Source organism: Cajanus cajan, chromosome 2, assembly GCF_000230855.2.
Source record: "Cajanus cajan strain Asha chromosome 2, NIPB_CcT2T_4, whole genome shotgun sequence".
NCBI lineage: Eukaryota > Viridiplantae > Streptophyta > Magnoliopsida > Fabales > Fabaceae > Cajanus > Cajanus cajan.
The window spans coordinates 64,454,600-64,526,688 of NC_138518.1; the positions used below are offsets into that span (position 1 = coordinate 64,454,600).

A 72,089-nucleotide genomic window follows, 5' to 3' on the forward strand; every position below is an offset into this window, starting at 1 on the left:
GGACTCGTGATGTTGTAATATTTTGTCGAAGTAATGTGATTAAGTATATGTTGTGTAAACCTGTTTTATATTCTCGGGTTGGTAAATGGGCACTTGCATTAACTGAATATTCACTTACTTTTGAACCACTAAAAGCAGTTAAAGGTCAAGTACTCGCAGATTTTCTCGCTGATCACTCGAATGAGTCAAAAGAGATTTTATACTTAACCACGAAACCATGGCAATTATATTTCGACGGATCGAAACATGAGTCAGGCGCTGGAATAGGTCTTTTAATCCTAAACCCTCAGGGATTGCTGACAAAAGTGTCACTTAAAATGAACAAAAAGTATTCGAACAACGAAACTGAGTATCAAGCGTTGATAGCTGGACTCGAAATATTAATGGAGTTGGGTGCTCGAAATGTATTGATTCGAGGGGATTCACAATTAGTTGTCAAATAATTAACACAAGAATATAAGTGCTTAAATGAGAGGTTAATTGAATTAAAGGCTCGAGTCGTGCAATTACTTAACACTTTTGATGAAGTCGAATTACAACATATTCCTCGAGGCTCAAATATCATTGCAAATAGGTTGGCTCAAACAGCCTCAGGGTATAAAGTAAGTGAAGAATGTCTTGAGTATTTAATCCACACAGAAAATGAATTGGTGGAGCACCAAGAAATTATGAATGTTAGTTCAGTGAGTCAGCAAGATTGGAGAAGCGAATTGATCGAATACTTGCGAAATCCCAACCTAAAGGTAGAAAGGAAGATTAAACTCCAAGCCCTTAGTTATCTTTTACTGAACAATGAATTGTATAAAAAGGGTTTCGACGGAGTTTTATTCAAATGTTTGGGGAAAGATGAGAGCTACATAGCAATGGCAGAGATACATGAAGGTATTTGTGGAGCACATCAATCTGGAAAGAAAATGAAGTGGGTATTATCAAGAAAAGGTTTGTATTGGCCAACTATGATCAAGGACTGTATCGAATTCGCAAGAAGTTGTGAAGAGTGTCAGAAACATGGACCGATACAGAGAGTGCCAGCCAGTGAGTTGCACTCGATTATCAAGCCTTGGCCATTTCGAGGATGGGCAATGGATTTGATTGGCCAAATACACCCACCTTCCTCGAAGAACCACAAGTATATACTAGTCGCCATAGACTACTTCACAAAATGGGTAGAGGCCATTCCTTTAAAAGAAGTCGAGCAAAAAGACATAATTGATTTTGTCGAAGATCACATCATTACAAGATTTGGGATTCCCCAAACAATTACTACAGATCAAGGCACAGTCTTTACAGGTCGAAAATTTGCTCAATACGCAGAATCGAGGGGAATCAAGCTAATAGCCACTACACCATATTATGCACAAGCAAATGGTCAAGTAGAGGCTGCGAACAAAGTAGTGATTGGTTTAATCAAAAAGCATATTTCCAATAAACCTCGAAGCTGGCACGAAACGCTGGTTCAAATACTATGGGCTTACAGGAATTCACCTCGAGATGCCACGAAAACTACTCCGTATAAGTTGGTATATGGACATGAGGCTATTCTTCCTGTTGATATTAATTTACAATCAATTCACATACAAAAACAAAACGAATTACCAGTTGAAGATTATTGGAATTTAATGTATGATGAGTTGATTTCTTTAGAGGAAGAAAGGTTAATGGCCTTACAGAATCTCGTTCAACAGAAAGAAAGAGTTGAGAAAACCTATAATAAGAAAGTAAAAATGCAACGTTTTCGAGTTGGGGAATTGGTATTAAAAGTTATACTTCCCATGGATCAAAAATCTCGATATTTGGGGAAGTGGTCATATAATTGGGAAGGTCCTTTTTTAGTCGAGCAAGTATATTCAAAGAACGCATACGTAATTAAGGAGATAAATAATTCAAGTGCAAGCAAAGTCATAAATGGAAAATACCTAAAAAATTTCCATAAGAGAGTAGAGGAATAATTGTTCAACACGAGGCAAAGATAAATTAAAAGGCTGAAAGACAGAAAAGAAGAACAAATTATTACAAAAATTGCTTCTTGAAGTCCTCGAAAGCTTTATAAGCTTCGTCCAAATTTTTCTTGCGAGATGCACATTGAGATTCTAAGTGCTTCTTCTGCTCCAAAGTCTTGGCTAGTCGAGAAGAAATAGCTTTGCCCTCTTCCTTAAGCCCTGTCTGATGTTGCTTGATTTCTTGACTCTTAACCTTCACACCGTCCTTCTTCGAGCGAGTTCTATCAAGCTCGTGCTTTAAAGCTTCGATCGCGTGCTCGATATCAGCCTCCTCCTTTTGCAAAGCCTGCAAAGAAGAGATCATGTCTTCTGTTGATTTCTTGATGAAAATCAATTCATCTCGGAGTTGTTCGAGCTTAGCACGATCTCCTTCAGTCTCGACCTCAATTTGGGCTACTTCTTGATATGCAGTAGACCATTGAGTTCGAAGTTCCCATGCACGACTAAAAGGCTTGATAAAAGATTGAAGCTCCAAAGAAATGTCAGAAGGAAGGTCCGAATAGCTCAGCAGGTCATCAAGCATTTGTTGAACTTCTGTTTTAAATTCAGGGATAAGGAAGGCTTGATCGAGATCTTCGACATATGCCTTCAATCGAAACGATTCGAGCAAGGGTTGGTAAGAAGGTACTTCAGAAGCTGGTTCAACAGTGGGCAATTTTTCTTTTTCTGACCCAGAAGGGCCACTGGTCCAGTTGTCCAAGACCTCGAAGATACTATTGATATCTTCATCCTCGTCGTTGAAGAAACTCATCAAATCCAAATCTGGAGAAGGAATGGAAGAGAAGCCCTGGACAGAAGAAGTAGCACCTCCTTGGGTCGAAGGAGAAGTGGTAAAAGGTCTTGGAGACTCAGTAGAACCTACACAAGGAGAAATACATAAGAGATCTTCATTAACAAGTTATCATATCAAAAAGTAAAGTCGAAAGAAATATACCCTTGTGTGGACTCAAGGGAGGTCGTAACTCAAAAGAGGGTTCACCTTGAGCAGAGTCTGGTTGCGTCTCCACATGGGTCAAAGGCTCTGGTTGGAGAACCCTATCCTCTTCAGCCTGAAGAGGAACCTCTATCGAAGCCATAACTGAGGCCAATGTTGCAACATCCACTGGGGAGGTAGGCAACTGATGAAATGAAAGGGTAAGTTAAAAGATTAAGTTAAAACACCAGAAAATTTGAAGTCGAAAGGTATGAGAACATGAACCTGTTGAGTTACTTCAGTGACAAGAGGTATGTTTTTCTGTATCTCTCGAGACATATCTTGAGAGGAGTCCAAGGGGATAATCTCGATATCCTATTGAGGAAATGTTAGACAAATCAAAAATACAAAGTAAATGAAAGTAAAAATCGAAATACCTTTGGAACAGATTTCATGGCGTCGCTGAGTAGCTTCCCGCCAGAAGGTTGATGGGATTTCTTGGGAAGAGGTAAGACCATCTTCGCTTTTCCCTTGTCCTGCTTTTTTGTGGTCGAGACCTGAATTGAAAAGAATTGAAAGATAAGTAATTAATTATGAAATATGAGCATGAGAATAACCTTGATGTTCGAATTAAATTACTTACAGTTTTGGTACTGTCCGAATCCACTCTTGGCTTTTTCGAGGTTTCTTGTTTCTGTGAGGTTTCGATACTCTGTGAAGTTGAAGCTCAAAAAGAGTGAGATAGAATAGAATATTAATGGAGAAAGGGTGCAATCGAGACAAGCCGTACCTTCGAACGCAAAGAAACCTTGTCAGCAGCGGTTTTTCTTTTTCGACCTTTCTTCGAAACACCTTCATCTTCGTCACTCTCCCAATCGGGAGTTGGATCAGGATGTCGAGGAACACGCTGAGGGATAGCAGCTGCAAGGTTGGACCAAAGAAGTGAGACAGGTTCGAGGTATACTCGAAAAACAAGTAAATGAGAAATATTTACCAGGAGGAGGGTTAATGTTATTGACCCAACATAATGGCCACCACTTGTTTCGAGGAAAATCGTACACGGAACATCGCGCGTAGGTAACTTTACGCTTTACAGGAATTTCTTTGCGTTCAAGGTAAAACGGGTCGAGTGTTTTCACCCAAGGAGGATGAGATACATGTTTAACCAGGCCAAAAAGGGCATTTGGAAGAGGAGGTATATACTTTGGACAAAATTTTTCGAAATTAGTTTTACCGAGAGAGTTTATTACCTTTTTCGAACGTATGTTCCGTTGTACCATTTTCGATAAGGACACAGAAGCGTCAAAGATGGTGCGGTGTACATTGTCAAGTCGATAACAAACCTTAAAAAATTGTTCAAATTGATAAATGATAAGTTGATTCTTGAAAGTACCTGGTTGTTTAGGCCCCTGCGAACAAGAGAGAGGAGAGTTGATCAGCTTCTTCAAAAAGATATTGAAAGAGATAAACTTATCAGTATAGTACTGACACCACCAACGAAGGTAACATCTAGAAACTAAGAAAGAAGGTGAGAAGTTGCAAGGGGTAAGTGTAAGTTTCTTGTCAGGACGCAAAATGAATTGTAGAACCTCTTCATAGTTCCTAGATTCGACGCAGATGTCAGCGTCTATGCCTTCTTTTCGACGAAGGGGAAGAGGTTTCATCTGGCACAATCCAAATTGTCGGGCAAAGAGTTGAGGGTGGTAAGGGTAAACTCGAACATCTCTTTGCCTCATACCAGAAAAAAGTAGATCCCAAGATAAAAAGCCAAACCAAGTCTCGATCATATCTGAAGCAATATCCCCCACTTGGTTGTTCTGTCGAAGCCAAGGAGGACCTATCAAGGAAGGTCGAATAAACGGAGCCAAGTCTTCACTGAATTCCGTGAAGTTAAGGATAGTCTCTATGTAGATTCCAAAATTATTTACAGAGCGATTTCGAGGGGTTAAAGTTGTCAATCGAGCCCCTTCGAGTTCACAAGAAGAGTTAAAGATCGAAGAAAGGGAAAGTTTTTTTTCGAAGATGGCATTGAGCCATAGTTGAAGTAACCAAAGTGGACCAGAAAGATTTCGAGGGCCGGATTCGCGAAATAAACTCTCAGAAGCTTCATCAAGGCAAGTGTAAAGAGAAGCCAACAACAGTTTACTTAAACAAATCTTCTTCTTTAAGTGTAAGGCTTGCGCAAGAGTATAATAGTACTTTGGTACTTGAAGAGAAGGCGTGCAGAAAACACAAGCAGATAACCAGTATAATAAAAAAGCAATATGTTCAGAAGGTGAAACGGAAGTCCCAGGTTGTCCCATATGTGCGTTTATGAAACCTAAATAGGTTTTCTTATCCCAAGAAATCGAAAGGTCCTTGATCGAAATTTCATCGTCGAAAATATCAGGGTAAAACCTATCTCCTAATGGGGACAAGCCAGTGATAGCAGCAATATCTAACAAAGTGGGGCAAACAAATCCACAAGGAAACTCGAAAGCTCTTGTCTCCCTGTTCCAGAAGAAAAGTGTGGAAAGCAACATTTGGGGCTCGAAGAGATGTAGGTCAAACTTTGCAAGCTGAATGAATTCTGAAATCCCCGTCTCGACCCAAGACGAACTCATGGCATCTTCCACGCGTAATAACCATTGAAGATGTCTATCCTTGGTAGGGGGAAATGCTCGAAAAATCTTAGTGGTATCTTTAAATAAAGAAAGGTCTATAGAGGGCGAGTAGATGAAGGGCAAAGCAGAAGAATCTTCTGGAAGCATAGTGTTACCAAATTTTTTCTTGTTTTGACCCATGAATGGTCCTAAAAAAGCATGAATATTACCATTCTCAAGAGAGAAGGGAAGAAGTACCTGAGAATTGCAAATCTTGAGACTGGCTTCTTCCATACCAGGGATAGGTACGAAGGTCTCTTTGCCTTCAGGGATGGTATGCACTGGGGCGTTAGTCATTAGCAACGCCCCTCCCTGAGTAGAAGTGGCTGCAGCAGTGGTGGTGGTTGTAGCAGCAGAAGCCATTGTTGTGGACAAAACTGGGGATGACCCAGTAGTAGGGGACACCGTTGAAGCTACGGCAGCAGAAGTGGAAGCAGCAGAAGAAGCCATGGACGTTAATTTAGCCAAAGAAAGGTAGAAGAAAGCAAAGGAGCATCGGAGAAAGGAAGAAGTAGAAGACTTGAGCGTGAAGGAAGCAAATAGTGAAAACGGCGGTTAACCCTAGAGTGAAAAAGGATATAAAGGGGGTAAAAAATCTGATGGGCTTAAAGTGTAATGGGCTTAACAAATGAATTTTTAAAATTTAATGATTATAACAACTGTCAAATATTTTGATAACAGCAAAAGAGACAAACACGCGCCGTATATGCAGCTAATGTCACCTCAACGGTCATGTACATTAAATGTTGATTTTAGTGCGAGCCAGAGTAGGGTTTCATCGAAAGAAAATACTCCTATTAGAGATATTAGTTAAAGAGAACTTAGATAGGAATTCGAATCTTTCTAGAACGAACAATCAAGATCGAATTCCTAGGGGGGCATTTGTTGAGACCACTCGAAGTGATGAGACTCGAAAACGGTTTGACTAAAGGCATTGCCTCAAGACTACCATACATGGAAGAATTATAACTAGTCCTAGAGGGGGGTACTCGAGATAAGGTCGAATTGAGATTCGAGAGCATTCAAGCTGGAAACAAGACTTCACATGGAAACATTCAAGATAGGGTCGAACATAACGCACTTCGGAAAAGTCGAACAAGGAAATGGCTAAGCCAGAAGCGGTTATCAAAATCAAAGGAGAGAATAAGAACACGTGGGAAAAGCGGTTTAAAGAAGTTATTATTCTGAACCACGTAGCAAATGTAGTGGGTAGCAGTTATGGGTTAAGAGCATACGTGTACGGAATTAACCACTCATTATGTCTCTATAAATAGAAAGATCACGGACCTCTTCAGGGTCGGAAAAGCTCATACTTGAATTAACCTCTGAAGCACTCTCTGCCTACACACACAGATGACTTTCGTGCACAAGATCGTTTTTGGGTATGACTGACTCTCGGCCACTTTTCTTTTGCTTTTTAGGAGTAGGATTAGCACCGTTCTCTTAGTTCTTTCTTTTAATCACGTAGTTATATTACTTTGATATTGTAACTCTGGAACATGATGCAAGTTGAACCATGATTTGTATTGCAAGTATCTTAACTATTCATTCTGTTCATCTTAGTATTTATATGTATGAAAATTATTGCTTGTTAATTATGGAAGAATCTTTGGAAACAAGTAATTACTAAAGTTGTTCACTCCTTTTCCTGTTCTTAAATCAAAAATCCTAAATTGAAACCATTTACGTGCTAGTTCGAGTAAAAAGAACCCTTAAACGTGTTTTCACCGTAAACAGGAATATTATTTTTGGGATGACTATACATATATGGAGTTCTATTTTATAATCAGAAACTTAGTTATTTTCATTTTTATTTGTACATGTATGTATGAGTTATCCAACTTAATATTTTTCTTAATTTCACTAGCAGTAATGCGATTTCACTAAGTGTAGAGACCATGATGGGTCATTACACTTTTATCTCTTAAAATTGATATGCAACATCCTTAATAAAATAAAACGTAACCATTTAATAAATATACTAACAAAAACATCTTCACATAAAAAAGTATTGTTATTTAGACAGAACTAATCATCAATTCGACCAAAATACTGAGTTAATGAGTAATTAATTGAATCAATAAATTAAAAATAAGTTATATAAACTGATATAAGTTAAATTTATAAATTTTACAATAAACAATGTATATAATTATTATTGTGATTTATAATCGAAGGTATAACATTGGTGAAGTGGCAAAAAGTTTTTTAATATCCCATGAAAAGGCACAGGCTATATCAGTGTTTTAAAACCCGGACCGACCCTGCCGGTCAGACCGGTTGGACCGGGAATCGGTGGTCCAGCCAGTTCGAATCTGAAGTTAGATCGGTTATGCAGTCGACCCGTTTCAAACCGGATTGAACCGGTCAATTTTCCGGTTCAACCGGTGAACCGGTAGGTCAAACCGGTTCAACCACTTTTTTTTTTTTAAGGGACCATAAATCACAAAAATAATAATGAAAATTGAATCTCTTAATGAAAAAGCAAGGAGTCTTATCAAATATAACAATGACTACTTGTTCTAATATATTTGTTTGCAATATATACAACTTAAATAACTTTTATAGTATATTATTAATTTTAAATTATATATTTAATAATGCAATATCTATGTAAATATTACATATATTATTTTGTGATATTAATTGCAAGCATATTATATATGTACATATTATTTATATTTTTAATTTGTATTAATATACCGTTTAACATGTAATTTTTTTATGTATTTTTTTACAAAATAAAAATAAAAATAATTTTAAATAAGATAGAAAAATTGAAATTTAAAATAAGATATGAATTTATTAAATTTTATAAGTATAAAATATATTTAATATGAATATTTTTTAATAAAAATAAATAAAATTCGAGTCATGCGGTTCAACTAGTGACCTACCGGTTCAACCTTTGACCCACTGACCCAGTACCTTAACCGATTCGATGATCGGTCCGGTTTTTAAAACTATGGGCTATATGCTCGGTGGAGTTGGCTCGTGCACAAGCACGAAATTCAAAATTGAAAATGTGTAGAGGCAGCTGTGTCAGTGTTACTCTAGAGTTTATTAACATATAATTAAGTGTTTTTTTTTTAAATTTCTATCGAAAAATACTTTATTTATTTATTATTATATAAAAAATAAAGTTTTTTATTTTTAAAATAAATTTCAACCATTTTTGTTTCATTTAATAATACTTTTTTTAATGGATTCTTTCTTTAATATATTATATTTCAATTGTATTATTTTTTATATTTATAATAAAGACAATTTTAAAAAAATATTATAACAATAATAAAATTTAATAAAGGAAACTATTTATATGCATAAAATCAATGTTTTGATTTACTTATAATATAAAACAAAAGAAGTTCTTGTCAATAATTTTTTAAAAAAAATTTAAAACTTATATTAATTAAACTCTTATATACAATTGGTATAAGAGAAGTAAGGGTGAAAAGTAGGCCTGAGCAGAAATTCTCGCCCTGACTGAAACTGGAAGTTTCCGAGGTGAGTTTCTTAGTTCGGCCGGTTATTTTCGGTTTTTTCAATTTTGCGGGTTGTTAGACTCGGTTTATAATGGGTTATCTTGGTCGTGTTCGGATTAAAATATTTGAATCCGTCGGTATCTATATCCGACAGATCCAAATTCTGCTCACAAACTAGAATTCCTAGTCACCGCTCCCGCTACCTGTCCCGTCAGGATCATCCCCTGCAGCACCCAACCACCACGTCCTCCTCACTCACGCTAAGTGAAGCCTTCGCGTGCTGGACCGCGAGGCTCCAGCGAATGACGTCGCTCAAATGAAGGGAACAGTTTCGCTCGCATGGACAACGAGGTTCATCATTGCAACCAGAACGAACACACCTAACGCTTGCTGCTGCGAGCTTCGCACTCCTCACTGCGACGCTATCGGATCCACTGCGGTCATCACTGTCTTCACGCGGGAGAAAATCGTCGTCTCCAACTGCGGCGACTTCGGCGTTGTCCCCTACCACAGTGACTTCGCCATCCCTCTCTCCTTAGTTGTTGTTATTTATTTTTATTGTTTAGATTTTGAAAAAATAACAAATAAAAATAGGACCCAATTCGACTAAACCGACCTAGTTAATTCGAGACCCGGCAAACCCGAACCCAATAAACTCGAAACATTGTTACGATCAAAAATGGGTTAATTTTTTTTTAATCGGTTTGGATTGGGCTAAATATTTTTGACCCGAACCCGACCCGTGCTCAGACCTAGTAAAAAGAACGAAACAACAAAAAAGACATCGTTTCGACGTTATTTGGAACTGAAAAAGTGTGAAGAAAAACAAAGAAATCCATTACCAAAAAAAAAAAAAAAAACCCCGCAAAAGTGAGAATAATTACGTAGAAGTTACTGTTCATCAGTGAATGTTCTTATTTATCTGCCGCAAAACTTTATTTTTTTTTCTTGAATTGATTATCTTTACAAGCATGATTCATTATGTTTAAATATATATTTATTTTAAAAATAATTTAATATATAAAAATAATTATTGTTTTAATAAAAAGAAGTAAAATATTTAAATTTATCTATTTGATTTTTTTATTTAATTTAATATAAATTAATTAAAATTTTATCTTTTATCTTTTCTCTTTTCTCTTACTTTTTTTTCATTAAATAATTTTAATTTTCACTTTTATCTTACCTATTTTTCTTCTTTTTATTTCTATTTTCTTTACTAAACACAACATCAAATCCTAAACTTAAATTTTAAATCCTAAGTTTTATTAATACTATAATTTTGAAAATTGGATCGAACTAGTCAATCGAACTGATTTGATCAAGAATTATTTCTAAATTAATTTGGTCGACTTAGAGAATCATTTTGTATTAAATCAATAAAAAATTGATAAAATCAACCCATAATCTAGCAAACTAGTTTAAACTTGTGTGATTAAAAAATTATAAATTAGAATAACTTATTTTTAATACTTATCATAAATACAATTTAATCATTTATGTTAATTTACAATTTTTTAATATCTTTATTTTTTATAACTTATATTATATTAATTTGATACTTTTTATTTTAATTATAAATTTATTATTAATAAATATTATTAAACTTTATTAAAATTTAATCTTAAATATTATATTATATATACTTTAAAATTTTACATATATATTAAATATAAAAAAATATAAATAATATTTTATTTTAATAAGCATAATATTATATTTAAATAATAATAATAATAATAATTATTCTATTAATATCAATTTCATTACAATTTAATTATAATTAAATCATTAAATTTTAAATCGGTGTCTAATTATAACTCTACGTTTAAAAACATTGATTAATACAGTATCGAAAAGCAGCAATATGCGTCTCATCGGTTTTGTTCAATTTCATACCGAGTTCATGACATAAACACCGAGTTAACTTCACGTAATAGCTTTTGTTTAATATTTTTATATATTTATTTTTAGATTATGATTAATGTTATAATTTAATTATTCTAATAAATATTTTTTTACTCCGTCCCTAAATATGCTAATGTCACTTATGCCACTAAAAAATGATTGCTTTAATTATTACTTATTTTTTGAATTTTGAAGGCTTTTAAACACATTTTAACATATACTAATAATAATATATACAATTTTATATAAGTATATAAAATAATACTCTTACGTTACTATCTTTACTTAGAACATCTGCAATGGGATTGCTTATAAGCAATCCCCTATGCCACATCACTGTCAAATCAACACAGACCCATTTTATGGGTTGCTTAAATTTTAGCAGAGTTGCTTGTAGAAACAACTCTGCTAAAATTTAGCAACTCTGCTAAAATTTAAGCAACCCATAAAATAGGCCAGTGCTGATTTAGCAGTGATGTGACACAAGAATTACTTATAAGCAACTCCCATTGCAGATGCTCGTACATATATGTCATCCATAGCATTAAATATAATAAGAAGAGCAAACAAAAAGTTGGATGTATTTCTTGATTGAACATCAACTATCTTCTCAAGGAAAAATTGCTATGAACAAATTATAGTAGTGTTTGATTTATGGTTACCCAGCATTAAATGCAGGGTATAAGTGAGATCGAAATAAACTGTTTCCTAGTAGGGGTCCCCATGTTATTTTAATCACTCACTTTATTAGATAGAAAATGACATTTAATGGTCCAATTTGAAATGTCACGAGTAGGTCCAATTTGAAAGACAATGACCTATTTTGTTAGACTTAATTATAATTTTTTTTATCAAAATGTTACAATTTTGTAAAATTTACTATTTAATTTTTGAAATTAAACAATTTATCATCAAATTTTTAAAGTTTTGTATAATTATTTTGTTATTAACTTACTATTTGAAGTCATTAATTAAGTGTTGGTATAATACGTTATCCCACCATGTTGACATCCAATATATCAAGTTAATTGTTAGTGTGTCATGAACGTAACAACACTTAGTAAAATATTAGCATCTCTACAACTGAGTATTACACAATTTACACTTCCTCTCACAGGAATCTAATCTCGATTTAAGGAGTGCATTTGCACACCCAATTTTAAAAATAAATGAATACAACAAATGCATGTATGATTAGTGACGGATCCAAAAATTTTAAGTAGTGGGAACAAAAATCATACATAGTATTAAATATATGTTGAGATTTCCGTTGAACTACTTTTGTTATAATTGTAAATCAGTTTAATTCTATCAACGGTCTCAAACACGGTAAGTATACCGGCCGTTCAAGTAGTAAAATTATCGTATCCACATGGATTAGTAGGTAAAATAAGCATTTATTGACTATTCGTGACTAAAGAATAATTCCAATTTCATAGTTTGTCATGTGAATTCAAGGTTATGACTACTGGAATGTTAAAACTATAAAAATATTTGGTTATGAGTGGAAAAGGGTAGAAATGGTGTAAGGGTTTTGTGAGATTGCGGGGTCAGATTTCACCAAACGTCAGACTAATGATTCCTTAATCTCTTATTACATACATTGCTTAGTCAACCCATAAGTTTACTCAAACCTAATCCCTTAGAGCAAGAGCCTAGGTGCAGATATTGAATATCAATTCCTTGAGTACCCAATATCTACACCCGCATTACGGGCTAGGTATTAAGACTACTAATGGGCCAAGCTCCATTCCTAGATACATTTCCCACTAGGCATTTGTTTCAGAGCTAGTTTCAAAGGTTATTTTCCAATATACCCAATGGAACGTATATCATGCAAGGAGAATCAATCCAAAGCAAGCATTAAGAATAGAAACATACACAACAATGAATTAACAATATATATATATATATCATTGAAAACGTAATGATTACAATAGAATTCGTTGGTTACATCTAACCCCACAAAACAATGGGTAGAACCACTCAAAACAATGAGGGTAAATACAAAATAGAGATGAAGAGAAAATGAAGAACCGAAGGAAAGACCCACACACGAACGACTCCAAGCTCCGGGAATCCCTTCCACAGCTCCTAAAACGCGCCCAATGTGTGAATGAGGAAGAAACCCTCGAAAATGGCTTCAAATACGAGCTTGGGGAGTCAGATTAGGGTTACGCGCCCAACGCATAAGTCTTTGCGCCCGGCGCAGGGCTTTCCAGAGAAGTTGAGCACTATCTGCCTCAGGGCACGCCCGACGCATTTTCCTTTTACGCCCGACGCAGTGGCTTCTAGAGAGTTTGAATTACTCTCTGCCTCGATCACGCCCGGCGCAGGTAGTCTTGCGCCCAGCGCATATATAACTTGCAGAGATAAGGCACTCTGTTCTGCTCAAGCCTGACGCGGGTAATGTGGCGCCCGGCGCAATCACTCTTCTTTGCTCCTTAGCTTCTTAGATTTCCAATCCAAATGATCTTCTATCCTCAATTCTCTAGCTCAATACTTGCACAAAAATGAGGTGTATTAAGGTATTGTTAGCTACATTCTGGGTTAGCTATATCTGCACAAAAAATGAATCAAAAAGAGAATAATTATCTTGCAATGGTGCAAAGGATGAGTGAAATTGTTGAATAAGTCTTGTCCAAAAAGAAACATAATTGAGACTTAACAATATATAATTTTATTTTTTTAAAATATAAATATACATCAAATTATTTTATATGAGATTTTATATTTTAAAAATATTGAATAATTTTCTCATTTTTAATGCTTTAAAGAATATCTCTTTCTATATCTTATATCAAAATTTTGACATTTTTTCTTTTTTAAAATAATACGGTAAGAGTTTAAGTCGGTCATCACTTCTTAAAATAACTATAATTAGTATTCTCTTTGTCTCATAATAAGTATCGTTCTAGGTTATTTTACACAAGTTAGCATAAGAAACCTTGTAATAAATCTTCTTTATTATAAACAATGCAATACAATATTCACTTTCTAAAAAATATTATGAAAGATATAAATGAAAAAAATTAAGTAATTAATATTATATTAAAAAGTTAACATGACACTTATTTTAAAACTTATTTTTTTAAAACATCACTCTTATTACTAGACAAAGTATTATTATATATACTGTGAAGAAATATTTCTAAAAATTAATATATTAACTTTTACTTTTTTAACATGATAAAAATATAGAAAAGAGTGGGAGCACTTGACTTTTAACATGGTAAGTGTGAGTACATTATTATAAATTCATAATAGACATAAATATGTTTCTAATATCTTAAATTTAAGGTAAATTTATTTTTAGTCCCTCAAATTAAAAATTTGTCTTTTTATTAGTCCTTGTAATTTCGTAAAAAAATCTTTTTATACTTAAATTTTGTTAAAGAATCTATCAAATATTGTCACTAAAAATCTATCTACTAATGTCTATATTAGTAAAAAAAATCACATTAAATCCAATTGAAATTACATTACTATCTCAACCTATCATTTTCAGATATGTTATTGGTGAGTTGAGAGATTGAAACAATAATCTTGAAAATTACAGAGATTAAAAATAATAATTTTAAATTTGAGAGATAAAAAATAAATTTATGTTAAATTTGAGAAATTAAAAATATATTTAAACCTTAATTATATATATATAAACTAATTAAATATAAAAAAATGTTAGTGGTGACAAATGTCCCCACTATAATACATGTGGATCCGTCATTGTGTATGATGTTAGTATTTTTTTTCTCCTATTTTTAAAATTTGCATCCGTTGCTCCCAAATTTTCAGTTATTAAATCATATTTTTAATAAGTTAGTTTTATTTTTTAATGCTTTGATCTCAACTGCCATGTTTTGTTTTGTTTTATTTTTATATTTTTTATATTTAGTTTGACATTTCATTCTTGTTAAATAATTATTCTTTTTAATATAATATTTATATCTTTATTTTCATATGTATGATAATAATTAATTATTTTTTAAAATTAATTCCCTTACTGACTTAAAATCCTAAATCAGTCAATGTGTATAAGAGTGTTTTAAAAAACTATTTTTTTGATAGAAAATATTTTTATTTGATTTTTTTTTCATTTGAGTATTTTAGTAAGAAAAAAAGTTAATAGATGACATATAACTGAACGCTTCTAACATGAAGTAGTGAAAGCAATGCCTCATTCATGAGCCATTAAAATGACCTGCAATAGCAGGTTTTGCAACTTATTGTTAATTTCAATATAATCCTTGTGATAAAATAATTTTTAAAAATTAAAAATTATTAATTTTGTAATACCAAATTTACCCATATGAATTCTTTTTTTATTTGGGGTTACTGTTCTCCCTTTTTCATTCCCCATTCCGCAGTCACAAACAATGTCATCCCTTTTCCCTTCATGCTTCCGTCCCTCCACCACCACCGACCTCCACCCTCCTCCTCTACTGCCGCCGCTACCCCCGTCGCACTCCACCACCTCCAACCTCACCGTCTACCACACCGAAATAGGCCCCATCTCCATCACGTGGTCCTGCTCCATGGTGGGATGCTCCCTCCACATCAAGCTTCACCACAATAACCCCTTCGACTCCCTTTCCTTCCACCTTCACATAAGATCCTTCCTCTTTTGGAAAAAACACGGCTCCAAGAAACTCGCCCCCAACACTCACCTCTTCTAGAACCTCTCCAAAGCCAAATTCTCCCCTTTCCTAGGGCCCCTCTCCGCCTTCTACGTCACTCTTGTAGTTCACAACCGCATCACCCTCCTCTTGGGCGACTCTCCCAAAGAGGCCCACTCCAAGTAAAAGAAAATCAATTTTTTCATATGACAATAATAACCCTTACTAATCAAATTATATTTTTTAAGAAAGAGACTAATCTTCAAAATAAAAAAATAGTTACCATAACAGAGGGGATTAATATGCAAAATTCAAAAATTTTCATTTACAAGTTACAAGTAACAAATCTGAATCATTGATTATTTTATTATTAAATCTAACGGTTAAAAATGGTACTTCATCGATGTACCACTTTTCATACTGCTTCATATTAGAATTTTCGCATATAACTGCTATGTGTTTTTCGCATGCCGTCCAAGTAGAAAGTAATTGTTTTTTTAAAACTTAATACAGATTAGTCCTACATTTTTAAAACTTACTTTCTACGTGAGTATCACATTAAAAATGAAAAATGTAAATTAGTTTTGCATTCACTAAAGATGCAAAACTGGTATACGTGATACTCACGTGAAAAGTTTTCATCTTAAAAAAATAAGTAAAATCCTATGTGACATTAAAGACGTATATTTAGTGTATGTCTTCATCCATTGGTCATATTAAAGTTGGTATTTGTTTTTTTTAAGAAACCCCATTTTAATAATAAGTATGTAAAAACTGATGGAAAAGTTTAATACAATAACAACAACTCAATAAAAAAGAGTAATATAATAGGAAAAATTAAATTCCTTACTTGCAAGAATAAGTAAGGAACATTAATAAAACAAAGGAAAAAAATAGATAACTTAAACACACAAGAAATATAAAGATTTTTAACGTGTAAACCCTTTCAATAGAAGGGCAGAAATAACGAGTCGTCCAAACCAAAGAAAAAATCCACTATGATCAAAATGGGTATGGGTGTACTCAATACTTGACAGAGACGGGGACAAGGACACAAATTTCACTCCCTTTAGGTTTGGGGAGGGGGATGGGTATAAGATACAAACTTGGGGATAGGGACGGGGACAAAGATATTAAAACCTATACCCACCCTTCTCCATTGCCATCCCTACCTACAAATTTAATCAAATAGTCTGAAGTGGACATCCTTGAACTAATGTCTCCAACCATATTAGAGTTTGAGTACCTTACCAAAGTAGGCTTATCCCCACCAAAACAAAGCCTCATATTTGTAGTACCATGAACATACCTCAAAATCCATTTCACAATATTCCAATGCTTTCTACCTAGGTTTGACAAAAAAAATTACTAATTGTATCAACAACGTGTCTTATATCTGGTCTTGTGCACACTATTGCATACATATCAAACTATCCACCACAAATGCATAAGGAATTTGTTGCATATCTAAATTTTCAACTTCATTTGATAAACTCTATTTGGAACTCAACTTAAAATAAGAAGCAAGATGAATGCTCACCAACTTGGCCTTTTCCATCTGGAATTTCTACAACACTCTTTTAAAATAGTGTTCATGTAACAACCAAAGCTTCTTCTCCTTCCTGTCATATGTGTTAAGTCTCAATTTTACCTCTTTTTGGATGAGACTTATTGAACAAATTCCACTCATCCTTTGAACCATTGCAATATAATTGTTCTCTTTTTGGTTCATTTTGTGTGCAGATATAACTAACCCAAATTCAACTAACAATACCTTAATACACCTCATTTTTTGTGCAGGTATTGAGCTAGTGACTTGAGGATTGAAGACTCTTAGGATTGGAAACCTAAGAAGCTAAGGAGCAGAGAAGAGGTTCTGCGCCTGGCTCAATATAACCCGCGCTGGGCGTGACAAAAACAGAGTATTTCATCTCTGCCAGTTATGTTGCGCCGGGCGCAAAAGGAATTAAGCCGGGCGCAAAAGGAATTGCGCCGGGCTTGTGTTGAGACAAAGAGTGCTTGACTTCTCTGGAAGAACTTGCGTCGGGCGCGAAGAATTGTGCGCCGGGCGCGGAACCCTAATCTGATCTCCCATGCTCGTATTTGAAGCCATTTTCGGGGATCTTTCTCTCCATTCTCACATTGGGCGCCTCCAGGAGCTGCGAAAGGGATTCCCAGGGCTTGGGATCGTCCGTGTGCGGATCTTTCCTTCGGTTCTTCACTTCCTCTTCCATCTCTATTTTGTATTTGCCCTCATTGTTGTGAGTGGTTTCACCCATTTTGTGGGGTTAGATGTAACCAACGTACTCTATTGTAATCTTTACGGTTTTAATGATATATATACATGTTGTTTTATTCTTTGTTGTGTTTGTTTATATTCTTAATGCTTGCTTTGGATTGATCACCCTTTGCATGATTTAAGGTTCCATGGGTATTGGAAAATAACCTTTGAAACTAGTTCTGAAACATATGCCTAGTGGTGATTGTATCTAGGGATAGAGCTTGACCCATTAGTAGTCTTAAACCCTAGCCCGTAATGCGGGTGTAGATATTGGGTACTCAAGGGATTGATATTCAATATCCGCACCTAGGCTCTTTCTCTAAGGGATTAGGTTTGAGTAAACTCTTGGGTTGACTAAGCAATGAATTCAACAAGAGATTAAGGATACATTAGTGTTACGTTTGGTGAAATCTGACCCCCACAACCTCACAATACCACAATACCATTCCTTACCTTTTCCACTCACAAAACAATATTTATTTACAGCTTTCATTCCAATAGTCACAACTTTGAATTCACTGCACAAACTATGAAATTGGAATTATTCTTTAGTCACGAAAAGTCAATAAATGCTTATATTACCTTCTAATCCCTGTGGATACGATATTTTTACTACTTGAACGACCGGTATACTTGCCGTGTTTGAGACCGTTGATAAAATTAAACGAATTTACAAATATTAACAAAAGTGTTTCAACGGAAATCTCAACAATATGCATGATTCTTATACCAAGAATATGTTTAGCATCTCTTATGTCTTACAAGAAAAATGACTCATCCAATAGTTTCTTCAACCAGTCAAATTTAGAAACATTTTTCCCAATAATGTGCATGTCACCAACATACAATAACAGGATAATAAAGTCATTGTTAGAAAAATTTCTAACAAAAGTACAATGGTCAAAAATAGTCTTCTTGTTATCTTTCTCACACATAACAGATTCAAGCTTCTTATACCATTGCCTCAAAGCTTGCTTCAAACCACAATCTTTTTTCTTAGCTTAAGCACATAGTCTTCCTTCCTTTCAACAAGAAAATCATTAGGTTATTACTTCATGTAAATCTCTTCCTCCAAATCACCATGAAAGAAAACAATCTTCACATCCATTTGTTATACCTTCAAATCAAAAGTAGAAACCAAACTCAACACAATTATAATGAATATCATTTTTACAACAAGTGAGAAGATCACATTAAAATCAACATTTTTTCTTTGACTAAAACCTTTCACCACCAATTTGGCTTTATACCTCAAAGATGTGGTGTTATTCTCATGTTTCACTCTATAAATCCACTTGTTATCCAAGGATGTCTTACCCATGGGCAACTTCACCAAATCAAAAGTGTGATTATCATGCAAGGATTTCATTTCATCCTTCATAGCATTCAACCACTTTTACTTATCTTCACTTTCTATGGCCTCTCTAAATCACTCAAGTTCTCTCCATTTGTCAAGATTACATACTCAATAGAAGAGTACCTTATAAATGATTGTCTTTGCCTAGTAGACCTCCTGAGTTGAGTTGGTGGTGGCTTAGGTGTATCACCAAGACTTTCGTCTTGTGACATCTCATGTTCCACTTATCAACATCATCAATAGAAACGTCTACCTCGTCTCCAAATTGTTGCTCACCAACATAGTCATGTTGTTCACCATTCTGAACATCAATATCCAAATTATGAATAGGCAACCAAATTGGATCAACATCAACCATGTCACTATCTCCTTTGGGTGTAGACTTCTCCACCTCATCAATGTCTTCAATGGTTTGGTTTTTCATGAACTTCACAATACGACTTCTAACAAGCTTTTCTCTAGAGGATCATAGAATGTGTAACCAAATTCACTCTCACCATAGTAAATGAAGATATATTGCCTTATTTTTGCATCCAACTTAGATCTTTTATCCTTTATTAGAACATGCACAAACAACTTGCAACCCAAAACTCTCAAGTGATCATACTTGATTTTCTTGCCAAACCAAATTTCATTTGGCACTTCATTATTTAAAGCAACAACAGGACTAAGATTGATAACATATACCGCTATGTACAGTGCTTCACCCTAAAAATACTTGGTAACTTAGTCTCAAAGAGCATACATCTCTTTTTAATTTTAGTCAATGTAAAAAATTTTCTTTATTTTTCATTCCTCTAAAAGTTAGAACTATTATGTTTTGTCTATTATTATTATTATTATTATTATTATTATTATTATTATTATTATTATTATTATTATTATGTGATTATTTTTAAGTACATGTTTGTTCATTAAAATTTAAGTAACCATCTTAGTTGTTTCCCATGTTTGTTAGTAATACCATATTAGTGTGTAAGACCTCTAAAAAAATTTATAATTTTTTTTAAAAAATACTATTTATATACCTTAAAATCATTATTAAGAACCAAAGATAGTGATTTTATAAAATAGATGTTTTATAAGAACAAAAATAAATGTTTACAAATTTTAAAAAGATGAAAACAATTTTTTTTATAAGAAGTAAAATCAAAATACACTCAGTTTACATGTAATAAAAACATATTTAAACATATATTTAATAATTTTTAAAATATTAGTATATATACTAATTTATACTTATTTATTCTAACCAATAAATACAATTATTCTATACATATAAAATTCATATATATATATATATATATATATATATTCAATATAAATATTATTATTATTTTATTTTAAAATATAATTTAACAAGTTAATACAAATTCATCATATCATACTATAAAACACAAATAGCGTGATAATTAATTAATTTTAGTAAAGTCAAATCCAAATGCGTAAATGACCCGGTAAACAGGATAATATCTATGACAGGACAGAAAAATTTCATATATGTAGATACACTATAAAATTATACATTGATTTCTAAAAGAGATTGAACTTCTAAAAAAAAATTTTGAGAGAAAAATAGAAAATAAAGATATGTTTTTTATGAATTAAAACAAATTTATACACAAATTAAAAACAAGATTTTAGAAAAATTAATAAGAGATAATTTTTTAAATTTAACTTATACATAAACTAATTTTAACTTATAAAAAAATTTATTTCATTTTTTAATATTTTCTATTCCAGAAACGTCATAACTACTAAAAAAAATCATAGCTCAGTTAATTAAGCTGTATGTATAAATTGTTGTAAATTGATACTGAATTTTATTCATACAAGTTAAAAAATGGTATATAATCATGCAATTTTTTATACAACTTGGCTTATCATAATATATATTGTTTTATGACAACGTATGATTGTTGCAATTGTTGTCATGTGTACGTCTAGGACAAAGATTTTGATTAGAAAATTGAGTATAAGATAAGACGACTAAGATCATATATCTGCTTCCTAACAACCATGAGGATAAGAATGGTGGGGCTTTATCTTTGATAATAGACTACTTCTGAGTATGGGGCGAACTGCCAATTACTTTATCCCATATCCTTCTATTTGTTCATAATATCATGTGTGATGAAAATAATTATTTTCACAACATAAGAGAAAAAACTAAAACCTTTTTATAATGAAAAAAATAAAGATTTGAAATATTTTTAATTCTTTTTTAATAATACCATGTTTTAAGAAAAAATTAAACGTGTCATATCTATAGTGTCAATAAAAAATTTCATCATTGTCCCAATAATACTATTTCAATTAAAACAACTTCAACACCATGGTGAGATCTTTAGTTTCAATAATACCATTGCATTTAGAAAAAAATGTTTTGAATATCTAAAACAGTTAAAATAACTCACACTTTATTATACACTCATATCATAAAAGAGAGCTAACTTTTTAAAGTTGATTTGTTTGATTCAACTTACACACAAACAAAATAACTAATTATATGTGCTTTTTATAGGCAAATTCTCCTATTACAAAATATAAAAATATAAAAATCAAAATCAATAATATATTAGAGGCATAAACTAAAGAAGCGATGAGATAATGATGAGTCAAAATATACAACTTTAATTAGAGTACACAACTATTTAGTGTTGTATGACAATTTTTTTCTAACACACATGAAAGATAATTTTTTTAATACTCCCCCTCAATAATTTTTTTCTCTCATCTTGGGATTTGTTGTCATGCCAAATTGTCTTTTGAATCCTTCAAACTTCAGACAATTAAGTCCTTTTGTGAAAATATCAACAACCTAATTATTAGTGTTCACAAATTCCATTCTTATTTCTCATAGTAACACTTTCTCACGAACAAAATGATATTGAATTTCTACATGTTTAGTGTGAGCATGAAACATTGGGTTTTCTACAAGACAATTGACTACCATTATACGAAGGTACAACATAATTAGTTGGCTGGTGCAGATTTTTTACAAGTTCTTTTAACCATGAAACTTCTTGAGCGGACATAACTATTGCTCTATATTTAGATTTAGTGGTTGACAATAATATTCTTGGTTGTCTCTTACTGCACCATGAAATTGGTCTTAAACCCTAAACTAATACATATCTATTGCTCTATATTTAGATTTAGTGGTTGACAATAATATTCTTGGTTGTCTCTTACTGCACCATGAAATTGGTCTTAAACCCTAAACTAATACATATCTAGTTGTTGATCGACGCGTATCATGATCACTAGCTTAATCAGCATCACAGCATCCAATCAACTTGCATTTTTTATTTCTTGAATAAAAGATACCATAATCAAATGTACCTTTAATGTATCTCAAAATTCATCGAACCATACCCAAATGAGGCTTCCTTCGATTTTGCATAAATTGACTTGCTATTCCAACAACAGAAGAAGTACCCAAGCGTGTTAGTGTTAGGTAAATCAAGCTTCCAACTATTTGTCTATACATTGATCAATTTCTTCTTTCTCATCTCTCATGTAATGATAAGATCATCAGCATATACTAACACAATTGCCAATTTCTCATTTCAAATTTTAGCAAATAAACTTGAATCAGTTGGTGCCGTTATAAACCCATTGCTAAACAAGAACTCTGCAATTTTTCCATACCATGTTCTTAGAGCTTGTTTCAAGCCATTTCTTTCCCTCTCTTTCTATATTTAATCTCTTCAGATAAAGAATACAAGAACATCTCGAATAACAATTATTGTTAAGACAAGCAATGGGCAGCGGAAGCATAAAACATAAAAAACCATACAAACCATGAAACAGAGAAGAGGAAAGGTTAGGGAACAGAGCAATTTCGTATTTGCTGAACAACCATACCATTCTGTTTGTTTTTCATTCATATATAAGGCAAATACATGAAAAATGACAGCCATACATAGAGCCCATAAATGCTGTCAGTAAAACACATGTTCCCATCATCATTAAGTGTGTAGATTTGCCTAAAATCAGAAACCTAACAAGATATTATCTACTGCACTAAGTAAACATAATTACTGTAGAACTTTACCCACTAATACAAGCAACCATAATTAATTATAGCAGTAAAAACTAAATGAAAAGTTTTACTGCATTAACACTCCTCCTTAAAACTTTTCTTAAGGACTCCCAACTTGCTTCTTAGCTTATTAAACTTAGCACTTGGAAGGGCCTTAGTGAGTATGTCTGCCAATTGCTCCTCGGACCTGCAATACATCAACTGAACATCTCCATTCTTCTCAGCTTCCCTTATAGCATGAGATTTGACATTGATATGCTTGGTTCTTCCATGTTGAATTGGATTTTTAGCAATTGAAATGGTTGACTTGTTATCACACCATAGCACAGTAGGTTCCATTTGCACATGACTCAAATCTGTCAAGACTTTCCTGACCCATATAGCTTGATTTGAGGCTGCTGCTGCAGCTACATATTCAGCCTCGGCAGAGGATTGAGCAACCACATCTTGCTTCTTAGAGTTCCATGAAAATACTCCACTACCAAGTGAAAAAACATATCCTGTTGTGCTCTTAGAGTCATCAATAGATCCAGCCCAATCACTATCAACAAAACCTTCAACCTTTCCATCACTTTTGCTATACCAAATGCCAAAGTCAGCAGTACCTTTCAAGTATCTCAACACTCTTTTGCCTACACCAAAGTGTGTTAAACTTGGTGAATGCATGAACCTTGAAAGTAAACTACTGCAGAACATCAAATCTGGTCTAGTTGCAGTCAAATAAAGAAGACTACCAACCAAACTTCTATATTGAGTCACATCTGCCTTTGCATCACCATCAGCCTTGGAGAGCTTTTCGTTGACAGCAAGTGGAGTTGAAACAGGATTACAATTCTCCAGTTTGAATTTTTTCAGCAAGTCATTTGCATACTTTTTCTGTGAAAGAAAAATTCCATCATCAAACTGATGCACTTCCATCCCCAAAAAATACCTCATCATTCCAAGATCTGTCATTTCAAAAAACTGCAACATGCTGTTTTTAAATTCTTCAATTTCATCAACATCATCACCTGTAATCAACAAATCATCAACATACAGAGAAACCACAATTTTCTTTCCATTGCCACAATCTTTCACATAAAGAGTAGGCTCATTTTGGCTCCTCCTGAAATCATTTTGCAGAAAATGAGAATCAATTCTGCTGTACCAAGCTCTTGGAGCTTGTTTCAGCCCATACAAGGCTTTATGAAGCCTATAAACTTTTTCTTCATGACCTGCAACAATAAAACCATCAGGCTGTTCAACATATATTTCTTCTTGCAATACTCCATTTAAAAAAGCAGATTTAACATCCAAGTGAAAGATTTTCCATCCATATTGAGCCGCTAATGCAACAATTAATCTAATTGTTTCATGCCTAGCAACCGGCGCAAATGTATCACCATAATCGACTCCAGCCATTTGAGAATACCCCTTCACAACAAGTCTTGCTTTGTGCTTGTGGATGGAACCATCCAGATTTAATTTTGTTCTATAAACCCATTTGACGCCAATCACATGTTTGTCCTTGGGCTTTGAAGTAAGTTCCCAAGTGCCATTTTTGTTAATCATGGCCAGCTCCTCCTTCATTGCATCTTTCCATTCTTCATGCATTGAAGCCTCTTCAAAACAAGAAGGCTCACTTACAACAAAATTGCATTTTTCATAAATTTCAGCCAAAGACTTGGATTTTAGCACAGGAGAATCAGATTCAGCAATCTGACTTTTATTCTCATTTGCAGCTTGCTCCTGGTCAAAATTGGTTGTCAACTGTTTTGTTTTTGTGCTCCTTTGAACTTCATTATTTTCCCAATTCCAGTATGCATTCTCATCAATTTGAATATCCCTGCTGATCACAATCTGTTTTGACCTCATATTGTACACCCGGTAACCTTTGGAGTTTGCAGCATAGCCTAAGAAAATCCCCATTTCAGCTTTGTCATCTAATTTGGATCTTTTTGCTGCTGCAACATGAGTATAACAAATAGATCCAAAAATCTTCAGGTATTTGGCAGTGGGCTTCACTCCATTCCAAGCTTCAATTGGTGTTTTCTCTTGAACAGCTCTTGTTGGCAGCCTATTCAAAAGATACACGGCTGTATAAACAGCTTCAGCCCAAAAACATTTTGGCAATTTCTTTTCAGCAATTAAACATCTTGCCATCTCCATAACTGTTCTATTTTTTCTCTCAGAAACTCCATTTTGTTCAGGAGTATAACTTACTGTCAATTGATGAACAATGCCCATATCTTCACAAAATGCATTAAACTCATTAGATGTATACTCCTTCCCATTGTCGGATCTCAACATTTTAATTTTGCAGCCACTTTGAGACTCCACCATGGCTCTAAACTTTTTAAAGACATCAAAAGTTTGAGCTTTGCTTGATAAAAAATACACCCATGTCATTCTTGTCAAATCATCAATAAACAGAAGAAAATATTTGCTTTGGCTAAGAGAAGGAACACTCATTGGACCACACAAATCAATGTGAATAAGCTCCAATTTTTCCTTTGCTCGTGTGACATTTGTTGATGAAAAAGACTTTCTATGCATTTTTCCCAATTGACAAGCATCACATAAATCATCAATAATACCCATCATAGGCATGTCTCTCGCCATATCATGAGTTTGCAAAAATTTCAAAGCACCCATATTAAAGTGACCATATCTTTTGTGCCATAAAACAGAATCATCATGTTTGGAAACAAGAGCTGATTCATTCACTTGATTCAAACTGATTGGAAAGCTATTATCACACATTTCAACCTTAATAACTTCAGAATCATTTGAATCCAATATGATACAACCATTGTTTTTAAATGAAAGAGAATATCCTCTCTTCATTAGTTGAGCAACACTTAGCAAATTCTGATCCAAATCAGGAATAAATAAAACATCATGAATAAATTTAGGACCTTTGCTAGTGTGAACAGAAACTGTACCTCTTCCTTCAGCTTGTACAATATCTCCATTTCCAAGCTTAACTTTGGTTTGGACAGCCCTATCCAAAGTAGTAAAAAGACTTGAGTCCCTCGCCATGTGGTTTGTGCACCCACTATCAACATACCATACATCATTTGAACCTGAACTACTTGTTTGAGCAGCCATAAACAAGTGTTCTTCATCTTGGAGTTGCTGATCGGTGAAGTTAACTTGATGTGCATGTTGTGGTTGAGATTGGTTCTGCCTGGATCTGCAGTACCTTTCTCTATGTCCCCACTTCTTGCAAATGTTACATTGGATTTGAGGCTTCCCCTTATACCAACAATCTTTTGACAAGTGATTTGTTCTTTTGCATGTAGAACAAGGAGGAAAATGATTGTTTGCTGCAGATTCACTACTCCCATCCATCTTCGTTTTCCCCTTTTGGTCACCAACTGCTTTATAATTTTGCTTCTTTTGATTTTTCTGACCAGCTTGCTTTCCCTTGTGTCTTGCTTGAAATGCACCTTCAGTTACATCATCCATTCTCATGGAGAATCTTTGCTCATGAGCTTGCAATTTACTGACCATTTCGGAAATGGTTAGTTTCTTAAGATCACATGACTCTTCAATGGCAGCAACTTTGGCTTCAAATTTTATAGGTAGACTGATCAACATTTTTTCGACTACCTTGTGGTCATGGACCACCTCTCCATACAATCTCATTTGGTTCACCAAGTGAGACAACTTTGAAGTGTACTCCTTGACTGATTCACTTTCCTTCATTTTCAGCATTTCAAACTCTCTTTTAAGAGTCAATAGTTTGATGGATCTCACCCGTTCATCACCGGCATACCTTTCGTTCAACTCGTCCCATATTTGTTTTGCTGTTTCCAAATGCATAATGCTTGTAAAAACATCATCTGTCAAAGCTGAATGTAAACATGAGACAACTTTTTCCTTCTTCAAAGTCTCCTCCTCATGTTGCTTCATTTGAGCTATTGTAGGATTAGCCCTCAATGGTGGAACTTCCTTATCTTGATCTACATACTCCCATAAGTCAAAAGACTTCAAACATGATCTCATTTTGACAATCCATATGTGATAGTTTTCCCCAGAAAATTGAGGAACAGCAAATACACCATTATTCCCCGAAGCCATTTTATCACTCACTCACAAGTGTTTAATCTCTCCTCTCAATTTTTTTCAGACCCACAGCCTATAAGAACAATGCTCTCGATACCACTGTTAAGACAAGCAATGGGCAGCGGAAGCATAAAACATAAAAAACCATACAAACCATGAAACAGAGAAGAGGAAAGGTTAGGGAACAGAGCAATTTCGTATTTGCTGAACAACCATACCATTCTGTTTGTTTTTCATTCATATATAAGGCAAATACATGAAAAATGACAGCCATACATAGAGCCCATAAATGCTGTCAGTAAAACACATGTTCCCATCATCATTAAGTGTGTAGATTTGCCTAAAATCAGAAACCTAACAAGATATTATCTACTGCACTAAGTAAACATAATTACTGCAGAACTTTACCCACTAATACAAGCAACCATAATTAATTATAGCAGTAAAAACTAAATGAAAAGTTTTACTGCATTAACAATTATAATAGAGTAGCTTGGAAGTGGTTGAAGACACTAATAGAAACCATTACAATTACTTCAAAATCCAAATCATTGAGAAGATGAACAGAATAACAATATAAGAGTGTGTAAAAACATAACAATATTGTGATTTGAGTTACTATTTATATAACTACCAAAGAAAGATAGGAGTATAATAGAAAAAAGTCATTATCCTATGTGGATAGTTAGAAGGTGCATCATGTCAAACGTGAGATGTTTAGTCTAAACGTGAATACATCAATGTAATTAATTAAGTCGGTCTAAGACATTTTTACACACGTGGAGATTAATTGTTGAAAAAAAAAAAGTGTATGCATTTAATTTTACAGTTTAAATTATTTATTGTAGTTCAAAATTAGTTTATACATTTAAAGATATTTATTTATTATAAATAATACTCGTGAAGGGGAGATAAACTCGAAGCAAGGAGTGTGCCTCGTAGGCTCCAACACATGCCTTTGCCCATTGGGTGTTGGCGATTGGCCAACCATCATGCATTGATCCCTTCAATACAACCTGCTCACTCCATTTCTCATTTTTGTCATTATTTATTCATTCAATAGTAATGTTAATGCACACTCTAGGTGTTAATTTGAACCATATTGCACCAATCATTCAACCCACAATTGAATTATTGGGGTTCATCTAATGCTGTTTAGTTTTGGTAGACTCTGAAAAGATCATAGGCACTATAGAATGTACATCGTTAACCCATTTCCAATATGTTTTTGACTAACTTTTCTTTTCAAGGTTCGCGCTATATATAGAGAAAAAGAAGAATTGATATGCATACTAGACAATGGTCTCCATTTATGTCAGAAACATTCTGCATTGGCCAGCTTTTTGCACAACTGAAATCAGTTTTAAAAAGGCCGAGGGAGCTTTACCTCATACGTAATAAAATCTGCTATGGTGCAATAAGTAACACGTGAGACTTAACTAATTAAAAAGAAAGAAATCAAATTCTTTTTTGTTTAGTTATCTCAAGAAATAATTGTGACCCTCTTCGATTCAGAATTAACTGCATAAAGGTTGCCAATTATGGCACAAACATTCTCCTTCGGCAAGCACTAAAGATTTGGTCACCTTTCTGGCTCGACCAAATCTGAAATGTTTAGCCATATCACGTGCATGACTTAAATAAGTGAGAAATTCCGTAGGTTATATGCTTTTAGTTTAAAAAGTATTTACACAACTTAAAATCAATAACTTACAAATCTGTGAAATTTGCTTGGAGTGGATGACTTGTCAATGTAATCTTGTTTGGGTTGCTTAAATAAGTAATAAGTTTTAAGCAATAAAAAAGCTATTTTTATGAGATAAGTGTTACAAGATGAGAGAATATTATTGTTTTATATATAGTGTTACATGGTAGAACTCACATATTAAAGTTAAGAACTTATTTGTATTTGAGTGAAATTTGAGTCAAAGTTCTTACAGTAACATGACATTATAAGACCCACAAATTTAAAATAAACAACTCACTTTAAGGGCTTCAAGTTATTGGCCAATCACAAAACCACACGTGAATGACACAATAATTTGTTGCACGTTCACTTGCGGGGCTTGCCAACGAAATGACCCCAGCAAACGACAACATAAACAATGCCAGAGGATATTGCAATTGCAACATTATTGATATCGAATTGGTTTGATTGACATTCCCAACTATGGTTTTGTTTTTTACACTGCGGAGGATCAATTCACCAACTTGACAGGGGCAGAGTTGTTACTCTGACAAAGTGCACCAAAGGAAAGGTAAATTAGTGCATTGACTCCTTAACCAGAAGTTGCATTCCGTAGGTTAAAATTGAAAAATCCCTGACTTAATTGAAGATCCATTCCAATAATGGATTTGACATTTGTCTCATTGCAATAATCATTCTGTGGGATCCATCTATCGTATGGTGGACCCTGAAAGATCAGATGCAATATAGACATGTTGAGCCAAATACATTCAAATTTCCTTTGAAGATTTTCACACTAAATCCAATGGTCTCTAGTTTCAATTATAACTTTTTCTAGGCTATAAGAATCTTAAAAGGACTATTTGCCACTTAAAAGGATTTACATTCATGATTTCCTTATTTTCATTCTTAAAGGAACAAAAAAAAAATCCTCTTATACATGAGCTACTTTAAGGATCGAATAATCTTGATGATGATATAAGCATACAAGAAAAATGTATGTTGTTTGAAAGTGATACTAATATTATTTAGCTACAAGCACAACCAAAAAATGTAGCAGCTCTGGTCTTCATTGAAGTTTCTTGAGTCTTTATTGCCTTGACCTCAGTCAAAACATTTCTAGTCCACTCTGCAAAATGGGTTTGATTATGTCCAATTCTACCATTCTTGTATGTAGACATGCATCTTCGATCATCTTCAGAGTATGGACAGTGATCCCCATTGGGGTCCCGCCAACTTCCTTGATGTTTCATTCCTGACCAGCTAGCTATCCAATGGTAAACATATTGGCCAACGCCAGCAAGTTTCAGCCAACCTTTGGGAAAAAATTCCATGACACTGCTGTTTCTTTCCATGAGAAACATGTTGGTTAATTGAGCACCATGTGGAGATATCAAAATATCTGTCAAACACATCAACTTCACCTGCATTCAACACATGGTTATGCAACTCATTTGGGAAAGTGATGTACATGTTCTTATACATCTAGTGATTAATATTCTGTCTTATGACTATGTGACTATTTTGTGGTACTTCGCTTGATAGATGTATATTTGGGAACATAAAAATAGAGGATAGCATGAGAAATTTATAGTGGATAAGTTATGGATCTCATTGTCTTCTGATGCAAAGTATGTACTCAAATTCAAACATATTTCTTTGTTCCCAATTGACTATTTACTCTTCATATAAAATTCTGCCAAGCACCAAAAAAAGCCAATTGCCTCTCTCTTTGGTAATATTTTATTTTTCTTGGTTCAAGTGCTTTTTATTAGGGAACATGAAAAAGAGACTGAGGATTTGAGTCCCTACATGTATACTGTTAATAAATAGATTAAGGAGATTAATAAGCATTTACCTGCTCGCAAAAGGTGAGATTATTGGAATGAGCTACCACAAACCGGCAACCTTCCATCTTAGCACACTCTTTCTGAAAGATTTCAGCCACAATTGTTTCATTCTTAAAAGACCTTGGCCCTTCCCTCAAAAACAAAGTCATCCCTATCATTGGTAATCCTCTATCATTGATTTCTACATCATCACTACCCTTTAAGCTCACATTACAATACATCCTAGCCTTGCACCTCATAAGATCATACACCTCCATCCTTCTTTCCCTTGACATGCGACCCTCATTGTGCCTCATAACCACAGCCTCCTCAAAGCACTGGCCCATCTTCATCAACTCCATCAAACCTTTCAACAATTTGTGGCCCATTAAACGTGGCCTCCATCAAGGTGCCAACCCACAGGCCCATCTTGAACCTGAGCTCACCCCAATGATACAAGACCCACCTTGAGGGCAACATGGAGCAATTGTTCATCTTATGCCACGCCACAAATGGGACCATAGAGGATAAACCATGCCACAAATTATCATAGTTGTAATGGTTGTACGACACAAAAGTTAAACCTCTCGTGAAGGTGGTGTTATAAGGCAAAGCCTGAGACCATGCCAAAGCATAGGAGTTCCAAGACCCGTCATGTGTGTCACGCCCTTTGAGACATAGAAGCCTACCATGCGATGATTCTGATGGGAATTGCTGGTATTGGACCTCACCATCTTCGTGTGTGTCGTACATGGAACTCATGAACCATGTGTGGCCTTCAAGGGGTGCACGAGCATAACGGAGATCCTTGAGTGGAAGAAACGTGACCGAAGAACGAAGCATGTGGACCATGGAATTGAGCTCGTTGGTGGTGTTGAAGATGGAACTTCTCCACGATGATGGTTGTGGTGGTGGAGTTTGAAGGAAGAATCGAGTGTGCAATGCAATGAAGAATGTGACACAAGTGATGAAGATGAAAATTGTGAAATGAACTCGATAGTGTTTGATTAGGATAAACCTTTGAGAGCTAAATCTGTTTATTTCATTACGTGCTTTGGTAGTCATGGTAATATAGGCTATGAAATGAAATATGTTAGCAATGGCACAAGAGAGGAAACTTATAAACACTTCGCACTTGAATCTCTTTCTCAAGTTCTTCGCTACTAAAAGAAGGGATTGAAACAAGGTAAGGCCAATTGATTAACCATAGGAGGTTGTAAGTTGTAACCTTTATATATAAAACAACCCAAAAAACATGTTATTCGGCCTAATTGATGAATGATGACATGTGATATAGAATAACAATTTATATATATAACATTTTTTTTTCCTAATTTTCTCCATTGTATTTCACACTTTTTTTTTTCTTTTTTAGTTTTAATTTTTGTTGAACAAATAATGACATTATTGGACGTACTTAATCTACTTTTGGAGAAGACACATGGGTTTTTAAGAACAGAGGGAGTAATATCTTGTTCTAAAGTTATATACTGCGTAATGTATTGATACACCCTATCGTCCTGTCTTATGTTACATTCATATTTAATATGTTAGTCTTGCCGAAGATCCTGCACATTATATGGTGGATAACCTTGAAACTTTATGAGCATTCAGTTGGGCTCATGAAACCAATGTGGTTTCCTAGTAAATGAAAGAGTTTTTATGAAATTCAAGGTTGCATTTATGGCATGAATGGAGATACTATTCATACAAACAAGCTATATAGACTAAAAAAAATGTTTCGAAATTCTTCTGATATATGCGATGAGTGACTCGCAAGCACTCGAGTAGAATTTCCTTAAGGGGTGGGAAATGAGTGGAAGAAATAAGGGTGAGCAAAACTTGATTTCCTTAAGAGATGTGATATACATGATAGAAAATTAAGGGTAAAAAAAAAAGGAGATGAGACAAAAACACAATCAATCATTTAGATGCCACACTTGAGTCCAATCCAATTTGCTTTAGTTAAGTGTTGGGACACTCGGTTTTTCAGGAACATATAAAACTTCGTTCACTATACAACAAGTTTCTCATGCTCTAATGTAAAAATTACTAAGCCAGACAAAAAGAGGCTATAGTTCATTCTTCATAAGTTAGGCCAATAAATATGGATTACGGAACAACTTATCATAACATCATCTAACAACTACACAATTTAACATTTATCATAATGTATACAACTTTTACATTTTCTCAAGATGTAATGGTCGTAATTATTCCCATGCAAACGTAATATGCTTATTTAATTAAAATATAAAATGGCTTACAATAAGTAGAACCATAACATGTAATTTTTGTTGTTTTATTTTATATTTAGTGCATTGTAAATATAAAACAGAGCAAGACCCATAAAAAAGAAAGTGATATATTTTGATTTTATTAAAATGGTAAAATTAATCGCATATGGTAAATGCTACGCAAGAAGTTGAATTTGTCTAGTTTGTGAATGTGAAATCAAATGATGGTGTCCTTCTCATCTGATTCATCGTAGAAAACCAAAATCCCTTGTTGGCTAGCTTATTGTACTTTACAAAACATTTGTCCCAAACTTAAACTTTTGAACCTATCACTTGATATGATTCAAATTCAGATTTTAACTTTGTCTAGCACAGATTTCCCATCAAGCCGGTTGCTTCGCTGAAGTTGCATGTAGTCTCTATGTTTCATCCCAACGTACGCTGCTGGATTTCTTTCATCGTCTAGCAACTCTTTAGCTGGTTCAACCACAGTGTCCAAGGATGGTGCAATTACTATTGCCAGGGACATTCTCGTAGCTTTGTTGCTCACAACTGCTCGATGTAATACACTCTTGTACTTGCCATTGCTCACAACCTATTGCAAAAACAAAAGGGTAAAAGCTCGCATAATCAAAATCACTGTTAGCTATAAAATAAACAAAATAAAATGAGAAAAAAGAGACTAAGTACATTTTTGGTTCCATATCCATTATCTACGTTTTAAGAATCGCATCAAAACTGATGCAAAAATAACTAATTGTTACTTCTACTTATCCATGTGAACACCTTGCCTAAAGAGTTTCCAAAACATGTTTTATGTCATCCAATCACAAATTTACTATGCATGATGTATGGCGAGTTTATTAACTTTTATAAGAATTAACTTCAATTAAAGTTATATCAATAATGATATTTTATTGATTGACTATGTAAATTACACCGATAATGTATGATCATTAAATTCAGTGATTAGGGTTTGTTTATGTGCATGTACCTCAAGGTGATCAGATACAAAGAGTAAGAAACAGTTTGGAGTAGAAGTGACGTTGATCCACTTGCCATTGTGAAGCACTTGAAGGCCACTAACCCCGTTCTGCATGAGGATGTTCAAGAGGCCGTGATCAGAATGTGGGGGTATTCCCATTGCAAGCTCAGGTTGTGGACAAGGTGGATATAGATTTGCTGCTATCATTTGCAAACCATAATCTAGGTTCATTGTATTCTCTATGTAATTGGCTTCCAATCCCAAGTTTTCTGATATTCCTTTCAGCAGTTCCTTTCCCACTTTCCAGGTTCTTCTACAGTACTCTGCTGCTGCCTCCCTTCAACAACAAAACATGTTAAATTTTGCATACAGAATATGAATATCTTGTCCTGATGTAATACAGTTGTGCTTAGTAGTATAGCACACTTTCTCCATGCCTTCAACCAAAAATCATTAGTTAGTCCAAGTGTTCATATTCTCAACCAATCACACATTCAAGTTTTTTAAATTACAAAAGAAGTGAATTATATTCGATTATATGTCAAAGTAAAGACTAGTTAGGTATCATTTGGTCCAAGAATACATGTTAGTGACTACCTATTATTTTAATTATATCTATAATATTTTAACTAGATCTCCGACGGGCCTTAATTTTTAGCTACAAGAGGAAGAGAATGAGGTAAAACCTGAAGCCTAGTGGTTTATCAGGTGAGTGAAACTCTGGATGCACCACGATTTTAAGGAAATCCCTCCAGAACAAGACTTTGTCCATTGAAACATTGGAGCTTGTGCCATACCTTATAGGGTCCATCACATCCTTACTTGCATACTCTTGCTTCTCCTCCTCTCTAAGATTGAAGAAAGCAAAAACTTGATCAACCATTTTCTCCATGACGCTCTTTGCCACTGAGTGATTGATGAGCATGAAGAACCCCCACTCCTCACAAGCCCTGCCCAAGTCATGGATGGTCTTGGCACGTTCATGAGGTGTGCCAAGAACCAAGAGGGAATAGTCAATGATGGGGATTGGATCATCTTTATCTGGCTCTGATACTATTTCATGATCTTCTTCATCTGAGTTGGTGGTGAAGATGTATGAGGGTGGGAGGGAAGTGAGTTCTGGTGATTCGGTGAGTGATTTCACGCTTGTGAAACTCGTTTTGTTGTTGGATTGTACTTGGCTATGTTCATGAGGAGCGGTTGAAGCCATATTAGAGGAATTTGATAATAATGAAGAGAGGGTGAAGTGACCAACAAGTTGAAGTGAACCAATGAGGCTTCTTTCTTATGTGTTATTTTCTTCACTCGGTTCATGCTTATCTCAAAGACTGAAACGTGTCCAACATTAAGTTAGCCACTGTTCATCTGTGCATTTGTTGCATAACTATCACGTACGTCACAAGTTAGACTGCATGGAACTTAGAAGAGGCTAAAGAGGACAAGTTGGTTTATAAAAAACAGATATAAAAGTGGAAAGTGAAATGAACTATGTATAATTTTTAACAGTTAAAGGGTAAATATGTCAAACTTGATTAGATGTATAGATAAAAATTGATATTGTTATATTTATTTTACCATATTAAACAATATTTTTTTTTTTATAAAAAGACATATTTTGGCCCTCTATTTTATTTAATAAATTATACTTTAATTTCTTTAAGGTTGGTTCTGCTTTTGATTGTTGAATTGACCGGGTAGAATGAAAATATATTATTGATATATGAAAAGTTAGGAGAAAAATAAAATAAAATTGAAGGATCTAACCGGCACTCCATCTGTTTCATTTTATTCAACATTTTAGTATTTTTTATATGCTTTAATTTAGTTGTCGTTTTACGATGTGAATATAATATTAAATGTTTTTTTAATAATTATTAAATTTTTTTAATTATAAGTAGAATCCAAAAGATTAAAGTGAATATTGAAAATTTACGTAATTTATTTTAAGAAATCAGACATACTAATCATATTTCTTGTCAAAGTTTTGAACGTGAAATAAAATGGAACAGAAAAGTATTAACTATTATTATTTACATAAAAGAATAAAAATACCTATGAAAAATCAGGATAATGATATTTTAATCTTTAAAAAGTATATATTAGATTCCATTATCGTCGAAGAATGAAACAATTGCGAAGTACATGTAGAGAGAAAGCAACTGATTATTAAACAGCTAAGTATATGTATTTTTTGAAAAGAAAATATATCATTGATACCTTGACATAATATAATTTATTGAAAAGTATAAGTCACAAATAAAATAACATAATTTCTCAAGGGTTGAGCAATTTCCCCATTATCTGGAAGTTGTTCGACGAAATGTCCAAATGGAAGATTTTATGTTGAATAGCGAATGGGGATAAGAATCTGACGTGTGTTCAACGGTACCTACGAAATTTAGTCGCAATAAACCAGATTTTTAATAAGAATAGTGCCAGAATTACTGTTGCAAATACTGAAATATGCATATTCTGGATCCATAATTTGTTTTGGTTTCAAGATGGTTTCTTTTGTTCTAACTTTAAGACAAGCTACGTCCATCAGACCCAGAGGGTGCTTATCCTACTTCTGTTTACTGGTGTTGGCTTGTAGCTTTATACATGACCAATTGTTATAATTCATTTCTTCAAGAGCTCTTAAAAAATGTTGCAATGTGACAAATTATTGGAATCACGTATGTGCAACTTTCAAGCCCAGGGACAACATTTTAGTAACGAGCTAGGGCTGTGAATTTGAATTTCTGAAATCTTCTTCATAATGAAATCTATATTTTCACATGCAAAATTAAGTAGAGAACATCGAATGCAAAAGATTAAAAATAGGTAGCACATACATGGTACATGCAAAGGGGTGATTGCCTAAGTCTGATGGCCAAAATCTTTATTTTATATTCTAATTATCAAGAAAGAGGAACACTTGATCAGTTTTGCTTTTGCCTCCCCTCCAACAAATATTACATCACAGTGCCAAGGTCTGTAAGCAAACTCAGTTGGAAACCTTGAGGTACATTCAAAAAACCAAACTGAAAAAGCCTCATTTGATTTTTAGTTGAATACCATTTGTAAACTGAGTGCGTATTTGGATTTTCATCCACAAACCTCAAACGTGAATAAGTAACTATTTGTTACTTTTGGTGCTAAAAAATTGTTAAAACATGGATCACCAACACGAATCCAAACACATACTGAATTTTGCCCTAATTTTATCTGGAAACTCCTATTGAAATGGAAAGAAAGGGAATGTTGTTTTTCAAATTCAGTTTGCAAAATGCAGTTCAACTTTAGTTACAAATTTTAATCCAAACATGAACAGAGTCTTAAAGACCTCCAAAATCTTAATATTGCGGATAACTGGGCAAAAGCAGAGACATATGAAACCATGATATTGCAGCCATAAATGCAGTTATGACCTCAATTTAAAACCTATTGCAAATATATCATAAACAACCAAATTCCAAAAGGAATCTGCATTCTGTTTGCTGGTTTAGTTTTCGTTATTAAATAATTTGTACTTCAGCATCAGATAAGTCTACCTGACAACATGGAACAATCAAAAGCTTTTTAGAGCAACACCGTTCCGGGACAACAATCATTTTTTCTTTCAACATCCAAGTTATCTTCCGGGGAAAGGAATCTTGTCCAAGTCTAATAAGAGACTCTTTGAATATAAATTATTAGAAGTGTTTTTGATAATTTCTCAACCGAAAATAAAGAATATTTTCTGATAAATAAGTTCTAAAACTATCTTCTAAACTTGTATCCAATTAGAGTGTGTTATAGTCGATAAAATTTTCCACAATATTTCCTATGGATAATTCCAAATTGAGCAGCAGCATCCGTTATGTTTTTTCTCTCGCCTTTTCTGCTTCTGTTTATCGATTATGCAAACAATATTTCATATGCTATTATACATAAATCGACTAAATTGACATGCCCTGAATTTAACATCAGCACGATGCATCACGTTGGATGCGAAAAAGGTGTACATAAATTCGAAGTTCAAAGGTTGCCACTAAAAATCCAGAACATACATGACATGTGGTACGATATGAGGCAACCATGGCAATTGGCAAGGAATGATAACAACCTTCAATTCATTTCATTCAAGACCTTTTGCTTTGCATTGCTACCATACATTTGATCATGGCATGACCTATTTGACTATTTCACTCACACACATACCCTTCAAAGTTGGAACCCTCACCTTGTTGAGAGTTAAAAACAAACACACTCTAGTTTGCAGGAACTTACCTGAGCCAAGAGAACCAAACCAACTAATCAGAAGCTTCTCAAAGGAGCATTTGCATTTGGATTTGTCTTTCTCTGACTGCGACCATACCATGATACCAAGTGTTTAGCATTGAAGGATCGTGACCTCTTCACCGAACTAGTGGAAGAAGAACCACAACCACCTTTTGCAACCCTCTTTGAGTTATTCCCATGAGATTCCCCTGAAGTAACAGTTGCAAGAGCAAGGTTGATCTTAGCAGCAGAAGAAGAATCCAGAGACACCGATCTTCTTGGCTGCACAGTTACAACCTCACTAGTTTCAAGCACTTGAGCTTCTTCCACTCCCTCTTGTTCCTCATTCCTCAACAAATCAGCACTATTTTCAGTACTTTCCGAAACCTCTATCTCCTCCACAAAAGAAGTGGAAGCAAAGGCACTAGGGTCCATGGAGGGAACCCTTGTGGGGTCAGTAACAATGGGTGCACGACACATGGGGCAATTGGTGTGCGAAGTGAGCCACGTGTCAATGCAAGGCAAGTGAAAAGCGTGGTTGCACTTTGGCAAAAGCCTGAGACTTTCATCCTCTTGAAACTCGCTCAAGCAAACGGCACACTCGGTGCCTTCGATCAAGCCTTCGTCTTTCTTGTACTTGCAAACGGTGATGGCAGAGATTAGTGATTGGTGGAGACCGGTGGTGCGGATGTACCATATGGGGTGGTCAACGTGTTGCTGTTCTTCGTCAAACAAGTCTTGTTCTTCTTCCTGTTGTGGTTGTGGTTGTGATGAGGTTGTTGTACTTGTCCTCCTTGATCTAAAGAACTTAACGTAGATGGCGTAGCAGCAAAGGACGATGAAAGCGGTGGCTACAAAGGAAAAGATGATGATCAAGTAGGTGGGGGTTTTGGCTTTGGTGTGTATAGGTGGAGGTTGGGGCAGTTCATCATCATATGGAGGGGATAAAGGTGGAGCACAGAGACATGATGATTTCTCTTGCTCAGTAGGGGTACATGTTATTCCACACTTTACAAATGATAACAACTTTCTGTAGTGAAGCCCCATGTTAGAGAGAAAGCTTCAAAGAAACATGGGAATGGAAGAGGAAGAGGAAGAGGAAGAGGATGAGGTTGGAGGAATGGTGGGTTAGGTGAGTTTTGGTTGCAAGTTGCAACTTTGACTTTGGACTAATGCAATGCAAGAGGAAGAAATTTATGTTCTGTTTCTGTTTCTGTTTCCACGCGTTTTATGTTATGACTTTTATGTTTGGTTTGTCATGCATTTCATTTTCATGGTGGCTCATGTCGGTGTACTTGGGCTCACTTTCCTCTGGCCCAGCCCAACCTACTAACAAAAAGTTTGGAACAGATCATATAAAGAAATCGAAAATGTATGTCAGAATGCTAAAAAAAAAAAAAAAAAAAAAGGCCAAATGCACCGAAAGTTCTTAAAGGTATTATCAACAGTTTTTTTTTTAATTTAAATATAATCTTAGTCATCAAATTTAAAGTAAATTTATTTTTTATCTTTTAAATTTAAAATTATTATTTATAATTTTATAATTTTTAAAATATTATTTTAATATTTTATATTATACGTGAAAGTAACATATTGATATAATTATACAATATTAGTTGAATTAAATGTGATGTTTTTTTATTAATAAAATTAATGATATGTAAATTTTTAACAATAATATCTAATAAATTATTTAACAAAATTTGAATATAAATATTAAATAAATTTTTTTAAAATTATATAAATTAAAATAATTAATTTTAAGTTAAAAAATTTAAAATAAATTTATCTTAAATTTGAGTGATTAAATATATATATATATATATATATTTATTTATTTTATTTTTTTTAATATTATTGCGGGTTGTATAGAGTTTATCTTACCTAACACTGAACCCAAGGGAGTGTTTTTTCGTATTTTTTTCAAGATAGAGACTTTAGGAAGAAACTTTAGTAGTTTGGTTACCTTCTCCCATTTAAGATACCCAAGTTATATGGCTATACTTTAGTCTTGTGTCTATTTACCTGCAAGTTTTATAGAGGGGTTAGACTGATCTCTCACTCTCTTTTTTTTTTTTTTTTCTTTTGACGAGTGGTTATACTTAATAGCACTCTCATAACATTGCCAAAATAGAGTTTCAAGTGTCGTTATCATATAATCTTGTAACAAGTTGAACTTGCGAACTTGTGAACAAGATCCTGAGAGAGAGAGAGAGAGAGAAATCATCTTTTATTCTTTATTATATTGTTGTTATAGAAAACAACGAGAGATAACTTGGTGTAGTTGTTAACTTAAAATGACCATGCTAAGCCAACCAAGCTACAGATTGATTGTAGACTAGTTGGAAGAAGTCAGAGTCTTTTGTTTGGGGAAAAAGAAAACAAGGATAATTTAATATAATTGGTACGAATTGTAAATGTCTTGTTTTTAAGCATTAGGATTCAATTTTCATATAAATACCATGTTGTTGAGCATTAGGTATTCAATTTTCATATTTATACGTAAAATATATTTATCGAAAGAGATTGTTACCAAGACACTTTCAATATTTCAAGAAATTAATTCTTAATTGAGAATATGTTGAGTTAAAAAAAAGTATAGATAATAACTATTTTTTACAAATATTTCGTTAATATCATTTAACAATGTTGAAAAAGATCTACAAATAAAGATCAAATAGGGGATTTCTAAAGACTCAAATGCTCAAGCAAATTACATGTCCAACAAAATATATGAATATGGATCAAGATACTTGAGTTATCCTTGATATGTTTATATAGATATGAATATGGATGAACATACTTGAGTTATCCTTGATATGTTTATATAGGAAGAGAGAGTAGATTGCAAGGGAGTAACTCATTTTGGTTAAGATATGATTTGACCAACTTATGATGGTTAGTTTGATTGGAGTATCACTTGTGAAAATTGTGTAACTAGTCATTATGATTGTCGATAGATCATATTTAATAATACGTTGTAGTTGAGAAATTTATCTTCATAATGTATGATGTGATTTAAAAAATTGTCAAATCTAATAATTACTAGCAATATTTATTGACTAAAATTCATCCATGAATTACAAGTGTGATAAATTGAAGATGTTTAATAAAGTTATTCACAAATGTTAGAACAAGAGATGCACAATTTAAGGATCAATTTAATGTTATTGGTGCTAATGTTTTTAAAATGAAATTGGTTATTCAACCAATCAAAGTATCAATTTAAGGATCAATATTTTAATAATGGTTGAATTTTGATTGAATAATATTAATAAAGTAATTATAGTAGTACTACTACCTCTAATAATAATAATAATATAAAAAGAACATAAAATTATAACTTTATAATACTAAAAACTAAAATTAAAACATAATTTTATCAATTTTTAACATTTAAAGTATGCTTAAATATCCTTTTGGTTTCTAATTTTTTTTTTTTGGGTTTTGGTCCCTAATTTTTTTTTGCTTAACTTTTTCCTTGTAATTTTTATTTTTGTTTTTAGTTTTTGTTGTGATTTTTTTTCTCATTATTTTGGATATGTAAAGTATTAAATGATTTAAATTCACTTGAAAAAAGAGGACTCAAATATGTTTTAGTCTCTCAAATTTAAGATAAATTTATTTTTAGTTTCTCAAAATTAAAAATAGTCTTTTTACTCCATGTAATTTCAAAAAATCTTGTTTTAATTCTTATACTCAAATTTTGTTATGAAAGTTATTAAATATTGTGACACAAAATCTACCTATTAGTGTCTTCGCTAATAAAAATATCATATTAAATTATCCTACATAATTATTTCAATATATCATTTTTAAACATGTTATTCACGACTTGAGGATTAAAATAAAGTTTTCAAAAATTACAGAAATTAAAAATAATAATTTTAAATTTAAAAGATAAAAATAAATTAATCTTAAATTTAAGAGATTAAAAATATATTTAAATAATTTTTTAATAGTTGATTGATGCTTAAAGTTAATAAGCTGTTTCGCAATCCAGCAATTAAAAGCTTACAAATTAATTTATTAAATTATTAGTACCCGATAAAAACTAGTTGTTCAAAAGTTAATAAAACTAGTTATTCGACTAAAAAAGATGAATAAAATATTGATTAAGAAAAAAGAATTTCAGCACATTTTTTCCCTATAGTATATTTACTTCTTCTTTTTTCTATATTTTAAAATTTCAAACCGATTTGCTTGTATCACAAAGCAATTTCTTTTTTCGTCATAGTCACAATATTGTTTCGAAAATTTTGTTGAAGCATTCTCAAAGCAAGCCTTGTTTCATTTCTTAAACTAGTTTGCCTGGGCCTAAACCATTAGTTCATGCTCATGTGGCAATTACTTTCTGCACCCTTCCAATAATCTCATGCACCCATCATATTTTTTTTAAAAAATAAATTATCTTTCACTTCTCTTTATTAGAAGTTTCATCCTTCACTTATGGGCAGGTGGAGAGAGAAATTCCTCTTATAGCAATGTTTTTTGTTGCATATTTATGGAAGGAGAAGATCTAGATAACCAAAAGAGTGGCCAAAGAAAAGGGCAATTTTCAGTTACTTAGAGAAAAGGGAGAATAAAATATTACACTTTACCTTGAAAGACATGAGGTTCATCTAACTTGCAAGGAACACACATGACACATAACACTTAGTCACTTAACGTACGCTTCCCTTGTTTAGGCCACATCTTTGCTTGAAGTAACCAAATTCACTTTCAAAATATTAGTTTTTTTAGCCTGCAAGACTAACCAATCCCACATGTATATACCATAGCAAAAGCCAGGCATGCAACTCCACAATTGAATTGGCAACAAGTACCTCTACCAAGTATTGATCATCTTCTGAAATTCTTTCAATATGTCAACTAGAGGCCCATCATGGATAACTCTGAAATTCAGAGGTGTTCTTGAAGTGGTTCGTGCCACCAAATTTCAATCAAACTATGTTGCATCACTACAGAGAAATAGACCAATTGTGTCAGCTGCTAGAACTGAAACAAGTTATTGGATGCATCCTGGCCAGCATTTGTACAGCACCAATAGCATCACAAGAACTAATCCAAAAGGGTAACTCCTTACAACCTTTATTTTGCTTTTATCTTCAACCAATTCTAATCTAATTGCTGAATTTTGTTTGATTTTTACTTGTAGAATAAAGGATGTGAAGGTTCAACCTGAAGCTCCTCCACCTGCACCTGCTTCTAAATTCTTCACATTCTCTAAATGGTAAGAGCTGGCATCCCTTGCTACTGATATTGATTAGAGGTTCCAGCCTCTCATTTACTGATTTGGGTAAACATAAACCAAACAAATCATTTGAGAGACAAAATAAATTGGCTATATCAAAGTAACTAACTCATTGATCCTCATTTAATTGAAAAATCACCTAAAATTAAGAGAGGATTGTGAATACTAACCAAAAATGGAAATGATAATTGTGCAAAAACTTGTAACGAATGTTATGAACATGCAGGCTAAGATGGGTTTTGGGCATGGTACTTTCTCTCCTGCTACCTTTCTGGAAACCTTACTGGAAACAACTACAGATAATGGAAGGTATATCTTATACGCATAGAATATTTGGTATAGTTTAATTTCTATGCATCGATTACGTAACTAAATTAACATCGTAAATCAATTAAAGATTATATTAGGTATGAATTTTAAAATAATTATTCTAAAAGTCAATAAATTTATTATGTACATAAAATTTCACATTATCAATATATAAGATGTGTTTGAGAAAGATTTTTAATAAAAGTTATTTTTATGAAACAAAAGAATTGAAACTTATAATTATTTTTTAAAAGCTTTTTTTTCCCTATTTTTAAGTCGATATACTATGTAAAAATTGATTTTTGTATTCAAACAAAATTAAACATCTTAAATTTTTTATCATAAAACTTAAACAAAATTTTATTTTAATTATAATTAATTATTAAAATAATTTAATTTTACAACTTTCCTAAACACAATTGTTAATGTTGTTCTTTAATTAAAATTTGAAATTTTATTTCAATAATATGCATTAATATTTAATTAAATATCTTATTATACGTATTATTGAGATAAAATTTACCAAAAAATCTGCAACATCTATTATAGCAGATACAAGTTTTATCCTAATATTTATTGATGCTTAATAAACAACCTAATTTCTTAAATTTTCCAAATTAACTGAGAATAACCTTGTTTGTTAACTGGGGGACAAAATGTGGATTCAGAAGAGGCAGAGGTTGTGGTTGAAGAGGTTGAGGAGGTGGCAAAAGTGGTAGAAAAAGTGGCAACGGTAGCAGAGAAGGTATCTGAAGATGTAGCAGAGATGCTTCCTAAGGATGGAAAACTAAGAAAAACAGCTTTAATGGTAGAACATGCATCAGAACAGGCTCTTCATGATGCTCACCTAACTCAAGAATTTGTACACAAAGTATGAAAGTAACTACCATATTATTACCATTCACCACTACTAATATTTCATCCAAGCTTTTAGAGTAACTTGGTTATTCCAACACATGCAGGTTGAAGACCTCAAGAATAACCTGGATGATCTAGAAGCCTTTGTAGAACCCGTAATTGACAAGATTGCAAAGATATAACCTCAGAATAATTCATGCAAAAATTAAATTACTTCTCTTGTATGTTTTTGTTTTTGTTTGTATTACTATACAGCAAATCTCTGCATATTTTTATTTATTTATTAATTTGTATTATTTGACACTTGAGCTATTTGTTAATCTCTTCTTGTTAGAGATAGATCAAATTTGTAAAAGTTTATAAAATTAAAGTTAATGGTTCACTTTATCATTGTAAAGATTAAAGTATTTTTTTTTTCATTACTAAAGAGTAAAGACCATTTCCATCGGATACAGGTCTAATTTCTCTCAAGATTTACTAGACATCCAATAGCTGAACACTTCTTTCCAAATTTTGAATACAATACACCTCTAAAATAATTAAATTATACAGTTCTTTTCATTTATTTTAAAAACTGCACTTCCTTTTCCTAAAAGATTAATACTAGTGAGTAACTCTTATCAAGAGTATGTTTTTTTAATTTTCCTCAACTTTTAAAATCATAGACAAGCAAATATGAATATATACCTAGAATTAATGCATACCAAGAAAATACAATTTTTTCAAATCATTGTAACAAATCCTTTGGTGATATGGAAAATACTCATCATTCATCAATACATTTTTTTTTCTTCCATCTACTTTTACATCTTTTTTTTTTCTTTACTCCGATCCAACCCATTTGTTCTGGATGAATATCATTACTTTCTATGATTTTAATTTAAGGGTCAAGAACAAATGGGAAGAAACCCTTGGATTGGGGCCATGCATGTTTTGTTTCCTTGAAGTTGGTAAGAAAATGATTGTTGATGTACATACATTAGTAATAGTATATGATTGATTATACGATAGTGCTTGCTTTTTTCACGTTTCAGCCGCGTAGGAAAGATTAAAGAAGCCACAATGTCTGTGCCAACTTTCACTTTTTCTCCTTTATTATTTTCTGCTCTTCATCCAATTTTAATGCATATCTTCATGTCTGTTTTACTTCATTGTTAATAGATGTATATTTCTATCTTCTTTTTTTCTCACGCAATTTCATTTATTCATTTATTATACTTTCCACCTGTTCCCCCAGCCTTCTATTTCTCACCATTAAATATATAAATATATAAATATATAAATAGTTTTCCTTTTTGAATTTTAAGTATATTTCATTACCTATATTTATATTGTCACCAATCCATTTTTCATAAAAGAACTTGTTCATATCTGCCTCGGGCAGCAAGCTCCCTACAATTTTGGCGCTTTGACTTACTTTAGCCTTTTGTTCACTTTCTATTTTCGTATAGGTAAAATTATGTGTTTTATTTTAAGAGGATCTATTACCAGTTACATATAATTTATGGGAATAACATGTGTTTTACTTCACTTTTTGGATGTGTTTTCTAATTTAGCTAATAAATAATAATAAAAAATTAATCCACGGGTAAGTGAAATATAATTTAAAGGTTTCAGTAAAATTAAATTATGTTTACTCGTTTAATAAAATTACTCTTCATAATACTTTTATTGACTAGATAGAATTTCTATATATATATATAAAATAAAAATAAAAAAGTAGCATTAAATCATTTTTTACCAAAAGCCCCCATTACATGCCAAGAAGCGAACCTTTAGTACATCCCATTTGAGAGAACCGCAAGGAAACATATTGATTGTCCTTCTAATCTAGATCTAATTATACTTGTAACTGTGCAACCAAGTCCTATAATTTTTGAGAAATTATATTTGTATTTTGTATTTTTTTTAAAAAAAGAAAGATAAATTATCAATTAATGTACTTGAGTTTTTGTAAGCCGAGTTTTATTGTTGCTGTGAGAGAGAGAGAGAAATAAATAGAAAAAAATATTAAAACTATTGAATAAATAATATAATTCTTTATTACTTTCAAACAAAAGTAAGGAAACTTGATTGTACAAACACAAATGTCCATTCAAATCAAAATGAATGCATACACGTTTCCATGTCCTTACAAAGGGGAGGGGAAAGTCAGAAACAGAGTCCTTTGTTAAGATGGTTGTACATGTGCTTCGTCACTTCGCTTTAGACATGTGATCTTGGCTTCCTTGTGTTTTGCACTGTAACCAACCAAACCTCAATAATGTACAATGAGAGTGAAAGCAAGGCAAAATTTACACTCTCAAACAAGGGAAAGTGAGGAACTAGCCCTCCAGAGTATGATTTGTCTCATTCATTTTTCCACTAACTTCAAAAGTGATAAAAAGCAAACCAAAATGAACCACCAAGTTCATTGCACATCATTCCTCACCATGACCCATTTCCACTTTACATTTTCTTCTTTACACTTTACCAACCCTTCTCGCTCTTGTTTTTGGATTCATGGTCTAATACTCTATTCTAAAATCTTTTTCCTAATGTATCAAATAATGGCAATACATAAAAAAATTAAACTTAATTAACTTACTTGTGATAACATAAGCATTTTTAGATTGATAACGTGTACATATTAAAATTAAAAGTTAAAATCTTTCATAATTACAATCATTTACTAGTAAGATTCTTTTTTTCTCATTCTTCTCTAGGAAAATTCTAACATGAAACATGAAACAGTATAAACATTATTTTTAACTGTTGAATTTAATAATATAATAATTAAAGATTTTGGTTATAGTAGATGTAATTGACGGCAAAGAAGACAAAAGAAAAAGAAAAATCTTAGGAGAGTTGAACGCTTTGAACGACAGAGAGGAGGAGGCGCGTGCTCCTTCAAGCAATGCCAGCAAAGCGCGACTTCATTTGTTAAAAATTAAAATGTTAAATAATTGTAACAAAAATTTAAAATTATTTAACATTTTATTTCATTAATTTTAAATTAAATAATAACAAACTAAATAATAAGTAGATCTCTCCTAATTATAAATTTGTAATTAAGTTTTTTTGTTTAGTTTATATTTACTGTACGAAATTAAGCCGTTAAATATTATAGATTACAAACAAATACGGAATGGAAGTGAGAAAAAGTTAAGCAAAATAAGAATGTATCATTCAACATCATCATCATAAATACAATGCACAAAATAATCGAAAGAATGAATCCTCACACAGCATACAAAAGCAACCAAAAATGAAGCACAATAATACACGATCCGTGTAAATTCGCGACGATATAGATTAAATAGCTAGAAGGTTAAAACTCCACGAAACTCTCTCTACACAAGCAAAGCTGCAGCGAGAACCACCACGGCGGCGGATCCGGCGACGCTGAATCTGTTCCATGCGGCTCCGTTTTGTGCCGGAGCCAGTGCCGGTGCCTCGGACGGAGTACCGGCGATGGACGAGGGAGTGACAGAAGGAACACCGGCCGGCGAAACGGAGGGAGCAAGAGGAGGAGACGGCGGCGAGTTGACGGCGGACGGTGAAGGAGAGGGACCGCTCACCACCGGAGCAGGAGGAGAAGCCAGCGGTGAAGCGGCGGAGGGAGAAATCGCCGGCGGCGTGGCGACTGGCGTTCTCCTCGGAGACAGAGCGGGCGCCGACGCCGGAGACTGAGCGACGGCGGATCCGACGAGCAATGCGGCGACTAGCGTCAGCACAAGGGTGGAGCTAGCCATTGTAGAAAGAGAAAGAGAGTTAGAGAAAACAGAAAGATTATGAAGTGATTATAACAGTTATAGCAAAGAGAGAATAGTTTGAAGGAGTGAGTGAATGTGACTGTGGTGAAGAGAAAACGAGGGTTGGGAGGGTATTTATAGAAGCGTGATCGCGTGGAGCCGAGTCGTTACGAGCCGTTGATGCCTTGGAATCATGATCACGCTTCAACTTACGCGAGCTGGGACAGCTGTCTTTAAATCAGGACCGTACACGTTATCAGAAGTTTGAAGGATAGGATGAATCGGTGAGCGTTGGATGGATGCTCGTTAAGGAAAGTCGTAACGGTCCAAACAAGTTAAGGAACCTCTAAACTTTTTCATCTCATACCCAGGGACCACCACCTTTCTTTTCGCAAACCCTAACCTCTCATAACCCTTCAACAAATGAAATTCCAAAATATTTATGGTATCAAAATTATAAGTTTCAAAAATAAATGCTATTTTAACTTTAATGAAATATTAATGACTATTATTATTTATATATATAATGAGGTTATATTGTGATATTTGTCTGGTAATGATGAGATATTATCCGTTTTATATCTAAAATTTCACGATTTTATTTTTGTTTATTATTTAAAAAATCTCTTTAATATTGGAGTATGTGTGTATTTTATTGATAAAAGAGAGTAATGTCTTTAAAATGAGTGTTGTAATATGCTAAGGCAAGGGTTTGAAACCAAAAAGTTGAAGCAGCATGTTGGGTTGGTGAAATCATATGGAGATTTGGAAATGGAATATAACGATAATGTTGTGGTTCACAGCAGAGCGTGAAGCTAGCAAGTCTTTCATAAACTATTATGAAAATTGGAAAGCTGTTGTCACCAAATCATGCTGTCCAACCAGATTCCTTTCAGTGAGTCATGAAAAGGAAACATTATATAGAGCAACTCAAATATTTTGGTTGATGAAACATTATATAGTACTTGTTTTTGTTTTTTAATTGTGGGTTGTGACTTGCGGGTCGTGTTTTGTTTTCATTAGTCTTAAGTTAGCGTCTTTCACGGTACGTCTTTTTGTGCCACGTCTCCTATACATAACTTTATGGTCAAACTTGTTTCTCGTTCCAGATTCTTCTTCTATTTTTCTTTCTTTTTTCTTTTTGCATATTGCCTCTGCCTTCATCCCAATCATCTCTTTTGCTCATACATTCCATGTGTTAATTAAAAATTTAACGAAAACTTTTAAGTTAAGAGTTAAAAAATTATAATTTATAAATTAATTAGTTGAATTAAAAGTGTTTAGTAATATTTATCTCTTAAACAAGTCATCTGGGATTCAATCCCTAAACCCCCCATGTGTATGAGAAAATATGGTTGAGAGAAGTCATTCCATTAAATAAATTTTAGTATCTTGAAAAATTAATCATTGTCTTTCGTCTAAGGTTATCCTAGTTTATCCATAAAACAAATTATTTTAATTAGTATTTTATTATGTGAAATGCACAAATATATTTATTATATAAAATTAAAATTTATAATAAAATTTATATATAAATAAATATTATATTTGAATATATAAATTATATTTTAAATTTATATAAATATATATTTTTAAACATATAAATTATATTTATATTTATGACAAATAATTTATATTTTAGTATAAAATAATTTTTATTTATTGATAATTTATTTTAAAATATTAATATTTAATTTATAAATAATTATGATAAATAAAAATTGAACTAGAAAAAAAATTAAAAATTCTTCAAACTCTCGTCAGAGAAAATTTTTAGAAAACGTAATAATTAATGTTTAATATATAAGAGACTATGGAATATTATTATGAATAATTTTACACTTATAATATGTTACCATTGAAAAGTTTGACATATAACACAACTTAATAAAGAGGTCTTAATATAAAATTAAATAATAATGTTAACAAAAACTACGTATCTTCTCAAAACTAAATTCTTTAAATTAAGGTACAACGAATATTTTATGATAGGAGAAATACGTTTGTGTTATTATTTAATAAAACTAGTAATTATCATAATTATGTTTCTTTTCATTTGTTCTTATATCTTTGTAACAATAGAAAAACATGATAAGATTACCTCACTCATATGATTGGGTAGAGTGCATTAATTGTTATAATTCATTGATATTAAGTTCGATTGTTAATGATGAAAAGATAATATAATAACAAGTTTAGATTTTGTATGATTCAAAAGAGATGAAGTAAGGTGAAGGATTTTAAAAGAGGCAATGAGATGTAACTTTTTCTTATTTAATTCATGAAGAAAGGATGATTTTTAAAATTAATTTATCTTTATATTTTTATTATTTTAAATTCAAAATCATAAGTATAGATATTTTATACATTACTTACACTCGAAATGTTTTAAATCTTATGGAAAGAATTTTCGCTCTCCTCTTAAAAATTAAATCAAATAATAAAATTTTAAAAATAAAATATAATTTCCTCTTTTTTTCTCCACTTCTCTTCAATCAAATATTATGTTAATACAAGAGCTGATTCTTGATTATGTGTGAAAATAACTTTGTTAAATAAGACAATATCTACCTTAATAATTTTTGCCCCAAAGAAAATCATCTCACGTTGTCAGCAGCGATGAAACATCCCTAGCAAAGAAAAGGCGGGAAAAATCATACTAAGGTTGTTGTTTTGTAAATTATGCTTTCATTTCACTTTTTTAATTATTAAGCTCAACTTTCTTTTATGATATCCAATTTGTTGTAACAAATTCACAATCATCATTAATCCTCAATTAAAAAAAAAATATTACTATGAGTATACATTGAATTAGAGCAATTAATTACCCCTACCCCATTTCACTATCAACAAACCACCTTGACAAAAATTGCACCTTCATTCATATAGTGAACCTCTACAAAAGCACTCGCTTTTGTAAAATGAAACTACACAAAAGCACGCAGCTTTATATATCATGAACACAAAAGAAAGCAAGAAAGTCAACCTTAAAGTTGTCTAGGCAATGCCCTCATCTATCATCTATGATATACATTACATGGCACTTGATAGTGTTTCAGAGGGAGGAATGTTCAAGGAAGCCTAATTTATAGAGCCTGCCAGAAGAAAAGTCAGGCAAATGAATTAGAAAAATTAAATCACCAGTAGACTCCTCATTCTTTTTAAATCCATCAGTAGTAAGGAAATTTACACTTCCTCTTTGTTGGTTGTGACATAAAATTGTGTCTCTGGCAGAAAGATATAAAAAACAGGTTTATAAGCCAGGAGCAGCATTAGAATCATCACCACTGTTGATTTTACCATTGCCACTGTCTAGATCATTCAATTTGCTGTTAAAATCCATGCCATATACGTGGCCCATTTTCACACGTTTGGTTTCCAAGTATCGCTTGTTCTCTTTTGTGATAAGTGATAACAATGGGATCCTACCGGAAATTGTCAAGCCATAACCTTTGAGCCCAACATATTTTGCCGGATTGTTTGTCATTAGCTTCATAGAACGAACACCCAAGTCTCTCAAAATCTGCAAGTGCAATATCAAGTTCCAGCCTTTTATCTCGATGCAATAAAATAGAACATTTGGAATTCTATGTTGCGACAGATATATCATGCCAATGAACTTCCATATCATAGTAAATCACATGAACAAAAAAATGACTGTGGGAAAGAATCAAGTGGGTATAACATGTTCAATTTTCCAGTCATTTAAGCCTTTTTACTATAATTACCTGTGCACCAATTCCATACTCCCTTGAGTCAACAGGCAACCCCAACTCCTCATTGGCTTCTACAGTGTCCCTTCCATCATCCTGTAGGTTATAGGCACGTAGTTTGTGTCCCAACCCAATACCACGTCCTTCGTGTCCACGAAGATATACCAAAACACCTCTACCAGCAGCCTCAATCTGTTGCATTGCAAGAGCAAGCTGATTTCCACAGTCACACCTAGCAGATTTAAATATGTCTCCCGTGAGACACTCTGAGTGTACCCTCACAAGAACATCATGTCCATCCCCAATTTCACCCTGTTAAACAATAAACAGTCAAAAATCACAAAAATTGTCTGTAAGTTACTATCAAATCAAGCAATTTAAAAATCTAAAATGGAAAAGATCAAGATAATTTGAAAAAATTGCCAATTTGCAAATCCTTCTGGCTTATACACTTGCAAACAAACACCTTGAAGGAAAAATGATGAAAAATAGGGGTGAACACCATCAATTTATCCCATTGATAAAACACTGACAGAGTTAGTTTAAATGATTTACGTGCATTTTTAATCCCTAACGTTTACCTCAATTATGATGTTGGTCCCTATACTTCAAAAGTTTGGCTTTTGGTCCCAATAGTTTAGATAAATAGATTAACTAAGCACATATTTAATAAACTCTCATCATAGGAGAGAGCTTATGCCATAAATTCAATCATGAAACTTGCAAGCTAAAAGGAGTGTACTTTGACAAGTTTCACTAAGAAATCTACTAAAATAAGCTAAACAGAACTTTTGAGTCGGAAAGTCATTTTCACAGGCCCAAATAAGTTTCACATAAATTCTTCCAAACATCCCTTTAACTCAAAATAAGATGTCATTTCCCGGTTAACACATCCAAGTCTAAATGGATCTGTATGACTGCCCAGGACTTTATTCAATCTCTTGCAGGGGCATTAGTGGCCTGACCTCAATTCATAGTTGACCCATTGGTGGATTATATTTGTGGATCATGGGAAATGGAGAAGCTCTTCTTTACCTTTCTCATTCCATTTCAACAAAATTATTAATATTCATCAACCTGCTCAGGCTTCTAAGTTCTAACTCATATTCTGTTGAAGCCAGAGTTTTGAAATTCTACTATGGTATCAGGACCACTATACTGAAATTAAAGCTATCTCACACTCACTGGCAAAGGACAAGGCAGCTATTTGAAATTTATTTTTGTACTCTCGAACATCCTCCTTTCCTTAAAATAGCAACACTCACCTAGAAGCATATAAATTATTTACTCCGGCTATTTGAGATTTTTTGGAACTTATAGACTAGGTAGTAGGCAGATAGTTTGTATGTAGGAAGAAATTTAATATCTTAAGGCATCCAATCCCAACAATGTTAATATCTTTAGCTTCTGTTCAATGTTCCTGTGTATGTATTTGGAAGGGCTAGTGAATCAAACAAAGTACAGATGTGGTTAGTTTGTAACTCTTACTGGACATAATGAATTGAGCTTCCGAGTTCCAATACCCCCTGCCCCCAAAGCAGGCATGAAAAAGAGAAAGAAAAGAGTTCATCTCAATTTAGGAAAGCAGCAGCATGACTCAAAATATTTTAAACAATACATTCCATCCTCGGTTCCTCTTATATTAATTTTCAGAGACAGAACTTTGACAATATCAATCTCCCCTTCCAAAAAAAAGGCTGGATTGAAGCATGACAATTTATATTGCAGTGCGGTATGATTAAAATAGAAGAAGCTGCCAGTTGAACTTAAATCAAGTTCTACCATATTGGTATCCTTTTCATTCTCACATATTTTTCCTCGTCTATTTCTTTAAAATGATTCAGTACAATTAACAAGAATGTACACAGATGTTACTACATATTATAGTTCAAAATAAACACAAGCTTTGCTCACCTTAACCATTGCAATATGCTCAATCCCATCTAAAAGTGACCTATAGCAGTTAGCAGCAAATGGCCCCCAAACTGTTGGTATTAGTGCAGCACCAGCACGCTCTACTAGTTTATCTCTCTTCCTTCTATACCTGCAACAAAAATAAGTGTCAATTTCTCTGCTATACAACAAAAGTATCCAGGCAGCATAACCAGGTAAAGGAGACTTACGTAAGGAACAAAAGAAATAAAAGCATAAAAAACAAATAACTAATGAGAAAATTCTAATCGTTCATAATTGTTTATTTTCTTTTGTTTAAGGAGACTCTAATTCAGGGACATATAATGGAATATAAACAAAATAGAATTCCGGTTTTGTAATGTTATATGGAAAATCCATTGAGTGAAAATTAATAAAAAAAAAATAAGTTAAACCAAATATACCTCATTAGCAATCATAGGAATTGGTTGCAGTAACATCAAAAGTCAAAAGTATCAAAGAAAGACAACTCAGGGGATATAAATTACGGTATATGTAGCTGAAAGCTTACTTAAAAGATATCATAAGCATGCATACAATGAACTTTATTACATCTTCCTTGAAACATAAACGCATACCTTATCAAGTCAGCAATAGATACAATTTTTAAATTTTCACGCTCTGCAAACTGGCGAAGCTTAGGTAATCTAGCCATGGAACCATCATCATCCACAATCTCACACAGAACTGCTGCAGGATTCAAACCAGCAAGTATGGCAAGATCAACTGAAGCTTCTGTATGTCCAGCTCTCTTCAACACACCACCCTCCCTGTATTTTAGTGGGAAAATATGGCCTGGACGGTTGAAATCACTTGGTTTAGAATCTTTGGAAGCAAGGGCCACGACTGTGATTGCCCTATCTTGAGCTGACACCCCGGTGGTAGTACCATGTTTAGCATCCTACAAATACAAGGAAAAGGGTTAAAATATAGAAATAACACTAATAAATTCCTGAATAACACCAAGAAACAATTCCTACCACAACATAACAAATGATTAAATTTCAATCATCATTGTTGACATGATGCCATCCTGATAAATGATTAAACGACCCTCAAATATTTGGATATAAAAGATATTAAATGTAATGAAGTTGCACTAAATTCTTCACCGACTATATGGCTTATCCAACTATATTAAACTTAGATGAGACAAATTATTCCCTAAAGTTGACGATCTGAGTATCTATTTCATTGGGCAATGACATGTAGTGTTTTCAGCTAATGTAACAAAGGAAGACCTTGATGAGAGAGATACAGGACTAACTCCAGATAAATGATGCAAGCACCAAAGAATACATACCACTGTCACAGTGAATGCTGTCCGAAGTTTCTCATCATTATACCGACTGTTTACCATCAAAGGAAGCTCCAATCTCTCCAAATCTTCCTCCTTCATGCTTATACAAACTATCCCAGTTCCATGCTTCACAATAAAAGCCATAGCTTCAGGTGTGGCTAACTGCGCCGCCATTATTAAGTCTCCTTCATTTTCTCTGTCCTCGTCATCTACAACCACCACCATCTGAAGCACTAATGTTAGTTAAACCTTTCACACTATAAACCTCCCCAGCACTAAACGGAAAAAGACAGAACCCAAACATAGAGAAAGTAACAACCTTTCCATTCCCAATATCTTCAATGGCCTCAGGTATGGAAGCAAAACCTTCTGTTGGACTGTCAAAGTCATAATCGTCGTCATCGTCATCAGAAAAACCACTGCCTGCTGGCACAGCTGTGTCTGCTCCCAGTGTTCCAAAGGCTCCTCCTCCAGAGGTCAATTTAGCTTTAATTACAGCATTGGGGACTTTAGAGTTGAGTTTGACAGCAGCCAAATCCAACCCATGTCCACTGAATGAGAACTTGAGCAACCCATTGAACAATTTGAAATGTTTGCATACCCTACATTCAGCAATTGTGACATCGAAAATTTATCATCACAGACACACACAAAGATGTACATATAATGATATAAAAACCCCAGATCCAGAAATTGAGCTTGCTAGATTGAATCCACACACGTATATGCTCAACACAGTTAAAATGCAAAGCTTTATTCACTAAATGGCCATAAACTAAGAAACTCCATTCAACCCATAATTCATAACTGAAAATTATAGCTTTAAGTGATAGATAAGTATTATTACACCAGAGTTAGCTTGAAACATCAAATTATCACCCTATCCAGTATCCAGTTAAACTAAAATAAATGAGAACAAAACATGAACATATATAAATAAATAAATAAATAAATAAATAAAGGGAAATGATTTATGCAGCGTTGAAATGGAACAGACCTAGGGCGACAGAGAGGAGGAGTGGAGAGACTGAGAGAAGAAGCCATTGGAATTGTGTTGAAGGGTTTGAACGAAATTGATTGGTTTTGATGTAAAAAAGGTTAATCCAAATGAATCCGAGAGGCAACAAACAAACAAACACACACCTCTGACACACCCCGCTACCTCTCTCCTTTCATCAATGTTCATAAACATGGATGAATGAAGAAGGGGTTACTGCAAAAGAGGACCACAATACCATTCAAGTTACGTACATGATTGTAACTTCTAGTCATTCATTATTTTTACTTTTTTATTTTCATTTTAATCCTTTATATATGACTCAGATTAATTTACTAAATTCCACTATTGCATTATCTCAACTCTTCTTCTATTTTTACTTAGATAACTTGCATAACTATTATACTGTTTATCTTATAACCATAATCTCATGACTATTAAAGACACATTTTCATGAATTAATACTGTCTTTGGTTTATTATAAAATCTCTCACAAATATTATGCCACAGTTTTGCTCTCTTGTGTGATGCTTTGAAATTTGTGGTGAAGGTACATGTAATGATTTGAAGGAAGAAATCTTTTCTTTAACTTTTTCATCTCCACCTAACTATTGCTAAGAGTTTTCCATATTTCGCCCTCTTCTTTTTTAATTGGTCCTACCAATAAGAGTATATAATCAGTGAACTCTGACTGCCCTTTCATCTTCTTATCTTCATAATTGTGACATACAAATAATTTCTAAAAAAAAAATAGTCACAATTATCGAAAATAATAGTCATTAAAAGTTGACTAATATTTTCGATTTAACTTATTTAATAAGCAATAGTAACCATTAATGCCTGATTAAAATATAAAATAATTAGCTAATATTTTGTATTTGAAACACCTATTTTATATTTAAAATACTTATTTTTAAAATTTAATATCCTTAGTTGTCTAAATAAATTAATGATCAAAGTACCTTATTTTTTTATTAGGAAAACAAATACTCTACACTATCCCACTTTATATATAGAGAGAGAAAGAAAGATGTAGATTAAATAGTAGATATTAATGAGTATTCTCTATATATTTCATTATATTTTATCTTATCTTAATCATAATATATATATATAAAGTTACGATTCCGTTAATTTTATTAAAAAAAATGATAAAAATAATTTAAATAAAATATATATGAGTGGTTAATAATTTGAGAGTATGAATAATTTTGAGTAGTTATTTAAATGTATGAAAAGTTTGAAAAATAAATTTATAAAAAAGTAGACAAAAAATAGAACAAAAACTAAGTAATAAAAAAGTATTGATGATAAATTGTGTTTTTGAAATCAAGGAACACAATAATTGACAAAATGTATATACGGAAAAGATGTATTGTCATTATTAACGGTACCAACATAAAAAACATTATGTGACTTCGTGTATTTTTTAAAAATAAAAATAAAAATAAAGTTAAATATGTGTGGATAATTAATACTTAGATCATGTGAGTAGTTTTTAGTAGTTTGAAAAAATATGAAAAAATAGAGAAAAGATAGAATAAAAGCATGAGAGAGAAAATAAATGTTTTAAAAGCAAAAGGGTAGAAGAGTCAACAAAATGTATACATCAAAATGGAGTATTTTTTTTAGGCTAAAAACTTAATTTGGTCCCTTACAGTCTTTTTTTGTTTCAATTTAGTCCCTCATTAATTTTTTGTCTCAATTTGGTCCCAAACTAATTAATTGGTTTCAATTTAGTCCCAAATTAATTAATTGGTTTCAATGTGGGACTTTCCGTCCAAATTGCTTTAACGGTGTTAACTTTTGGTCACGTGGACGCCACGTAGATGCATACGTGGATGCCACGTGGATGAGAATTTTTTTTAAAACACCTGGACCCAGAACGGCCCGTTCTGAAACCGGAACGGGCTGTTCCGGTTTTATTTTATTTTTTATATATATAAAATATTAAAAATTTATAAAATATATATTATTAATTATATTTTAATTATGTTATTATATCTAATAAAATAAATATATTAATATTTTTTCATATTTTATTTTATTATATTTATTTTATTAATTTTTATCATTTTATTCTTTTAATCTTAAATAAGTTGCAAAAAATTATAAAGTGATATTTAAATATTTCTTCAAACAGAAAGAGAAAGAAAAAATTATTACTCTATTTATAAGATAATTATATTTTATAAAAATAAGTAATTTTAAAATTTTTACCATAAAAAAAATATTTTTCAAAATTATTATATTTTTTAATAAAATTAATCAAGAATATTGGTTTAATTGCATTTTTTATCTCTCAAGTATTACAATTGTGCAATTTTGTGATCTCCAAGATTTTAATTGCATAATTTTAGTCCTTAAAGAATTACAATTACGCGATTTTGGTCCTTCAATTTTTAATTGAACAATTTTAATCCCTCGAATATCATAATAGTATGATTTTTGTTTCTCTCATTAAAAATTAATAATTTTAATATATATATATAATGTTTTAAAATTAAATAATTATTTATATATTCAAATTAACGTATATTATAATTTTCGATATTATATCAATAATATTATTAATATATTTATAGATAAACTAATAATTTGATAAATATAACTTGTTATATATTAATATACTTTTACAAAAATATAAGTATATTAATTAGAAATATATATCTGATCTTATATATTTATATTTTTGTAAAAGTATATTAATATATATTAAGTTATATTTATCAAATTATTAGTTTATTTATAAATATAGTAAAAATATTATTGATATTAATTTATCAGTAATATTAAAATACTAATAATATATAAATTTTATTTATTTAGTAATAATAAATATATATCATTTGATACATTAAAAAAAATAATATACGTTAATTTAAATAAACAAACAATTATATAGTTTTAAAACATTATATATATATATATATTAAAATTATAAAATTATTAAATTTTTAATGAGAAAGACTAAAATTGAACAATTATGATATTTAAGAGATTAAAATTGTTCAATTAAAAATTATGAGATTAAAATTACACAACTATAATCTTTTAAGGACTGAAATTACTCAATTAAAACTTTAGAGATCAAAATTGCATAATTATAATATCAAAAACATAATTAAGCAAAAAATATTTTATTCACAGTTTTGGAACGGGCCGTTCTGAATCCAGAACGGCCCGTTCTGCGTCACTGATGGTGTTTTAATTTTGCAACCAGAACGGCCTGTTCCGGTTTCAGAATGGGCCGTTCCGGTCCAGGTATTTTCAAAAAAAATTCTCATCCACGTGGATGCCACCCATGTGGCCAAAAGTTAACTCCATTTAAATAATTTGGACGGAAGTCCCACATTGAAACTAATTAATTAATTTGGGACTAAATTGAAACCAATTAATTAGTTTGGGACCAAATTGAGACCAAAAATTAATGAGGGACTAAATTAAAACAAAAAAAGATGATAAGGGACTAAATTATAAATAAAATATATATGAGTGGTTAATAATTTGAGAGTATGAATAATTTTGAGTAGTTATTTAAATGTATGAAAAGTTTGAAAAATAAATTTATAAAAAAGTAGACAAAAAATAGAACAAAAACTAAGTAATAAAAAAGTATCGATGATAAATTGTGTTTTTGAAATCAAGGAACACAATAATTGACAAAATGTATATACGGAAAAGATGTATTGTCATTATTAACGGTACCAACATAAAAAAAACATTATGTGACTTCGTGTATTTTTTAAAAATAAAAATAAAAATAAAGTTAAATATGTGTGGATAATTAATACTTAGATCATGTGAGTAGTTTTTAGTAGTTTGAAAAAATATGAAAAAATAGAGAAAAGATAGAATAAAAGCATGAGAGAGAAAATAAATGTTTTAAAAGCAAAAGGGTAGAAGAGTCAACAAAATGTATACGTCAAAATGGAGTATTTTTTTATTGATAACTAATAGATAAAAAAAAATTGAAGAAAAAATAGACAGAAGAAAAGAAAATAAAAAAGATACATGAAAGAGAGGAAAAAAAGAGAAAGATCAAAATAAGAAGGGGGAGAGAGGAGGGGGGAAAGAGAGAGAAAAGGAAAGAGGAGACGGGGAAGAGAGAAAGAGAGATTGGAGAGGAGAAGAGAAGAAAAGAGAGAGAATAAGAAAAGGAAAAAATAAAAAAAAATTGAGAAATTGAATAAAAAAAACTCAATTTTTTTTAATTATTTTAATTAATATCAAATTATTTTTTATATTAAAAAAAGTCTTGATTCAATATTATAAAATTATTTTATTATAAAAAAATTTAAAATTCTTTAAAATCTTAATCCTAATTAATAACATAATATGTGATTCAAGAGACTTAAATTTTATTTTTTAAATTATGGCACTAAAAAATATTTTTAAAATTTGAGGACGAAAAGTTTATATTAAAAGACTAGAAACATATTTTAGCATCAGCATATAAATATAATTATTTTGCTGTGATGCCATATGTAATGAGTAGTTGTGTTCCTTTTCATCATAACGCATAATAATGTTTTTTTTTTTATTTGATGTGTTCCTCTTCCACTATTTACTATTCGAGTAGGGTCTGACTCTGATGTTCGAAAAAACAACAGAAAGAAAAGTATAATGCAATCTCGAAAGTCGTAAGTTTTAAAATTGTTTCATTGTTCTTGAATTCTAAAGCTTTTTGAGCCCCTAGAAACAATAGTCATAAGCAACATAAAGTGGAGGCATGGTTGATATGATTCAAAACTTTTGTTTATATTGAGTACAGCATGAAGGCTATTCCAAGCGTGTCATAAAGGCACTTGTGCTAAATAGACACTCCAACAATACAAACGTCTTGTTGAAACCCATCATTTCTCTATCTCTCTTTTTTCATATAATATTTGATATCACTTATCACATCTATACTACTCTCTCTTCTATTTCTTTGTCACTTTAGGTTTCTAACATGGGGTATCTATGCATCATTTTCGTTCATCAAATTCAGGAGCAAATGTCACAACATTTGCCAAACTCAAGGACCATGTTGAGGATTTACTACTTTACATTCATGTATGGGTCAGATGTGACCAATGAACGAGACAACCTTTATTTCCCTTAATTTTATTTTACCAACCAAGAAAAGAAGAAACTCTTTTAGTTTTACAAAATGTTGTATATGAAATAGTAGCTTTATTCTCATTATAAACAAAATTTATAAGCAGAATGGCTGCTTAAATAGAGTTACTATTACATGCTAGGTGTATTCCTATAGCATTTTCTTCAAACTAAGTCTCCATATTCTATGCATTTTGTTTTGCAGAACCAACAAATACCAAATGTCTCTTGATGATCATTGATCATCACAATTTGATATCTGCTCATGTAGTTCAGCATAAATCTATCCCCAGGGCACACTTCTTTCAGAGGAGAAAATTTGCTGATTAATTATCTCTATATAACAATAAGATATGTATATCTTGCAAATGCCAATTCCCAGAAGTTCACTCTGATCATTTCAGTCCCCAGAATCTCTATATTCTGAAGGAGGACGTTTCAATCTCTCAAAAATATCATCAAGGGATTCAAATGAAGAGTTTGAGTTTGGAGTTGAACCATGAGCATTACTAAGAGGGAGGAATCCCTTGGAGTCAACTTTAGATCTTAAACCTTTAAATCCATGCATCATTGATTCCCATTTCGAAGCTAATACCGATGATGATGCTGAGCTTGTGTTCTGAGAATTATTAGAATCACTTGCCAAGGAGGAAGAAACACTTTCCTGGGTCAAATCACTGCTAGACACCTCTTCATTGAGGTTTGTCCTTAAGGCTGAATACTTTCTGCTGCCAAATTTTTTGCTCATCTCATTCTTGGTGCCTTCATTTTTCTCCTCAACTATGTCGATAGTATCACTTCCAGTGGCTCTCTCATTTAGACCCTGAAGAAGGAGTGGTTGTTTGTTAGTAACACAAGACTAGCCTTGTGATAGTGAGGCTGCTTTAACAAATCTTTGTTCAGTGAGTGACCAATATACATAAAATGGAAATTTAGTGAGATATATACCAAAAGGATTTTGAATGAGTTTTAAAATTGGCACACTTTCTAAAATTTTAAGAAGAAAAATTATGAAAATTTGTTGGGTAAGTAACTCTCTTACTCTGTACGTGTAAAATTTATCAAGTACATAATTTATCTTTAATTGTGATGTATTTTTTCACTAAATGGATAACTTAATATTATTTGTTACCAATGGTAAAATATTTCTCATCTTAAATTGCAAATTAAATAATTATTAGGTTTGCACCACCAATAAAACCATGAATTTGATACATGATAGAAGAATGTAAAGAATGTGCATTTAATTTAAGATAATGTGAATGGAAACCTTGTTGGTGGACTCAAGATCGATACTCATGCTGAAACTCCTTGCCAAAGGAAAAACAAGTTCACCAACTTTGTGCCCTTGCTGGAGAAGAGAACGTTCTGAAGAGAAAGAGTAAGGTGATAAATTTGGATGTAATATAGTGGAAGTACCCCCAAAAATTAGGATGTTGTGGTTCTTAAATAACAGGTGGCTATGGTTATCCAAAATTGATTGAAAATGGTTTTGCATAGGTGTGTCTACTTCTAAATTTGATATCATTTAGTTATTGTTTTTAAGCAATATTCTTATTTAGAGATTTTAGCTAGAGAACACTTCCACAATATGCAAGAAAGAAGTAATCAATTACTTTATTTTGAACAAAAATTGTTAATATGGAGAGATGTTAAGAAAGTGTTGGAGAGAGTCTCCCTAGCATTCTTTTTCTAATTAATTTTAAAATTTTGTTTTTTAACCTTAATTTTACCCTTATATTAAAGCCTGTTAATACTACATAATAAAATCTCAATTGTTTTGAGCCAAAAAAAAAAATGAGTCGCTAAATATAGTAACTGAAAAGGTTTTAAGTCACCTCTCTGCAGGATTATTACTCCAGATGGGTCAAATCCATCCATATCTTCTGCATCATCCTTCAACTTGAATATTTTCCAATTCCCACAGTACTGGATGACCCGGTTAAAAATATTGGCTGCTATTAGTGATGTGTATATAACCATGATGAGGGGGTAAATTTTGTTGAATCCTTTTCCAAAAAAGGGAACAGCGTCATTGATTTTTCCCATTTTCTGCACAAAAGTTTGAGTATTACCACTGGAGAATATATCAATCTTTGGGAAGAGGTAAGGAATGTAATTTACAATGATCAGGTGAGGCTATATTAACAATCGCTCGCTAACTGGAGACTCTAAACAACATGCAATGACAGATGGTTAAATCATTGCATAAATTTTTTAAGTGAGCAAGTGTATCCAACCACGATTTAAAGTGTATCATGATCTCAACTTGGTAAATTTAAAGGGTTGGAGCACACTTGCTCAATTTAGAGACAAATTCATTTTAAAGAAACCTGTTACAAATGAAATTTTGGTTTTGTTAGCATCAACACTCGAGGGCTGATGTCAAGAATACTACAGTTTGAAAGTTTTTATTGGAACAGAAAATAGTCATTACATTGAAAATGCAGAAGTTATTTTATTTTCTTTTATTCCTAATAAAAATTTTATACCTTTGTATCCTTAACATCAGCCCATAAGATTGATGTTAACAAACCTAAAAGTACTATGATGAATGAAACTAAGGGTCACATCTTATCATTATCATACATGTTAAATCATGTAATAACAAGAGAAATGTTAGTAACACTTCCTCACTAATACTTTCTCTCAAACAATCATATAATTTGATGCATCACCACTAAATCAAAAAACAGATTTGTTAAATGAGATGCAAGACTCTACAAAATTTATGTTTTTTAATAAATTTCAGGTAATAATAACCAAAAGAGTATTAGAATGAATGTTAGAGAGAATGTCACTAACATTCCTTGTAATTGCAATAGTCATAGGTGCTACCTATGAACACCAGTGACAACATCATAATTTTAGAACAACAATTAAGTACCAGTAAGTAGTAAAATACTTTTTCAAAAATGGTTTTTCTACCCCCACCAATATTAATGAGATTGAGAAAGTTGTACGAAATGGGTGCTGCATATCTTGCAACCATCCTACACAAAAGAAGTGAGATACATAGGCAAATAATTTAGAATACTTATACTTCACACAAATGACCAAAAATATAATCAAAAAAGTGACTTACGAGCATATCATAAGCAAGCTTACTGAGCTTGTTTGTCTTGGTGTTAGTGAGTAAAACATCATCATTCCCATTTTAAACAAGGAATAGTATGTACAAATACACATGTACATCAAGGGGATGAAAGCAGCTAACTGGGAAAAGAATCCAATAGTCACTTGTCAAGAATATATGAAAAAAGAAAATTAATCATTTCGTGTATGAATCAACATAAGTTGCAGTTAGATGTCTAAACAGTGAATTTTTATAGGAATTTCTTCATTGCCATAGGGAAAGTTGTTCTATCTTCTATGCAAGCAAACTACTAATAGACATACTTATACAAATAAGAATAGTTCCCTTCTAAAAGCCTCTAACCTACTTCAGGTTTTATTGGCATCAGAATGGACCTACCTATGACTTTAACCTTAGCCAAAAACAATTGAAGTTAGTTAATCCATTCCACTCTGATCCACATCATTTTTTCTGGTACCTAATAACATCACTTGTATGAAGTTATTTGTTAATGGTGTTAATTGCTATGTATTAAATTGAAGGTCAATCCTTAACTTATGATGCTAATTACTAAGTGAACTAATGTTGAATACGAAATTTAAGAAAAAAAATATAGCCTTAACAGAAAAAAAAAAAAAAAAAGTTTAATTAAGAGGAAAATTAATTTATTTAAAAGAAAATTATATTGAAAAAGTCTACAAAAATTACCTGTACAAGCCCCTCTTGCTGTCCTGCAGCATGTACAAGGATAGAAAAAACGGATAAATCCACTCCACTGGTTAGTATGGTAGCCTCTGCTAATAAAATAGCAAATGACATGCAGCCCAAAATGACAGCCAATGCTTTCTCAAGCTGTTTACATAATATACATCGCCATAGAAACTCTGTGATAAACATTTCAGGAAGATATAATTGTTATATATGGTACCTAACAAGAAAATATGTGCTATTAATTTTGTAAAAGAAAAGAAATTGGCTTTCTAGTGATGAATGTTTATGGTGATGATTTATGATTTTATCATACACAGATTACCACTCATGATGCGTACTCATCTAGACAACTTTTATTTTGGGGACAGAAGATTTAATTTCTAATATGATACATGTAAAGCGATCAGTTTTAACTTTTAATACTATAAAGCATAAGGTCATTGGTAAGTCAACTTTAACTTATAAGCTGATAGTTTGTAGGGTAACATCTTACTTTTTCTTACATTAAGAAAACATTATATAAATTACCCAGTAAAATAAGAGAAAGAGCACATAAATATAATAAGTGGTAAGTACCAATTGTATCCAAAAATGCACCTACTTTGCCCATGCGTTCAGGCCTCAAGCATGAAATATATTTCCTGCAAGAATGGAAAAAATATCTTTAAACAAAGAGCCTACTGCATATCACTTGATGAATATAAAACCTGAGTGTGGCTGGAAGGTAGAGTCTAATTAGTATCTTAAGCCTAGAATATATCTCATAATAAATAGCACTGATATTCTCTCCCTTTGTCACTTTCAAGTTTGTTGGCTAGTAGAAGAACCTCAATCATATGGTTTTGAAGAAAAAATTTCTTTCATGATAACAGGACAGGAACCTTTTGTCTAAGATATGTATGATATAACTAAATCGAAGAATAATCTACAAGAATCATATAAGCTCACATAGTTTGCTTACTATTGGCATAATTTTTCTGCTGTAAAAAATATGGGAATGAGATGATAAAGAGACACAACAATGAGAAGTGTATGTTAAGACAAACCATCCTATAGCATCACGACGATCATAATTCTTTATGGAATCCTCCAGCTCAAGGGCCCCAAGGACAAAATTTGTATATTCACTGCAAAAGATAATAATAATGATAATAATAATAATAATAACAATATTGATAACAAATTTACTTAGGACATGAAGAGAATATGTGCATGTCGAAAACAAGAGTAATTCAGTGAAGTATTATGGTATGTTGTAATGAATGGCATGTGAAATGAAGACATCACATTATTTTATAGTAGAAGATGTGTAATTCTGATGAAATAGCAAGGGAATCTAATGTGGAAACTGGGGTGTATAGCAAAAGGGCAGAAAAAGAAAGGAAAAAATCATTTTGCTTCTTAAAATTTGTAGGTTCCCCAAATGTACACAAACAGCAAAGGCACATACATATACAAGAGGCTAACTCATTAACCAATATTTTCCCAACCATAGTGAATTTAAATATCAAAATGTCATGTAGTTTTATGCTATTTCAATAAGGCAAAGGATTTTATTTAAGGAACAAACTTACTCCCACAGGAGCCTTGCATACAGCCCACCAAATGATTCCTAGATTTGTATAAATTTACATAATTATAGAATTCAGAACCTTGTACCAACTTCTATACCAAGCAAATCAGTGTCTACCTTCTATATCGATAGTACTTGTCACGAGCTCTCTTAAGACGGCGTCTTAGTGATGCCATAGATTTCTCATCTGTATCATAATCCATGTCACTTTCTCCTAGTCTTCCACCCTGTGGTTTGAAGGAGGGGTCTTCCTTCAACTGGGAAAACCGGTTATATGAACATGTAGCAATAGAACATTTAGAATCAAAATACCTGCATCGGCACATTTAAAGACTTTACCATCTGAAGCAAAATTTTGTCAATTATATTCATGTAGGGTCTCAAAGAATCCCGCTTGGACATTTGCTTTGATGTTGCCTGTGTGATCTGACAATGGCACACCATGAAAAATCATATCTGCAAAGAATAAAGGATAAAAAGAAAGTATTTCTTTTTATCATTACAAGGCAGATTAAATTTGATCGACTAATATGCACACCAAATTTTATAATAAAATCTCAGTACATGGGTGTGATACCTAGTAAAATATAAGAAAAGTGAATGTTGTTTATCAAGATGAAAGAATGTAGAAATTTTTCAACAGTTTTATTATATTCCTGCAAAAAATTGGAATTGGATTCATAACAAGAATTATGATTAATATTGCAGGGCACAATACTTTGATCAATATACTTTAAAGTTTAAAAGTACACGACAACCATCCCACTTCCAGAGCAAGAGACACTAAATGCAAATTCCGAAGACTATACACAAAATGCAAATTCAATTGTTAGAAAATCAATAGACTAATGGTGTGAATAACTTACAACAATAGCATTTGAAAAATCCTGATGAGCATCATCTAATTTGACAGCCATTTTTGAAACTGTATGTGAAAAAACTTTTTGCTGAATGTTCCAATCTGCATGTAACCAAATGCCCTTTGGAATTTCACTCAAACCAAATCCAAGTAGAAAAGCACCGGTAACCAGTCCAAATGTATTGGAGCAAGCCATGGCAAAACCCGTAACATTACCGCTCCTGCAAATGATTTACCATAAAATAGAGTGGTTTAGCTTGCAATGATTTAAAAGTTTGGCAGTGTACTGAGTTTGGAAGTTAGCAATAAAATTAATTGTTAAATCAATTCGCAGATAACAAAAAGAAGGGATCACATCCAATGATTCAAGTAAATAAATGAAAGATAATATATATCTAAAAGAAAGAACCAAACCAATAATTTTTGTGTAAAGAAATTAGTAATATCACTCCAAAGAGTGCTACAGAACCGACACACAGATAGAAAACAAGGTTTCCGTGTAAGCTGGTCTTCAATCTTTCTCTCACTGTAAAGTCTCCGGCATCTTCATAACCCTGAATAGTGGGAACCACAGCCCTGTTTAGAGAAATAATTTAATACAAAACTATGAGTGTGCATTTCTATTCGCCTAGCTATCATAAACATCCTAATTGACTCCCACAAGAGGTATAGCAAAGGGAAGTAATAGAAACATCATATCAATATCGTACACAACTTCATACAATTAGGATATCTTATGGTAAAATTGAAAATGCAGTCAATTACATAAGTAATGGAAATAAATTAGATGCTCAGTCTTCTAGCTGCTGTTGCTACTTCTTTCCTCCATATGAAAGTTTATTTGTATATTTAACATGTTATAAATAAGGCTTAATTGCACTTTTTGGGATTCTTTGGTTACTGTAGTTGTGCAATTTTGGTTCTCAAATTTCAATTGCACAAATTGGGTCTTCCAGGTATCTTAAATATTTAACAAATTTGACTCACATGACACTAGATGATAGCATGTCAATGATGTGACTACAAATGTGTTACTCAACACTTATGTAGACATGGCTTAACTACATTTTGGTGCCTTATTGTGAATCATGGGGACCAAAAGTGCAATAAGCCCATGGTAGCTGACATATTATCATTTAGTTTTATGTCAGCAAAATCTGTTATATATTTAAGATAAGAGTGGTGGAGGGATCAAAACTGCACACTTGCAATACTTGGAGGACCCAATTAGTGTAATTAGAACACCCTCGGAATCAAAATTGCACAATACCATACATAGGAGGCCAAAAGTACAATTAAGTTTATAAATAACAAGGAAACTATATGTAGCTTGAGAACAATTTGAATTTGTGTAGAAGACATGATGGAAGCATATATAAACATCAAAATGCTATTAGGGGGGTACAAGGTTTGTTGAGAACAAGATTATTAAGAGCTTTATAAAAGGGAAACAACTTACCATGTAAGTAAGAAGGTACTCCAATATGATAAACTCCACAAGAAAGAAATTGCTCCATTTTCATCATTATTTAGTGCCTATCAATGAAGGGAAATGACTTAACCAGGTTGCAATGAATCAAATATGAAAAAAATAAAATAGCCGTTAATGAAAGACATAAAATATACTCAAATGGAAATTCATGATCACATGAATTTATAACTCTATCTCCTGTCTCATGTCATATGAAAGAAACTACAAAAATACTATACATAACTATAACATCATTCTGTTCAAACTAATGCAGTCCAACACAATGTAAATATTATACCCCATTTATTTCCTATGACAAACCCACAGAGAAAATATGAAATATAAATAAGAAAAAGGGAAGAAATTGATAATCATTTAACAAATAAGTAAAGAAATACCGTCCATATATCAGCAGGGACAAGGATGATGATGGAAAGGGAGCAAAACCAGGTGTATGCAACGGTGAAGAACACATATTTGGGCACATCAGGTCCAGAGAAATATTTCAATGTAACAATCACCATGCCCACAGTCACGGGCAATGAGAACATATAAAACACCCACATTTTTATGCTTATATATGTTACACTTAATGTTTCACGTTACATGTGCTTGTTCCTTTTCTTATATGTACATTAATTTTCTCTCCCACCCCTTCTCCTTTTCCAATCTGAATAACAATACTCAGAAAAAGGGAAATCATAGGATGTTTGAGAAAAGAATTTTATGTTAGCGTGTCTAACTTGAAGAACAAGGAGAACCGATCAAGAGGAGCCCTTTTTGCTCTTCACTACCTCATTTAGATTTAGCATGTTACGTCACCCATGTGTCATCTTATTTGTAAATGGTATACATGGGCTCTCGTTGAATAATGAATATCTTTTAATGGATTTCGATCTCTCAGCACATATCAAGTCACAAATTTTATCAACCATGACCCATTATATCACAAATGGTCGTTGAATTTTATAATAATTATTTTAAAAATTATACTAATAAAATTAAAATTATATTTTTTTATAACCAACAAGAGCTTGCTTGTTAAACTCCAATTAGCATTAGTCACAAGCTCACTATTTATTTTTTTCTTTTTTTTTTCTCTAACAGAGCCATATCTAATAATGGGCCTAGATCATTTTTTAATCGGATGTCAATAAATATATAATAGGTTAAGTTATGATTTTGATTCTTGTATTATTGTCAATTTGTAATTTTAGTTTTTTTATTTAAATAAAAATATTTAATCCTTTATTTTAAAAATAAGGGATTTTGCTCCTAATGTTTTGATGTTTAATGGTTAAATTTTCACATATTTAGTAACTTGAAACTATTTAAATAATGAAATATTTAGTGACATAATATTTAAGAATAAAAATTGAAAAATAATATACAAAATATTTTTGTTTAAATATATTTTAATGAGTTATTGGTATTTATATTATTAATAAAAAAATATATATATATTTAACCTTTTATTTTCAAATGTCATGTTATTAAATTTGTATAAACATTAAACTTAACAATTAATATATGCTAATTTGACATAAGGACCAATATTCTATATTTTTAAAATTAGAAGACTTAAATGTCTATAATTTAAAATAAAAAAATAAAAATTATGAATAAAAAAAAAACAGAGTCTATTTTAGCCTATGTAATAATTGAATTAAAAAATGTTGTACCGTAATGTATTTGGGATCCGTCATAGACGGAAATAACAAATATTTAAGATTTTTTTTTTTTTTTTTTTTTTTTTTAACGTGTGTACTAAGAGGTAAGAAGTTGTGAGATATTTTCATTTGTATTGATATGGACAATGTGACTTAAAATCGAAAAATATCTAATTATTATTTCCAATTCCCATCTACCTGAACTGCATGTAAACATTTCTTTTTGCATACTAAGCTCAAGTGTTCAACACTACCATAAAGGTGTAACAATTAGTAGGTAATCTTATTGCTTATGTGATCAGAAATTTCATCCTTGGTATGTGTGTAAAAAAATATTTGTTAGAAAAAAATTAATCACTTAAATAGATTTCAATAGCTCAAAAGATTAGTGAAAGTTTGCAAGAACAATCAACTCTGCAGAATCTCAAGCTAGGTTAAATGTGTGACTACGCATTCCTCCATTTTTTTCACGTTGAATTGTAAATTTACGTCAAAGTTATAAAAGAGTGTCTTCCATTTATTCGAACCAAATATGCTATAAGTCAGTAGAATTGAACTTCTTGTTAAAAGTTTATTCAAGAACATCATTGTAAAAAAGAAAAAAAGAAAGATGATTGGAATGTCAGATAAAATTTAAATATGATAGAATTAGTTGTTCCTTTCTTTCCAACTCTATATAATGCTTACCTTATCATGAATAGTAGAAGCTTATACATTTGAGAAATTCTCTTTTGCAATTTACATATAGCTTCTAAAAGGAGTTGGTTTAATTAGGAAATAAAAAAGATTTCGCTCTTTATTCTTTATCTCCTTTCCAATTGCAGCTGCCAATTCTTTTCATTCAAAAACTTATTCCAAATATGGTAAACCACTAAATCAAATTTCCGTTGTAACTTGTGAAGTTTCATGACAATTATAAAAGAATTAACATGTGTCTGATTTCAAACAAAAATTCTTAGCAGCAAATTTTGCTATGCTGCTATCAAATAGGGGTTATCAGTGAAAGTTAAAAGTGAGGCGCCTGCAGTGGAATCATCTCCTGACCTGTTAAGATTGATGAGATAAGCTTGGTGCACACAACTCTTGATTGGTATCAGTGTCATGCAGTTTTCTTCAAGCTTATTTGGCCCCGGAAAGGGGAAGAAAATGGAAATTGTTTTAAAACCCTCTTCAGAAAATGTGTTCATGAGCCAAATCTTATGGCTGTTGAGCACTCCCCTAAGTGCACAATTGCACATTACTTTCTCTT

The 72,089-nt window shown here is 32.3% G+C and overlaps 7 protein-coding genes and 1 pseudogene across 11 annotated transcripts in view; 1 reads left to right on the forward strand and 7 right to left on the reverse strand.

The window, feature by feature from the left end:
* Nucleotides 1-29,866: 29,866 nt before the first annotated feature.
* Nucleotides 29,867-33,028, reverse strand: LOC109804702 (uncharacterized; annotated as a pseudogene). The gene is made up of 2 exons (XR_014431655.1): nucleotides 30,846-33,028; nucleotides 29,867-30,411 (listed from the first exon to the last, which is right to left on the reverse strand). The product of XR_014431655.1 is annotated as an uncharacterized LOC109804702 (transcript).
* Nucleotides 33,029-33,165: 137 nt separating this feature from the next.
* Nucleotides 33,166-38,427, reverse strand: LOC109805033 (2-oxoglutarate-dependent dioxygenase 19). Its single transcript, XM_020366966.3, has 4 exons — nucleotides 38,290-38,427; nucleotides 34,725-35,366; nucleotides 34,048-34,375; nucleotides 33,166-33,648 (listed from the first exon to the last, which is right to left on the reverse strand). Exons 2-4 carry the CDS (start codon nucleotides 35,246-35,248, stop codon nucleotides 33,403-33,405), a joined length of 1,098 nt encoding a protein of 365 aa, XP_020222555.1. The 5' UTR covers nucleotides 35,249-35,366; nucleotides 38,290-38,427; the 3' UTR covers nucleotides 33,166-33,402.
* Nucleotides 37,944-39,489, reverse strand: LOC109805255 (uncharacterized). The gene has a single exon (XM_020367275.3). The coding sequence runs from the start codon at nucleotides 39,325-39,327 to the stop codon at nucleotides 38,317-38,319; it is 1,011 nt and encodes a 336-aa protein (XP_020222864.1). The 5' UTR covers nucleotides 39,328-39,489; the 3' UTR covers nucleotides 37,944-38,316.
* A 3,435-nt stretch (nucleotides 39,490-42,924) lies between these two features.
* On the forward strand, nucleotides 42,925-45,088 carry LOC109805285 (uncharacterized). The gene is made up of 5 exons (XM_020367313.3): nucleotides 42,925-43,354; nucleotides 43,439-43,513; nucleotides 43,761-43,843; nucleotides 44,512-44,714; nucleotides 44,806-45,088. Exons 1-5 carry the CDS (start codon nucleotides 43,146-43,148, stop codon nucleotides 44,881-44,883), a joined length of 648 nt encoding a protein of 215 aa, XP_020222902.1. The 5' UTR covers nucleotides 42,925-43,145; the 3' UTR covers nucleotides 44,884-45,088.
* A 2,757-nt stretch (nucleotides 45,089-47,845) lies between these two features.
* LOC109805202 (uncharacterized) lies at nucleotides 47,846-48,559 on the reverse strand. The gene has a single exon (XM_020367211.3). The coding sequence runs from the start codon at nucleotides 48,433-48,435 to the stop codon at nucleotides 48,034-48,036; it is 402 nt and encodes a 133-aa protein (XP_020222800.1). The 5' UTR covers nucleotides 48,436-48,559; the 3' UTR covers nucleotides 47,846-48,033.
* Nucleotides 48,560-51,294: 2,735 nt separating this feature from the next.
* On the reverse strand, nucleotides 51,295-56,635 carry LOC109805057 (bifunctional riboflavin biosynthesis protein RIBA 1, chloroplastic). Its single transcript, XM_020367003.3, has 7 exons — nucleotides 56,378-56,635; nucleotides 55,700-55,982; nucleotides 55,384-55,605; nucleotides 54,659-54,981; nucleotides 54,063-54,192; nucleotides 52,164-52,460; nucleotides 51,295-51,958 (listed from the first exon to the last, which is right to left on the reverse strand). The coding sequence occupies exons 1-7, from the start codon at nucleotides 56,422-56,424 to the stop codon at nucleotides 51,689-51,691; spliced, it is 1,572 nt and encodes a 523-aa protein (XP_020222592.1). The 5' UTR covers nucleotides 56,425-56,635; the 3' UTR covers nucleotides 51,295-51,688.
* Nucleotides 56,636-60,969: 4,334 nt separating this feature from the next.
* LOC109805374 (uncharacterized) lies at nucleotides 60,970-70,169 on the reverse strand. Of its 4 annotated transcripts, none has more exons than XM_029272665.2 (14): nucleotides 69,569-70,169; nucleotides 69,159-69,235; nucleotides 68,114-68,275; nucleotides 67,707-67,920; nucleotides 67,180-67,266; nucleotides 66,958-67,097; nucleotides 66,314-66,394; nucleotides 65,844-65,908; nucleotides 65,265-65,440; nucleotides 64,566-64,696; nucleotides 64,368-64,473; nucleotides 63,319-63,532; nucleotides 62,751-62,848; nucleotides 60,971-62,303 (listed from the first exon to the last, which is right to left on the reverse strand). In XM_029272665.2, exons 1-14 carry the CDS (start codon nucleotides 69,734-69,736, stop codon nucleotides 61,881-61,883), a joined length of 2,142 nt encoding a protein of 713 aa, XP_029128498.1. In that variant the 5' UTR covers nucleotides 69,737-70,169; the 3' UTR covers nucleotides 60,971-61,880. The 4 variants fall into 4 exon arrangements, with proteins under 4 accessions (XP_029128500.1, XP_029128498.1, XP_029128501.1 ...); XM_029272668.2 differs by having other exon boundaries at nucleotides 68,114-68,253; nucleotides 69,569-69,586; XM_029272666.2 differs by having other exon boundaries at nucleotides 60,974-62,303; nucleotides 64,386-64,473; nucleotides 69,569-70,167.
* A 1,530-nt stretch (nucleotides 70,170-71,699) lies between these two features.
* Nucleotides 71,700-72,089, reverse strand: part of ABC4 (UbiA prenyltransferase family protein) — a 4,108-nt gene continuing 3,718 nt past the window's right edge. Inside the window, exon 11 of the mRNA XM_020366664.3 lies at nucleotides 71,700-72,089. This exon is cut by the window's right edge and continues 150 nt beyond it. The gene's annotated coding sequence lies outside the window, so the exon portion shown is untranslated.

Excerpts from the sequence above, each read along its gene's own strand:
- LOC109805057 (XM_020367003.3), bottom strand. The coding sequence starts at position 56,424 with ATGGCTTCTTCTCTCAGTCTCTCCACTCCTCCTCTCTGTCGCCCTAG. Across the intron at positions 54,193-54,658 it reads TCTATTGCTGACTTGATAAG|GTATAGAAGGAAGAGAGATA; the intron begins GTATGCGTTTAT and ends TTTTTGTTGCAG. Across the intron at positions 52,461-54,062 it reads AGCATATTGCAATGGTTAAG|GGTGAAATTGGGGATGGACA; the intron begins GTGAGCAAAGCT and ends ATTGTTTAACAG.
- LOC109805202 (XM_020367211.3), bottom strand. The coding sequence starts at position 48,435 with ATGGCTAGCTCCACCCTTGTGCTGACGCTAGTCGCCGCATTGCTCGTC.
- LOC109805374 (XM_029272665.2), bottom strand. The coding sequence starts at position 69,736 with ATGTGGGTGTTTTATATGTTCTCATTGCCCGTGACTGTGGGCATGGTG. Across the intron at positions 67,921-68,113 it reads TCTTTACACAAAAATTATTG|GAGCGGTAATGTTACGGGTT; the intron begins GTTTGGTTCTTT and ends AATCATTTGCAG. Across the intron at positions 66,395-66,957 it reads AAGTACTATCGATATAGAAG|TGAATATACAAATTTTGTCC; the intron begins GTAGACACTGAT and ends TATCTTTTGCAG.
- LOC109805255 (XM_020367275.3), bottom strand. The coding sequence starts at position 39,327 with ATGGGGCTTCACTACAGAAAGTTGTTATCATTTGTAAAGTGTGGAATA.
- LOC109805033 (XM_020366966.3), bottom strand. The coding sequence starts at position 35,248 with ATGGCTTCAACCGCTCCTCATGAACATAGCCAAGTACAATCCAACAAC. Across the intron at positions 34,376-34,724 it reads GATAAACCACTAGGCTTCAG|GGAGGCAGCAGCAGAGTACT; the intron begins GTTTTACCTCAT and ends TTGTTGTTGAAG. Across the intron at positions 33,649-34,047 it reads TTGTATCTGATCACCTTGAG|GTTGTGAGCAATGGCAAGTA; the intron begins GTACATGCACAT and ends TTTTTGCAATAG.
- LOC109805285 (XM_020367313.3), top strand. The coding sequence starts at position 43,146 with ATGTCAACTAGAGGCCCATCATGGATAACTCTGAAATTCAGAGGTGTT. Across the intron at positions 43,355-43,438 it reads ACAAGAACTAATCCAAAAGG|AATAAAGGATGTGAAGGTTC; the intron begins GTAACTCCTTAC and ends TTTTACTTGTAG. Across the intron at positions 43,514-43,760 it reads TTCTTCACATTCTCTAAATG|GCTAAGATGGGTTTTGGGCA; the intron begins GTAAGAGCTGGC and ends ATGAACATGCAG.